The 72,089-nt window shown below is 37.5% G+C and overlaps 2 protein-coding genes and 2 long non-coding RNA genes across 9 annotated transcripts; all 4 read right to left on the reverse strand.

Moving 5' to 3' along the window:
* Positions 1 to 930: 930 nt before the first annotated feature.
* On the reverse strand, positions 931 to 19,983 carry LOC145636219 (pentatricopeptide repeat-containing protein At1g71490-like). 6 transcript variants are annotated; one of them, XM_081687711.1, is made up of 13 exons: positions 19,835 to 19,983; positions 19,627 to 19,729; positions 8,601 to 11,024; positions 8,436 to 8,500; positions 7,157 to 7,356; positions 6,063 to 6,133; positions 3,864 to 4,070; positions 3,328 to 3,449; positions 2,804 to 3,212; positions 2,142 to 2,209; positions 1,487 to 1,770; positions 1,301 to 1,390; positions 931 to 1,009 (listed from the first exon to the last, which is right to left on the reverse strand). In XM_081687711.1, the coding sequence occupies exon 3, from the start codon at positions 10,745 to 10,747 to the stop codon at positions 8,720 to 8,722; it is 2,028 nt and encodes a 675-aa protein (XP_081543837.1). In that variant the 5' UTR covers positions 10,748 to 11,024; positions 19,627 to 19,729; positions 19,835 to 19,983; the 3' UTR covers positions 931 to 1,009; positions 1,301 to 1,390; positions 1,487 to 1,770; positions 2,142 to 2,209; positions 2,804 to 3,212; positions 3,328 to 3,449; positions 3,864 to 4,070; positions 6,063 to 6,133; positions 7,157 to 7,356; positions 8,436 to 8,500; positions 8,601 to 8,719. The 6 variants fall into 6 exon arrangements, with proteins under 6 accessions (XP_081543837.1, XP_081543840.1, XP_081543838.1 ...); XM_081687714.1 differs by having other exon boundaries at positions 8,436 to 11,024; positions 19,627 to 19,706; XM_081687712.1 differs by having other exon boundaries at positions 8,436 to 11,024; positions 19,631 to 19,729.
* Positions 19,984 to 32,014: 12,031 nt separating this feature from the next.
* On the reverse strand, positions 32,015 to 34,676 carry LOC145635099 (uncharacterized). The gene is made up of 3 exons (XR_014113780.1): positions 34,109 to 34,676; positions 33,009 to 33,142; positions 32,015 to 32,319 (listed from the first exon to the last, which is right to left on the reverse strand). It is a non-coding gene; the product is annotated as an uncharacterized LOC145635099 (long non-coding RNA).
* A 26,277-nt stretch (positions 34,677 to 60,953) lies between these two features.
* Positions 60,954 to 62,162, reverse strand: LOC145637130 (uncharacterized). Its single transcript, XM_081688630.1, has one exon. The coding sequence runs from the start codon at positions 62,160 to 62,162 to the stop codon at positions 60,954 to 60,956; it is 1,209 nt and encodes a 402-aa protein (XP_081544756.1).
* A 1,669-nt stretch (positions 62,163 to 63,831) lies between these two features.
* LOC145635100 (uncharacterized) lies at positions 63,832 to 66,305 on the reverse strand. Its single transcript, XR_014113781.1, has 2 exons — positions 66,186 to 66,305; positions 63,832 to 64,094 (listed from the first exon to the last, which is right to left on the reverse strand). It is a non-coding gene; the product is annotated as an uncharacterized LOC145635100 (long non-coding RNA).
* Positions 66,306 to 72,089: the final 5,784 nt, after the last annotated feature.

Raw genomic sequence — 72,089 nt, forward strand, 5'->3', positions numbered from 1 at the left:
TATTAGCAGATATATTTCTAATGTCTTTGTATGGCGGATAGATAAGTCCCTTCGCTAAGTGCTCTTTTGTAACTTGTGCAGCCAATGCCTCAGCTGTATACAGATTGATAAAGAGTTACTTTTACTTATTCTTCGTCGAGAAAGATAACAAAAATCATAGGATAAAATGGTTTCAATATGCTATTTACAAACATTTCTGAAAGGCCTAGTGAAAATATCTTCCAAAATAGGAAGAAGATGAGCTGATCAAAACTGGCCCTATCCGACTCAGTCAGTGTTCACAGAATTTTCCTTCCTGGAAATGTCTGCTGGCCCAATTGATTGGACTTTTCATGGGGAGTATGTTACCTACTTCAGCCCAACCTACCCGATTTTATCAATTTTCAGCAGTACTTTCCTGGCCAAAATGCATCCCGGCCTGATTTTTAAATTTTTTGGACCACGGAACAGTCCATGATCAGCTCTACAAGAATAGTTGTAAGAATTGCAGAGGCTATATGACCTTGGCTCAATCACAAATTAAGAAATAAAAATTTGTAGTTTAAACTTTTACAGTGTCAGTGGGGCACTTACAGGCAGCCAAAAGCATGTCATCATGAACACGAATTGCACCGCACATTATTAGACCCAAACCAAAACCAGGGAATATGTAAGCATTATTTGCCTGCAACATGACAATTAAAGGTTAACTATCAATCTAGATAGAGAGGGTCCCTAAAAAAAAGGCAGTGGATGCAGGTTAGACCTGGCCAGGAACAAAAGTATGTCCTTTATATTCGACTGGATCAAATGGGCTTCCACTGGCAATATTGCTTTGCCCTAAATCATTTCAAAGAATAAAGCCATATTTATGTCAGTTTCATCTTGTAGAAAAGAAAGAATTACAGGTGAGAACTGAGAATTGAAAAGGCATACAAAAACGGTAATTTACCTTGCTCCATGTGTAGGCCTCCTCAGCAGTACATTCTGACTGTGATGTAGGATTTGATAGAGCAAGGATGAGTGGTTTCTGCACAGACAGCCACATGAACACACCATGTTAATCTTACAACCAGATATAGCAAAACTGCGCCGTCCCAGATTACTTGGTATTACATGACCCATATTTGATCTGACTGAAATTTACCCAACATCTCAACCTGACCCAACTCAAAAATTAATGTCACAATGGACCCATAAATGATCTGACCCAAAGCCAAACTAAGTAAATCATCGCAAAAATGTGGCCCCAAACCCAAAACATCTAAACTTGTGTCACCTCTACAAAAAAGCAGGAACATAAATGAAAGTAGAATGGTACCGAATTGATAGATGACATGGCTTCAACCACCTCCTTAGTGAATGTCTTTCCCTTTCCAGAAGTACCTATCAACACAGTGGGCTTGATTACCTGAGAAAACAAGGACACATATTTAAGTATATAACTTTAGTCACAAGAAAATCTCTTACTGATGTAATGCTTAATTAGTAGCCCATTCTTGTTCACCTGTACTGCTTCTAAAAGAGTTGTAAATACGTCGTTTTGTCATGGGAATCACCCCATGAGCTATAGAAAATTACTATGTGGACCGTATAATCAGAGCGTAAAAGACTTGCAAGATAGTAACTACATAAAGATACTTGACCGCAACCATTTATCTCCGTCGAAAATTCTGATAGGGTCCGTCAAGAAGAACCCGCCACTCCAAGTACCACCTCCGCCACCATCATCATCACACGGCGGGATTCTAGTTCCTCCATTATAACCAAGCAGTGGTGACTTCTCTTTACCTGCAAACAAATTTAAGAATGATGTCAATGGCACCCAAGAGTCCAAGACTATCAAATTTATAAATGATCACCCAAATATATATATTCAACATTCAAAGGCAACATGCAACCTATCTTTACATTTCCAGCAGGTCATGATATACCTCAAGCAGATAGAGCCACAAATCAAACAATCATATGCATTTCCTTTCCTTAATAAAGTGCCCACATAGATATACAAAAGAGCCTTTATAACCATTGTTTTCTTTCTAAGCAAAAATTCAGATGGTGTTTCAAGAATCCTATCCAAAATCTCGGCCATTTCGTAAATTGCAGAAATGACAAATTTACCACTTAAAAATCTAAATTAAAACAAAGCATAAGCAATTTACCTAACATGCCGATCATCACTGTAAGCATCTTTTACAACAACAGATTCAGCATTCAGCACATCCCTAATCTGTTTAAACAATGAATATTAACAATGTCAGACAGCAGATAATTACAGCAAGCGCAGCTAACTATGTAAAATAAACGAACCCCGAGCTGTGAGAGTCCAGTAGAAATCGAAAACAAGATAATAAAAAGCAAAGCATAACAAACTGCGCAAAACTAATACTGTCATCCTCCCTTAACTTGTATAAAATATAAAGATTATCCAAACTATGGCAAATTGGCAATCACTGATAGTCAAAACTCTAAATTTCACAGATAATCACTGATAATTCGAATTTTAGAGAGAAGTCATCAAGAAATGGTGTTAATTAGGATAACAAATTATCCCAAATAGCTCTGAAAATAGTGAAAAATCAATAAAAGCCTCCCAAATGAATAGTTTGAGCATAAACTCGAATCAATTTTCCAAAATCAAAAGGGTAACAAAATTAAAAGATAACCCACCTCAAATTAATCATCAATTTCAATTATAACCATATATTATATAAATAAAAAATCTAATAGTAACCCAAACAATTCAATCAACCCCTAAAACCCCCAATTCATAAATTTGAGTACCCAAATCTCGAATATATAACAATTTGAGAAGAGAGATTACATTGAGGAGGTTGTTGAGGGTGATGAAAATCGGGAGGGAGATTAGTAGAAGAAGAAGAAGAAGAATGTCGCATCATAGTAGGAGGAGGAGGTGGAGGTGGGCCCCGGTGAAAGTCCATTCCAGGATGCTGTTGGTGCTGCAGAGGAAGCGGCGGGTGCTGCTTGTACTACGGCGGAGGATGCATGTGTGATGGTAGTAGGTGTTGCATGTGGTGCGGTGGTGGGTCTTGCTGTGGCAGTGGTTGGTGCTGGTGTTGATGTTGCTGCAGGTGTTGTTGTTGGGGCTGTTGTGGTTGCCGCTGCAGGTGTTGTTGTTGGGGCTGTTGTTGTTGCCGCTGCAGGTGTTGTTGTTGGGGCTGTTGTTGTTGCCGCTGCGGTGGTGGTGGAGAGAGAGAGAGGGGTGGGATTAACTGATTAAGAGATGGAGATGAGATAAAATTGATAGAAAATGAAGAAATTCCAGATTATTAAGAGGTAATTATCAAGTTGATGAGAGAAAAATGAGGAAAAATTTGACAATTGTACCTGTAATTGTTCAATCGGAAAAGGGCCAAGCTGTATTTTTTCAAATTCTTCTGATTGTTCAGCCACCATACTTGGGTTTCGCTACTGGCTGCTCCATTATTCACGATTGTAAAGCATCCCACCTAAGAATCCATTTTGAAAAAATTTTAAGGCTCAAATTCATAAGTCATGAATAATATCAAACATTTTAAATTAAAGTTCCCAAACCATGCACTTAAATCCCTCCAAAATCTCAAATACAACTACTGTAATAAAATGATTCACTATTAATTACAAACAATTCATTTGAATGAATCAGTATAAGAATATCATATAACATCTCAAAGCTTTAAAAAGATCAAAAACTGAAATCACTTATTTTACCAGTTTAATCAGCACAAACAATCCTTCTACGGCTTTATCAAATAACTATAAACTCCCTTCAATTTTGTTTTAACAAATTCAATCATCCAGAAACAGCTAGAAATTCATTGCATGTATCAAACATTGCAACAATTGAAACCTCAATACTAAAAGAATTTTAATAAGTGCCTTACATGTGAAGAAGTAACCCTATTTGGTTCGAGATCAGCATGTTGGACATAGAAGTTGATTAAGCTTTCTTGTTGCTGAACCGTCATAAAATGGGACATCTTCTGCTTCCCCATCATAAGAGCTACGTAGTGGATGGCCATTTCCTTGTAAGGCAAATCAGGGGCCGTTAAGACAGAAAATCTTCCAACTTGATAAGCTGAGTCCAGGACCTGTAGGAAAAGGAGACAACCCAATTCTCTTTATAAAATATATAGTGAACACTGAACATTTCATAATCACGCAAGAATATAGCTTAAGATAGAATAATAGGTGAAGAATCCGATGAGAACAAAAGACATCAGAAAAGACGGTTCTCATTGCAAAGAATGCAATTGAAATTGATCTTAAGCTTCTAAATTTTCATTAATTGCAATTCATTAAGTTCCAAAAAACCAATGCGTATGAAAGCCAAAACAAAACAAAATTATATGACATAAAACCCACAACAGAATCCCAAAATCATCATTACAATTTCACAACCTTAATATTAGTCCATATTCTGAGATAAAATGCCACACAAAACCAAATTACACAACACTATCCAATACAATCTTCCAAATCTCTCATATTTTAAACTTGTAAAACCTCACTCAAAGGGACCTACTGAAGTTTAGTTTCTGTAAGAATTCACACACTCTATCTGTCTATCACCATACTATTAAAAAGAAAGTCAATCTAAAGAACTCCAAGTTATAACCTCAAGTTTCAAGCTCAAAATAAAAATAACACAATCAAACGATCAAACTCATTGTCCCACCAAGATAAATGCAACACAAAAGAACCCCAAGTTTCAACCTCAAGTTTCTCTAAACAGCACAAAGGTTAAATCCATTTCACTATAAAATGTAATGTGTCCTGCTTTTGACAGTATTTTAAGTGACTAAGATGCACACAACCTTACCCTGTTCATTATCCAGCCATATCTTGTATTTTCGATTAATAGTTGGACAAGGAACAAAAACCACTGGCACAATAGCAAAAATAAGGCAGTCATCTTTTACAAATGAGATGAACTATGCAAAACAGCATTGTGGACTGAAAGGAAGCAGATGGAGATGGAGAGGGCAATTCTCCAAATACTTGATCAATTATGAATATGACTAACCACTAACACTCAATAAAAACAAGACCTTAGGAGATTTATCGTCATGTTCAAGAACTTTGAACCTGATATTTGTGACTTTATTGACTCAAGATTAACCAAAATTGATGCTTTAACAAAAACACAAAAACAAAATTCCCAAAACACTAATACAACAACTGTTATCATAAATCAGTCAACTAATCCTAATCAATACACTTTATTAATGATTTAATTAATCTTATACTTCCTTCTGCCAAATTGCACCACAAATAGCCAAACCCAAGTGAAATCTCATTGCAAAAACTTCATTGCAACCTACAAGCATCTATTTTAACAGCAACTATCTCAAATTAATCGGAAAAACCGAGTTTTAATTTTTACATCACTCAATGTTCAAAGGTTAATTCTACCAAAACACTGCCCCCAAAACCAACACATCCAACAAGCATTACATTAGTTCATACCCGAAATCACAACATCAATTCAAAACTTAGATCCCGGTGTGACCAATGAAAATATTTTACAACTTAACAACCAAAATGAACAAACAATCAAATAACATGTAAGTATCACTATTCCATCAATAAAAAGAAAAACAAGGGTAGTTTGAGAACAATCATGACCACCCTGCCTACCTCCCACCACTTCCTCACAGGCCAGTATTTTCCCATTCTACAAAAAAGTTTCTGCAAAAAACTCAGAACAGAAATCCAATTCAACAACTGTAACCTGAAAGCTTAGTCAAAAGCATAAAGCTAAAAGCATATATACACATTGGACACCAAAGATACCACATCACCATACGTGAGTGCACACAAACACACACGAGTTCAAATCACTAAACATAGACCAGTATGAATCCCATGGAAAAATAATCACAAATCGGCATTCCAATTATATGACTCAGTTATAGTTACTAATATCAGAACATTATAAAACATTTAACATCATGCCAAAGCAATATATGAATCAACCTAATAACTTGGGTTCAATTATAATACATTCTTCATTATACTAAAGCTTTAATAAAATAAACAACGCATTCACAATATATATCTATATATTCATCATAATTTACCTGTAATTAGAAACAGTTGATTCACATGTTAATCAGGTAGCTTAATTTCAGATCCTCATTGTAGAGTTCACCTGAAAAAGAAACTAAGTGCGCATTAATTATGAGGAGGTTAAAAAGGACGAAATAAGAAATTGAGGATTAAGCTGGAATCAAAAACAAAAACTTAAAACGGATTTTTGTTTTGTTTTTGGCTTTTTTTTTCCATAACTGGATTAATATAAAAATCAACAATGAAGCTCAAAGTATACAGAAAGTAATAAAGAAACATCTACACAGCTTACTACCACTAAATAGCAACGATTATTGCCATAAAAAAAAAAAAAAAAAAAAAAAAAAAAAAAAAAAAAAAAATTAAAAAAAAATTAAAAAAAAAAATTGTAACTTTTAGAAAATATCATTTCAAATGCTAATTACTCCTACTGTCACTTGAATGAACTCAAATTACAATACCAAAGAATAAGATAGCAACGGTGCAAAAAAGACAAATTAACACAACCCCCACCTCATAAATATCCCAAATACAGAATTTCAGAACCAAATTCTAAAACCCAGAAATCCCATCATCAACTAATCTCATGAAAATCATATTAAATAACACAACCAAAAGACAAATTTAGTGATTTGAACAGAACCCAACAAGCAAAATTCCTGAAGAACCAAAAAATTATCAAAAGCGGAAAATTAGATGCAAAAATTGATTTAAATGCGGCAAATTTAGACAAATAATTGAAGCATGAAACAATAGTATAATTTCAAGCAAAGACCTGAAGAACCAAAAAATTATCAAAAACAAAGAAAAAAAAAAACCAAATTGAAGATCTCGAAACCCTAAATAAGCGAAAACCCCAAATTGACTATACATAATTCAACATTATAACCCAAATAACTGAGTATAAACCAATCAATCAAAAGAAAATGCGAAAATCAAAAGCCACATTTCACCAAAAACTCCCAAATCATCAAACCCTAAAACATAAAACCCAATAATTTCAAGATCAAATTCCCGATCCAATCAACACAACCAGCTCCAAATCCAATAAAAATAAAATCAACAAAACTTAGAATCAATTTGAAACATATCAAACCAAAATTACCTAAAAAAGGAGGGAGATCAATGACCATGTTTCTGGGCATGCTCAAGATAACGAATTCCTTAAGGTAGGAGAAAGATAGCATAGGCTTCACCTTGTCGGGAACTTCCGTCACTGTAACAGCTCGAAGGTCGTTGTTGAATCTACGCCATTGTTGTTCGATGAGAGAGAAGGAGAGAGAAACGCCAGCAAGCAGAATAACCCTGGAGAAAGTGATCACCAGCAAGCAGAATAAGGGCAAAATAGTACTTGAACATTTTGAGGGGCAAAATTGTCATCACACTATTACTAAGGAGTTTTCAACTCTCAAACTTGTCACTTTTAATAGTTATAGATAATATAATTGAGTTTTTGAGCACAACCAATGGAATTTGAAGTCAAGTTTAAGATAATTTGGAAATACAGTTGGGGCATAATAGTCTTCAATGATGTTCGATGAGGAAACAAAGAAACTAAAATTAAAAATTGAGGATAAAAAAGACCAAATAATTAGCTAGGGATGGCCCTCAAATCTTAGTAGAAAGGTATGACGACTAATTTGTTCACACGATGCTAAGAATAGATAATTAGGGGGGGGGGGGGGAGGGGGGAGGTGGTAGGCAGTGGCGCATAAATGAAAGGTTAATAATTGGACAATAATTTTTCCAGGTAAGGATGGTTACCAGGAAATGAGAAGGGAGGAAATGAGAAGGGAGCTGGGGAAGTGGGGAGCCAATAATATTGTGCCATGTGGCCAACTAACTTGCTAAACCAGTTCAAGTCACCAGATCATTTTGAGAAGACACTACTATAAATTAACATAGCTTAAGCATCAATACATGGCAGATAATAGGGGGATGATGATTTTTTGATTAATAAACTGAATTAGAGCACTATTGTACGATAATTCCACTTCCTAAAGGTGGATTCTCTCCTAATTTAGCTCTCAAAAGCTAACCCAAACATCCAACAATATTCAACATACTGATCTCTTCCCTAATCTTCTCTTATTTATAGCATTTCTTCTCTAACTTACTTCCTAAACTTCCCATTACTAGTTACATATTTACAAGGATTTTGTCTCAATTCAAAATAAATAAATAAATATAAGGATTTTGTTTAAAATGCCCCTTTCCCCTAATATCACTTTATTGCAGACCCTGACTATTGTGGAATAACACAAACAAGGATTATTTTTTATAGTCTGACTATAGTTGAGATAGCTATTAATTATTCCTAGAACAAATCTTTTAAGGGTAGAATGACAAAACATCATCCGGGAAAAGCTAGGCAATTCACCAACCTGTCAAAGAATGAAGTATTGCAATCCATCTCTAATGCAACTTCTATTGAATTTCTTTTGTGCGACTGCAAAATATCATTGTGAACCAGGTTATAAAACATACTGAAGCCTGTATAACTGTCTCTGATGGGATTATGGAATAATTGAGTTAAAATTGTCTCATACGGAAAGTAATGATCAAAAGCAGCTATCGCAAAGATGATTTGTTTCCCCAGCCGAGCACCAGATAGCTCCATCAATATCACAACTGATTGGTAAATTTTGGCACTAGTAATACTTCCCCCTTACTCCTTAAAACCCTCATAATCTATAACAAACACATCAAAATATCCAGCATCTTTCATATTCTCAGTTAATCCTTCCAGTATGGGATATATCTCATGTGATAGTTCCATGGATGAATCCCCTACCAAGAATGGTTCAAAACCACTTCCTAAATCAACCCAAGCACAACCTGGGGACTTCAGCAACCCTAAGTCCCTCATATATGTTCGAACTCTTGCCAGTTTGTCCCAACAACTAGCAGCAGCGTACATATTAGCAATTAACACATAGTACCCTGGATTTCTGGGCCTCAATGCCAACAGTTTCTCAGCTGCCCACTCTCCTAAATCTATATTCCGATGGATTTGACATGCCCCGATTAGAGTAGCCCACATATCAGCACTTGGTTCAAAAGGCATTGTTCTAATGATCTCTTCTGCTTTCTTAAGTAACCCAGCCCTACCAAAAAGATCCACCATGCATGCATAGTGTTCCAAACAGGGTCTTATGCCATACACACACCACATTTTTTCAAACAGCAACTGACCCTGAATCACAAGACCGGAGTGGCTACATGCTGACAAAACTGCAACCAAACTAATAAGATCAGGTTTGATTCCAGAACTATTCATCTCTTCAAATAGTTTCAATGCAACTTCTCCATCTCCAAGAATACCATAGCCAGTTATTAAAGAAGTATATGTAACAATATCCTTCCTAGTCAAAAAATTAAACACTGTTTGAGCCTCTGAAATCCGAGATGTTCTTGCATACATCTCCACCAGGGCATTCCATAAAAGCAAATACTCACTGAAATCTTGACGCTTGATGATGAAGCAATGGAGTTCTTTTCCATGTTGCAGATTAGCTTCTCGAGCACACAAGGGAAGAATGCTGGCTACAGTAACATAATTTGGTCTAAAGCCACAAAGCAACATTTCCCTAAAGAGAAAGGAGGCTTCTTCATATTTTCCATAATGTGCATAACCTGAGATTATCGAATTCCAAGAAATTATATCCTTTTCTTCCATTTGTTGGAATATAACATGTGCGTGTTTGTGATCTTGACACCAGGCATACATGGTAATTAGTGCATTCTGAACATTTAGAAAATTAGCACAGCCACCACGGATAATAAAAGCATGCATCTCTTTCCCTGTTTTTATAGATCCTATGTGAGAGCAAGCGCTCAAGCCACTGGCCATTGAAACAGCATCCAACTTAACAGCAAAAGTTCTCATTTGAGAAACCAAATCAAGTGCTCTAACATAGTTTCCAGTTCGCAAACATCCACCAATAATGGTGTTCCATGTTATAATGTTTAATTCAACATCCTCAAGCCGCATCTTCTCAAACAGCACAAATGCTTCTTCCCACATACCCTTGGAAGAATATCCAGATATCATAGAATTCCATGAATATCCATCCTTATTGGGCAAGTTATCGAACAAGACACGAGCAACGCCAACATCGCCACATTTACCATACATGGAGATCAATGCATTTCGAACACAAATTGACTCCCCATAATTGCTGACCAAAATGGAGCTATGGACTTCCTTACCAAAACCAAGATCTAATTGCTCACCACATGCCTTTAGCACAGATGGATAAGTAAATTCATCCGGTCTGATACCAAAATTCAACATTTGTCTGTAAGTACACAGAGCTTTATTTGAGAGTCCATTTCTTACATATGCAGATATAAGGATATTCCAAACCAAAGGATCCAAAACACTAGATTTTTTAGCTACCAAATGTGCCTCAGGCAATAGATTAAAAGTGGAGTATAAAGTGACAAGCTTAGGCAGTAATAGACTATGTTGATCAAGACCCAAACATATGATCTGGGAATGGAGCTGCCTACCCTGTTGAAGTGACTTGTGTTTTGAACAAGCTATAAGTAGGGAATATATTGGCTCTAAGATTTGATCATGTGCAGCAGAAGCGGTGAAATGAAGTTGGATCAAAGAGAAGGCTCTAAATGCTTTACCGAGATCACCATGACTAATGCATTCCTTTAGAGATGTGAGAAAAGGATGAAACATCAATCTTTCCACAGTTTCAAATGTTTTTGATGCTCTTCCTAGAGTTTCCAATAACAGCAACTAATTTGTTGCACCCAGTAGGTTTGATATTTTGTTTTCACTTAGCGTTCCAAGGTAAAAAGGGCTCAATCCAGAATATAAACAACTCTCTAGGAGACAACCATGAAGGAGAATGTGGCATGCACAAGGAAAAACACTATTTCCAGCAGTAGGTGAAACGTACTCCTCATACTAAAACTCTTTGTAGTTGACCCGTAAAAAGTAAATTAACTTTTACCTGCAAACATATTAGCGAAGTTAGACTGACAATATATGAGAAAAACGTCAGGATGGAAGAGCAAACATTGATATAACAGTATTAAACTCCTGTCATAAACAAATAAGTATCTCTCTTAGTGCCAGTCACAAAAGAAACTTAACATTTCCGCTTTCCTTAAGATAAAAACATGTAGTTCTTACTTCTTGACTTCCTCATTATATTAGAAGATTCTTACCAAAAATCACATTCTTTGCAAAAATAAGGCTGCTAGAAAAAATAAAGTTGCAAACAGCTAGCAATCATTTTCAAATAGTAGTTCTTCTCTGTAAGAAGCAAAACCATTGCTTCTGGAAAGTAAATTCAGCAAATAATGATGATATGAATTATAACATGGAACTTACCAAGTTTATCTACAAGAGTAGATAAAACACTACCCTGGCATCATACATTCAACAGTTCTCCAAAGTATTGGGAAAAAAATAAATGTTAGCCACACACAAGAGGAAAATCAACAATTAAGGAACTCTCATCAAGAAAGCTTCATCCACATAACAAGATTTCTTACACCCTTGAGTATTATTCTCCAATATTGTGGCAATAAAAGAATACGGAAAAGAAGAGCTATCCAAACTTTATACACCACCATACACTAAATAGCTCAAAGCAACAAAGCTCAACACAAGTCGCAAAATTAACAAAGCGAATGACTATAACCTGAGCAGCATCAAGCAAGCAAGCAAATAGACCAAAAAAAAAGGCCCCCTAAAATTGCTACACAAATGAGTCATAAGCAACTGTTATTACTACATGCATCAACAATGACTCAGTGAGTACTATTGCTCAAATGAGACCAAAAACAGACAACCAAAAAAATAAAGCAAAGCCAGGGAATTATCAATGTGATTGAATCTAAAACAAGATGCAAAGAACACTTCAAAATCATAAAAAAAATTTAATACTTGGTAAGAAACTGGAATTGAAATGCAACTAACTCATTCAGATTACCACAAGTATAGATTGCATGTACCAAGAATTAAGATACAACTAACAAATTGATGATAGAAATGAAAATCAATGGCAACCTTAAAAACGAACTAACATTTCATTTCAAATAAGGGTTTATACTGAAAATTAATTAGATAGCAAACCGCAGCGGCTATATCAAAACAGCACGGCTTCTTGCAAGCAGGATCTCCTTTAAGGGGCCAATGGGTACAGGAGTCAAATGAATCCCTACCTCTTGTCCTCTTCTCTCTATCTTTGATGCAGGGAACAAAACCAATGGCCTTGTGTGTTGAATTATTTAGAGAATTGTAGACTATTTTCATGTTATTTAATTAATTTACTTAGGTTAAGGTGTTGTATTATTAATTAAATAAATAAGTAGTTAAAGCAAATGACTATAATTAACTGTTGTCTTTGGTTTTAATCGTATGATTTGGCTATATAATGCTTTGTATCATTTGGCACAAATGGCCAAATAATACTAAGTGACGGTTAAGACCAAGTAATACCAAGTGACAGTTGTGGACTTGTGATACTAAATTATATTGCATCATTTGGCTTAAATGGAAATTAAGATTCTTGAGAATGGTTGTCATTATCCACTCATACAAGACATCACAAAGTATCTGACATTTACCAAACGGTGCTAGGAGATTATTTGCTTTGCTATATATATGTTCTAGTAACATATGATGAAAGAAGACAGTAACTTTCTTTTTATTCTTTTGTATTGCATTCGTTTTTCTTGTATTATCATCATCATAAATTATTAAAAGTTTTGTTTACATTAGACCACAAATAAACTACACACTATTGTGGTTGTCTTCGTTGTATCTCCAAGTAAATTTTGTGATACCCGGTGTGTTTAATTAGGGTCGAAATATTACTTTGGGAAAGTGATATCGTTCACGCCTCAGAAGGTTTTCGATTGTTGTTAATTTCCTTCATCTTTGTGACCCTTGTTTTAGTAAAATCCTCAACAATCCAAAGTAATATTTTTACAAAGATGGCCACCATTAAGGAATTGACATCAAATTTCCAAAAATTGGATAAGTTCGAGGGCGTGGGTTTTCGAAGATGGCAAAAGAAAATGCACTTCCTATTGACATCTCTTGGTGTGGCCTATGTCCTCACTACCCCGAAGCCTTTAGAGGAAGAAAATGAGGCAATAGAAAACACTAGAAAGAGGAACAAATGGGAAAACGATGATTACATATGCCGAGGACACATTCTCAATGGTATGTCTGATGACTTGTTTGATGTCTATCAATTTTATGAGTCTGCTAAAATTCTTTGGGATGATTTAGAATCAAAATATATGGCCGAAGATGCTTCGAGTAAGAAATTTCTTGTTAGTAATTTTAATAATTATAAGATGGTTGATAGTAGGCCAATTATGGAACAATTTCATGAATTACAAAGAATTTTAGGAAGTTTTAAACAACATGACATTAGTATGGATGAGACTTTTGTTGTGTCTTCTATCATTGATAAATTACCACCTTCATGGAAAGACTTTAGAAACACTTTAAAGCATAAGAAGGATGAAATAAATGTTGATGAATTGGCTTCCCATATTCGGATTGAAGAGGGAATCCGATTTCATGATGGACAAAAGGATGCAAATCCGACTCCGACTTCTACCATTAATGTGGTGGAGGACTCAAAGTCAAATGACAAAAAGAGGGGTAAAGACTCAAACAAAGGCAAAGGTAAGAAGCCTAAGGTTGATGGTGATGCACCAAAGCCTCGTGCTTGTTGGGTGTGTGGCAAGCCCGGTCATTTCAAAAAAGATTGCACAATTTGGAAGAAAAAGATGAGCAAAAGGAAAGCTCAAGGTGGGAAAGGCGAGTCAAGCCAATCCCATGACAAGCAAGGTAATTCTTGTACACAAGTTTCATTTAATTCTTTAGTGAGTTATTTGTATGTGATTTCTGAAATTCTTTGTGTACAGGGTGATACATCATGGTACATCGATTCAGGAGCATCGAGACATGTTTGCAAGGATCGTTCTTTGTTCAAATCTTTCGTTGAAGTTACCAATGAGGAGATTCTTTACATGGGGAATGATTCAACCGCAAAGGTCTTAGGCAAGGGACAAGTAGAATTAATATTTAGTTCGGGCAAATCTCTAATTCTTAGGGATGTGTTGTATGCTCCCGAACTTAGGAGAAATCTTGTATCCGGTGCTACCTTGAATCGTTTAGGTTTTAAGATGGTATTTGAGTCGGACAAATTTATTTTATCTAAAGGTGGTATGTTTGTAGGACTTGGTTATTTGTATGATGGAATGTTTAAATTAAGTATTTGTAATAATGTTAGGGACAATGTGTATGTTGTAAATGATAATTCTTCTCTATGGCATGTTAGACTTGGACATGTTAATTATAAGAAACTTTACTTTATGTCTAAGTATGATTTAATTCCATTGTTTGATCCAAGGATAGAGAAGTGTAGAACATGCATGCTAACAAAAATTACAAGGAAACCATTTCCTAACAATGTAGAAAAGAATACTTCATTGCTTGAATTAGTGCATAGTGATTTATGTGATTTTCATAACACTCCTTCCTTGGGAAATAAGAAATATTTAGCAACTGTTATTGATGATTTTTCAAGATTTTACTATGTTTACTTATTGTTTTCTAAGGATGAAGCCCTTGACAAATTTAAAATCTACAAGAATGAAGTAGAATTGCAAACAAATGAAAAGATTAAAAGGTTAAGAACTGATAAAGGTGGCGAATACTATAATCCAAGTTATTTTCAATCTATAGGATTAGTACATGAAACAACCGTGGCATATACACCACAACAAAATGGTGTAGCGGAAAGGAAGAATAGGACTTTAGAAGAAATGGTTAATTCCATGTTATCCTATTCGGGTTTGAGTGATGGATTTTGGGGAGAAGCAGTATTAACCGCTTGTTACATTTTAAACCGAGTTCCAATGAAAAGGAATGAGGTAACCCCATATGAGCTATGGTATAAAAGGAAACCAAATTTGAGTCATCTCAAAGTTTGGGGTTGTAGGGCAATAGTAAAAGTGCCAGAACATAAACGTAAAAAATTAGGTGAAAGAGGAGTGGAATGCATTTTTATAGGATATGCGGAACATAGCAAATCCTATAGGTTCTATGTGATTGAACAAAATGACTATTGGTCGGTTCATACCACCATTGAGTCTAGAGATGCATTGTTTGATGAAAATAGATATTCATCAATTCCTAGACCAAAGGATGTAACTCCAAATACCGTTGCTCAAAGTTTTGACCAAATTGAATTTGATCAAGTAATAGATGACCAAGATCATTTTGATGAGGCATCTACATCATCATCTCAACCTAGGAGAAGTAAGAGGGCTAGGAAAGAAAAATCTTTTGGCCCGGACTTTCATGTGTACTTAGTTGAGGGATCAAGGAATTTTGTTACGACACAATTTCCATACATTTTTAATGTGGAAGATGATCCTTTGACCTATGATGAGGCTATGAGGTCTCGTGATGCTCCATTTTGGAAAGAAGCTATTCATGATGAGATGGAATCCATCATGGGAAATAATACTTGGGTGTTAGCTAATTTACCACCAAAATGTAAACCAATAGGGTGCAAATGGATCTTCAAAAAGAAATTGAGGATTGATGGAACGGTTGAAAAGTTCAAAGCTCGATTAGTGGCACAAGGTTTTACGCAAAAGCCTGGTATCGATTATTTTGATACATATGCACCGGTTGCTAGAATTTCAACTATTAGGTTGTTGATAGCACTTGCGGCTATCAATAATCTTGTGATCCATCAAATGGATGTCAAGACAGCGTTCTTGAATGGAGATCTAGAAGAAGAGGTTTACATGCGACAACCGGAAGGGTTTGTTGTAGAAGGTCAAGAAGGAAAAGTTTGCAAGTTGATTAAATCTTTGTATGGGCTTGAGCAAGCACCTAAGCAATGGCATCAAAAATTTGATGAGGTTGTGTTGTCTAATGGATTCAAGCTAAACAATTCAGACAAGTGTATATATAGCAAATTTGATGACAACGGTCAAGGTGTCATAATTTGTCTATATGTAGATGACATGTTGATCTTTGGAACGGATTTGTCACAAGTTGAAATGACAAAATCCTTCCTTAGTTCACAATTTTCCATGAAAGACATGGGAGAAGCAGATGTCATCTTGGGCATAAGAATAAAGAGAGAAAAAGGAAAGTTAATCTTATCACAATCTCATTACATTGAGAAAGTGCTTAAGAAATTCAATGTTAATGATGTTTCGACTTCTCTTTATTCAACACCTATGGATCCTAGCGTAAAGTTGATACCTAATGAAGGTAATGCAGTTTCACAACTAGAATATGCAAGAGTAATAGGTTGTTTGATGTATGCCATGACAAGTACTAGACCGGATATTGCTTATGCGGTTGGTCAACTAAGTCGATATACTAGTAATCCTAGTATGCTACATTGGCAAGCAATTCGACGTTTGTTGAAGTACTTGAAGAAAACCATGGATTATGGTTTGTCTTATAGTGGATATCCCTCGGTCGGATATTCGGATGCAAGTTGGATCTCTAATAAAGATCACTCCTCCACAAGTGGATGGGTTTTCCTATATGGTGGAGGTGCTATTTCATGGGCTTCTAAGAAACAAACTTGCATTGCGGACTCCACAATGGCATCGGAGTTCATTGCATTACATTCGGCTGGTAAAGAAGCTGAATGGTTGAAGGATCTCATGTATGAGATACCTTTGTTGCCAAAACCAATATCACCAATAGTGATACATTGTGATAACAATGCAACTTTGGCTAAGGCATATAGCCAAGTGTATAATGGTAAATCACGGCACATTGGTGTAAGGCATAGTTACATCCAAGGACTTATCAAAGATAGTGTGATCACTATTGACTATGTTCGAACGAGGTTTAATCTAGCCGATTGTTTCACAAAAGCATTGGCACGAGATGTTAATAAAAGGATGGCAATCAATTTGGGATTGGAGCCTTATAATAATCACGAATAAGGAAATCTTAACTTAACGCCCAATAAGACGTTGGGTCTTAAGTTCAATAAGATTAATTTCCTTATTTGATGATTGGGAACTTGATATTCATCCTAGGTAAGTTCAAGTTTTACTGTGATGAAAAGAGGTTGTTTATCTTAATAGATTTTTTGACATTGTGCTTTGTCACAGGAGCATGTTAATGAAAGATCTACCTATATAAGTACGAGGTTTGGCCGCTTCAAGAAGTTATTTGGGCATAGCTTTGATGTACTTATGAATAGATATGGACATATGGCTACAAAGTGTCAAGTATAAAATGTATTTAAGTTATTTGATCTAGTGTGTGTAATATCTTCAAGTTTCTAATATGTATTGATATTGGTTCAAACGTTTAACGATACCAATTGGATACCGATTCTTGAATTGTATATTATACTAAGTGGAAGTTCAAGTCTTTGTACACTTTCATTTATGCACAAGATTGTTAATTATGATGATGATGTTTTTGCAATGAGTCTAGATTAATTCTCTAAATGGGGGAGGATTGTTGAATTATTTAGAGAATTGTAGACTATTTTCATGTTATTTAATTAATTTACTTAGGTTAAGGTGTTGTATTATTAATTAAATAAATAAGTAGTTAAAGCAAATGACTATAATTAACTGTTGTCTTTGGTTTTAATCGTATGATTTGGCTATATAATGCTTTGTATCATTTGGCACAAATGGCCAAATAATACTAAGTGACGGTTAAGACCAAGTAATACCAAGTGACAGTTGTGGACTTGTGATACTAAATTATATTGCATCATTTGGCTTAAATGGAAATTAAGATTCTTGAGAATGGTTGTCATTATCCACTCATACAAGACATCACAAAGTATCTGACATTTACCAAACGGTGCTAGGAGATTATTTGCTTTGCTATATATATGTTCTAGTAACATATGATGAAAGAAGACAGTAACTTTCTTTTTATTCTTTTGTATTGCATTCGTTTTTCTTGTATTATCATCATCATAAATTATTAAAAGTTTTGTTTACATTAGACCACAAATAAACTACACACTATTGTGGTTGTCTTCGTTGTATCTCCAAGTAAATTTTGTGATACCCGGTGTGTTTAATTAGGGTCGAAATATTACTTTGGGAAAGTGATATCGTTCACGCCTCATAAGGTTTTCGATTGTTGTTAATTTCCTTCATCTTTGTGACCCTTGTTTTAGTAAAATCCTCAACATTGTGTAATTAGTTAGGTCTGATTTTTTTTTTTCTCTGTATTTTTAATCCTTTTATCTTAGTAAAAAGTTAGATCTGGTTTCTTTATTTCTTTAGCTAAGTTTTTTTAACCTTAGTTTAGGCCTAAGTTTTATCTAGCGACATAGGTAGTATACTAGCATTAACTTTTGGGATTGGCCTTTATGAACTAGAATCAAGAATCTGAGAGTGTTCATATCAGTCAATAGAGCATGGTGGTCTACTGGTCTGCTCCCTTTTAAGGGCTATTGGGAGTTTTCTTTGGCTAGGCCGGGGGTAAGCTATTGTGTTGCCACGGTAGGACTAGGGCTAGGATTTCAAATTTCATGGCTTCATGGTGTTCATGTTTCTATTGCTTTCTTATATCTATAAGTTGTTAAATACATCTAAAAGGGTGATTCAGGATGGAACTTCTTGAGGTCATGGTTTTATTTCCTAGTAATAGAATTATAAAAAAAAATAAAAAATAAATTATTTTGAAATGTCATTTATTTCATCACACTCTATACATATGTTAAGAAATATTCTTGTTGTGTTCACGATTTCACATATTATGGAACCAATTTACAGCTGTGTATAGTTGTATACAGTGTATAAGAAATGTGCTAATGCGATAAAGGTAAGACATTTTTAAAATATCATAGAGGAGATACAAAAAGGTTCACAGCAGCTTATTTTTCACCAAAATATTACGCTTGTATTTTCCACAGCCATTGTGCGTGCATCATCCCTACACTTTGCGCCAAGGTTATACGATTCCTAATGCATTTGACCTTATTAAATACTGTCTGAATATAACACCCTAAAACAAATACTTATGCATATAAGTATCTAAACCACCATTCAACAATTGATTTTCCATGCCAATACACTCTAAACAACTAAATATTTATACAAGCCATTCAAGAAAATGCAGTTTCAGCATTAAAATATACAAGCACACTAAACTAATCCAAATTGGCCGTTCCAATAATTGTGGGTAACTACATCCAAAGTTCGATCTTCACATTCGTAAGAAAGTTGAAATCAACAACAATTAAGCAAGGCAACTAAGCAGTAAGCAAGAGTAGCTTTATGAAAGTTCAACTCCAAAACTAAGTTAGCTAAGAGGGATTTAAAGATAACTTAAACCCCAGAAAAATCGAAGTCTAAGCAAAGTTACTCGGCTCTCGATTCCAATTCCACAGATTGCAAACATAATTATCCAATAATTTGACAACCCCACTTCAAAATTGCTCAATCATATGTTCCTCAACATTTATGAAACCCCATTTCTATTTTTCAATTCCCAAATCATCAAAAAAAACTAGCACAAATAAAACAGAAATTAAAGATATAAATTAGGGAGAAAATACTTACTGACTTGGAGTTTTGTAGATGATGCTTCATCAAACGGACACGGTTGCTCCCCGGAGTTGGCGATTCTGGCGTAGTTCCAACTGAAGCTAACTGGTCGTAAGAACTAAGAAGTCGGTGTTGAGTAATTTAGAGTATGAGACAATTTTGGAGTTTAATTAAGTATAGCAAAATAATTAGAAGCAAATTAAACTCGGTTTAAAGTGAAGACCTCGGTTTAGAGGGATAAGCAAGGAGAAGTAGGGAAGCAAAGCTGCCCTGTTTTCTGCCGCCGCCGCGGGTCTGGGCTGCTTGAAAGTGACGGTTTTTTCTTCTTGGTTGATGGCAGTTTATCCGTGACTGCTGGTTTACTATGCTTCTATAGTTCTATATACTCGTATCATCGTAAGTGTGTTTAAGAAATATACAAACACTAGAATCGGTCTACAATAAATTATTGTAGACCCAACCTTCCTTCTAGTATACTTTACGAATGTGATTATATCATACGAAATGTGATTATGTATATCATCCTGAAACTGTTGTGTAAATGTATCACTCAAAAAGTGAATTTATCATTTTAAAAAGTATTAAATAGTAAATTACATCATTCAAAAGATAATTTTTAAATTTTATCATCCTAAAGATAATTATATAATCTCATTAAATGATTTAATATGAGATTATATGATTCAAAATATGACTCACAAAAAGATAATTATATTTTCTAAAAATTTTGGGTCTACAATAATTTATTGTAGACCGGGTCCATACAAGGCCAATTGAAAGAAATATGATGAAAAAAAAATAAAATAAGGGGGTCAGTTTGTTTTCCTCGTGACTTTCATGTAGAGCTGACAATTTCACCCAAACTCACGGATAACCACCCGACCCGTAACTGATCCACCCGCCCCAAAAAATATGGATAAAAATCCGATCAAAAGTGGATTATAATTGGATGACGGGTAGATCGGGTGAAGGATTGGGTCGGATTCGCGTGGACCTTCATCCAACACATCACCCGATCCACCCATATCCATCCACATATACCATTTAATAAATGTAAACAAATATTAAAATAAATAAAAATATATATATATATAGTATTTACTACATCTAGAAGCTACTAATAGAATAGAAAATCAAATACAGTTTGTTTAATTCATGGGTGTTGATATTAGTGGACTATTTTACCATATCTGAATTTTTTTTTTTACAAAAATTAGAATGCAAATAGAACTTGAATTTCACCCATTTATCACCCGATCCACCCGATTCATCCGTGGATGATGGATGGATCGGATATGGATGGAGTTTGGATCGGGTGACGGACGGTTCAGGTGATGGATGAGCATAGGCGGATGGAGCATAACCCGACCCGTATCCGATCCATTGGCAGCCCTTCTTTCATGATTTCCCATTTCTTAGTTTTGCTTGTTTCTTTTAATTATAATCATCTTAAAAGTCTGATTACATTATATCACAAACATACTACACACTGTTGTGATTGTCTTCGTAGTATCTCCTCGTAATTTCGTGATACCGGTGTGTATATAGGGGTTGAAATATTACTTTGGAAAACTAATATTGTTCAGGTTTCGAAGTGTTAATTTGTCCAATTCTCATGTCATTTTTGTGACCCGTTAAACCAATTTCCATAACAGTGGGTGTGGTCGTGTGGACTGTGGAGAAGCCAGCAAGAGAAAGGAAGGTTTGGGGGAGGGAATTTTTTTTAAAAAAAAAAAAAAAAATTGTTTACGGTTCATCCGCCTATAACCAAATTGGTATATCATGGGATTTATGTCATTTTACTCATTAAATTATGGACAATCTTATACATTGCTTAGCTTTCTTCCTCCCTTCTCCCTCCTCCGTCAGTATCATGACTACCATGACAGCTTACCTTTCTTCCTCCACACAAGCAAACTACACATCACACCACCACCATAGTTGGTGGTCAAAATTGTTGCCACAAAGGAGATGCTTCCTAAAGGGGTTGATATGGCCTTGACATTATTTGCTACTAGGGTGTCTTTTTGTTTCGCCGCGAAGCAGCGTTGTGACCTCGAAGATGGTGGTGGTGGCTGCAATGAAGACGGGAAGACGAAGACGATTGTTGATGAACGAAGATGTGATGATGGAGATGGAGATGGTGATGATGATGATGATGGTGGCAAGGACTTCGGGTTGATTGCAAGGAAGAGTGATGGTTGTGAAGGTGGTGGAAGCCATTTTAGATCTGAGTTTTTTTTTTCTTTTTTTTTTATTACTCACCCGTGTTTTAATAAGTGTTACACTTTCTTTTTTGGCAAAAACCTACATTTAAATATTATATCTCTCTCTTTTTATGGTCCCCACTCAAACCCACTACTACTTTTTAATTATATCTTTTCTCTCACATTCATTATTTTTCAATAAAATGTTAAATCCACTATCTTTCTTTTATAATTTTTTAATACTCCAACTACCCCACTTACCTCATATTTTATTTAAGTCAATTAAATTGCCTAAAACTATGTGCCGGTCAAACCACAACACTTATTAAAATGTGGAGGGAGTAAAAGGCAAAAAGAAACACTGATAATTTGTCAATTAGGTTGATTGACTGGGGCAAGCCCCACTGCGGGATAGATAATAGATTAATGTATCAATTTTTTATTTCGGTAACAGAGAAAATTGAAGTTATTCAATATGATTAATATTAGAAGTTATTTAAAAGACACTCATGTCATTTCGCTACTGATAGGTAGGAGTAAAATCGTGAAGCCTGGTAATAGTCATGAAAATGATAGTTTGGTAGAGCTACCGGTGAACCGCGTTCTCTTCTGATTTGGTTATTTTTATACCCAGCCAAGTGGCCCAATCAGAAGCCGCCACGTGTCATTGGAAGGGGTGCCATCTGGACCTTTGACATGGTGACACGTGGTAGGCGGACATTCCTCCGTTCAGGGGAGATTGATGATCCAGCACGGACCATTAAGAGGGCGACACGTGTCACCCTAAGAGATGCCCAAAAACCTTTTGGGCTCAGTGACACGTGTCACTCAGACATTGTTTCTGGAATGGCGGCCTTCAAGGGCCCAAACCTTGAGGCGCCGTTTTACAGCGTGACCTAATCCCTAGGTCATCAGATCCTAGGGAGGGCACACTTATCAAAAAGACCCTATAAATAGGGACAGTCCCTCCATTTATTACGGACAGGAATACACTGAATACGAGACAACACGTCACTTTCACATTTATTACAGAGTTGTCGTTTTCCGGAAACAGACAGCACCTTACCTGAGCTTGGAATCTGAGCAGATAACTTTATTTCCGCACGTTTTACTCCGAATACTTACTAACTTAATCTTCAGAGGCGGACCACCGACCATCCGGCGGTCCGTTTGCTTTGCAGGTACAGGCGCCCTTTGCTGAATCCAGTCTTAGTGGTGTAACTCTCCCAAGGGACAAAAACCCCCGAAACATTTGGCGCCGTCTGTGGGGAGAGTACCTCTGAGATGGCTTCACAAGTCCCTGTACCGAATCTTGAGACCAATCGGCCTCCAGAAGACATAGTGGTCCAGACGGACCATGACTCAGGGGACGACGCTGACGTCGAAACCTATGTGGATCCTAACGGGTCCCTCATCTCAAGACGCATCCGCAGTAGGGAAAAGCGGGAGCGTCACACTGATCAGGCGGGGCCAAGCAAAACTGCTGGTCAGCCAAAAAAGACCTCGGTGCGGACGGGTGATCCTTCCCAGGCGGTAGGATCAACTCCCGTCACTCGAGATGAACTCATGAAACTCCTGAGTAGTCTTAGGGGTGAAATCAAATAACTCGCCTCCAAGAAGTCGCCTACTCCTAGAAAGGAGCAATCGGCCAAGAAGCCAGCCTAGACTGGCAAACAGAAGTCGGTCAGGGACCGTCAGCCGACTCCTCATCCTGACCCTACGGAGAAGGCCCGGCCCCAATTCGACCTCACCAGGCTCCATTTCCCAGAAACGGGCACAAGAAAAGCCATCCGGCACATACAGCCGGATGGTAGCAAGAAAACATTCTCTGATGCTCGACAATACATTGAGCAGAAGAAAACCCAGCTATCAAAGTCGGCTTCAACGTCGACCTACCATGATAGCTTTCGGAATACCTCTGTGAGGTATTCCCAGTCTGTACATGAGACTCCAACAAGCAGCCCACGGGTTCAGTCTGGCCCTCATGTGATCCAGTCGGCCCAGTACATGGCTCCGCCATTGTACCAGTCACCGGCTTTACCTTACATGCAGCCTGCCCTCTTCGGAGGCCAGGCGGCATACGACTATCAGCCGATGGACTGGCAGCTCAGGCTCCAACACCTTGGAGATCAACCCTCTACCTTCTCCAGGGAAATAACCGAAGCCGAACAGCCGGCCAAGGTTAAAAATATTCTGGTTGGAACCTATGATGGGACCTCCAACCCAGAAGACCACGTGCTAGCATACACCCACCTCATGTATTTACAAGAGTTGGATGATGCCGCATGGTGTCGTTGTTTTCCAGCCACCCTGAAGGGCATAGCCCAACAGTGGTTCGGCAATCTGCCGGCTGGTTGTATTAATAGCTTCAAGACGCTTGCGTTCTTGTTTGCTTCCAACTTCTCTATGAACATCCCTGCCAAAAAGACAAGCCTTGATTTGGGCAATGTACAACAGGGAGATAGAGAAGGCCTGCGTTCCTATGTCAGGTGGTTCAATCTGGTACAAATCCAGATTCATGGGCTGTCTGATGAGGTCACCTTCACAAACTTCTTTAAGGGTCTGAAGGACGGGTTTACTTTTAAGTATGAACTCGTCCGCAAACAAATTTTCACTCTGCAAGGAGCCTTACGAGAGGCGGAAGCCTACATACAGGCGACAAAACTCTGCTCCTCCAATAAGCAGTCAGACACTAAGAAGTCCAACCGACAGAAGGAGAGTCGGCCTGCTCAACCGAATCCTAAGCCAAAAGAGAGCAAAAAGAAAAAACAAATCTGGGCCATTGATAACTCTGATCAACCGGTCCAGAAGAAGAAAAAAGAGTGGAAACCGTACGTTCCAAGGTACGAGTTCCACAAGGACAGCTGCTCCATCCTCTTGGAAATCAAGGATCGACTGACTCTTGAGAAGCCGACTCCTATGAAAGGTTCCGCTGAAAATCGGAACAAAAACAAGCATTGTCATTTCCATGAGGATGTCGGCCATGACACGAACGACTGCTTCAGTCTCAAGCGGGAGCTTGACCGTCTGGCCGACAAAGGATAACTGAAGTCCTATGTGAATTCTAAAGTGACTTTAAAGGCAAATCCGGGCAGCCCAAGAAAAAGACTCCCCGACCTGCTGTGAGTGCCGAAATTGATGAAGATCCGGTATACACAGTAGCAGGCGGATTTGCCGGGGGTGGCTCAACCATTCGGGGCACCAAGGACCATCTAAGAAAGATGGTCAACTCTATTGAAGAAGGAGAGGCGGCTGGCACATTCGCCTTCCCTAATGTTGTCATCACCGAGCAGGACAGAGGCAAAGTCCGCCGGCCGCATGATGACCCTGTGGTCATTGAATGCAAGGTGGCTAACCAACTGGTTGGTCGAATTTTGATTGACACAGGAAGCTCATCTGACCTCATCAGCCTCAAATGCTTATCCAATCTCAAATACAAACCGGATAGCATGATGGAGGTCTCTCACACCCTTGTTGGGTTTGGGGGAGGACTTGTGCACCCATTCGGACGAATTGACTTACCCGTCCGCCTGGGGAACATGGGAGACGGTGGCACATGACCATCCGTTTCCTAGTGGTTGAAGAGCTCACAGCTTACAACCTCATCTTTGGCCGACCCACTCTAAATGAGTGTAAGGCCGTCATCATCCCTGCTCTCATGCTGCTCAAGTATGAGAAGGATGATGGAACAGTCGGTTCCCTCAATGGGGACCAAAAGACGGCTCGAGAGTGTTATCTCTCGGACATCAAGCCCGCGGCCGTAGCATCCGGCCGGGGCAAGAAAATGATCGACCTCGACAATGTCGAGGAAGACAGTCGGCCCCACCAGCCGGAAAGAAAAGAAAGACTGATTAGCTGGTGGTGGTCAAAAAAGAAAAACAATAGCAATTACTGACCGGGGAACGGTCGGATGATCTCCGTGCCCAGCCTGCTGGCGAACACATTGATATCCCTCTAGACGACAGTCGCCCAGAGCGGACGGTTAAGGTGGGGACGGTTGCATTTGCTAAGCTGGGTGAGAGCCTGCACCAGCTGTTGAGAGAATTCAAAGACATCTTTGCCTTTGAAGTGGAAGAGATGCCAGGCATCAGCCCGGATCTCGCTGTCCACAAACTCGCCGTGGATCCTAAAAAGAAGCCCATCCGGCAAAAGAAAAGAAACCATGGCGAGGAAAGAAGTCAGGCGGCAGCCGCCGAAGTTAAAAAGCTGTTGGACGCCAAGTTCATTCGGCCGTGCAATTTCCCTGAGTGGGTAGTTAACATTGTGTTAGTAAAAAAGCCGAATGGAACTTGGCGCATGTGTGTTGATTACACAGACCTCAACAAGGCATGTCCAAAAGATAGCTATCCACTGGCTAAGATCGACAGTCTGGTCGATTCAACAGCTGGACATGCCTTGATGAGTTTTATGGACGCCTATTCAGGTTTCCATCAGATCCCCCTGTGGAAAAAAGATCAAGAAAAGACGGTATTCGTCACTGATCAGGGGTTGTTCTGTTATACGGTGATGCCGTTTGGTTTGAAGAATGTGCCTGCTACTTTCCAACAAATAATTAATACGGTTTTCATTAATCAAATCGTAAGGAATGTAGAGGCGTACATTGATGACATGATAGTCAAATCCAAACAACAGGCGGATCATCTTGCTGATCTCCGAGAAACTTTCGCCACACTCAGGCGGCACAAGGTCATGCTAAACCCAAAAAAGTGTGTCTTTGGTGTTGAGTCTGGGAAGTTTCTCGGATTTTTGATTGACCAAAGGGGAATAGAGGCCAACCCTGAGAAAATACAGGCGGTAATCGACATGCAGTCGCCCCGTACTGTGAAGGAAGTGCAAAAGTTAACAGGTTTCCTGGCGACTTTGGGGAGATTCCTCAGTCAGTCAGGCGACAAGTGTCTCTACTTCTTCCAGGCAATAAAAAAGAAGACCAACTTTGAATGGGGGGACGATGCAGAGGCGGCCTTTCAAAAGCTGAAAACTCATCTGCACTCTTTGCCGAGGCTTGTTGGCCCTTTGCCCAAAGAGAAGCTCTTCATGTATTTAGCCGTATCTGATCATGCCCTCAGTGCCGTTCTCTTAGCTGAAAGAGACGGCATCCAGCTCTCGGTGTATTTCATTAGCCATGTTCTCAGGAACGCAGAGCTTCGGTACCCCATGGTTGAAAATTTTGGCCTTTCCCTTTACATGGCTGTCAAGAAGCTAAAACCCTACTTCTTGGCGCATGCGGTAGAGGTCTATACTGACCAACCGATCAAGCGGCCAGCCGGCCACTTACAACCTTGGAGTCTTCTGGACGAATGCTCAAATGGGCGATTGAAATGCAAGGATTACAAATCACTTACGAACCAACAATAAAGGGGCAAGCATTCGCCGACTTTATTGTTGAAATGACAAGGTCGGTTGCACCGGATAATACTGACCAGATTTGGAAAGTGTATGTGGACGGGAGCTCCACTACGAACGGCTGCGGTGCAGGGATTATCTGTCAATCTCTTGAAGGAGATAAGTACGAATATGCATTGCGGTTCAAGTTCCAGGTCTCCAATGAGGCCGAATATGAGGCCCTGCTAGCCGGCATTCGGTATTGCAAGGCGGCAGGGGCAAAGAAAATTGACGCCTGCTCCGATTCTCAATTGGTCGTGCTCCATGTCAATGGAACGTACGAGGCCACTCATCCGGCCATGATAAAATATTTGCAGGTGGTCAAAAATGAAGTCGGGACACTTGAGGAATTTCATCTAACTCAAGTGGCCAGATCTTCAAACAATCAGGCGGATGCTCTGTCAAAGCTGGCATCATTCGCTTCCTGTGAAACGTCTCGGTCAGTTTTCTAGGAAGTCATGGAAAAGAGAAGTATATCTAATGAAGACTCCATTGGAATTCTTGACCGAAGCTCAACCTGGATGGACAACATCCGGGCCTATCTTGCAGCCGGCTCGCTCCCTGATTCACCCCAGGAGGCGGCTGTTCTGAAGAAGAAAGCGGCAAACTTCGAGCTGAGATAAGGAGAACTCTTCAAGATTGGTTTCTTGAAACCCCTGTTGAAGTGTGTTACCCCAGAGAAGGGTAAAGAGGTCCTCGAAGATTTGCATGCAGTTTTCTGCGCCTCCCATATAGGCGGCATGTCCCTAGCTGCCAAGGCCAGGCGGCTCTATTTCTAGCCGACTCTAGAGTCGGATGCAATGGAAATGGTAAAAAAATGTGACAAGTGCCAAAAGTTTGGCAAGCTCATCCATCGTCCGGCCACAGACCTGACGGCCATCCACAGCCCAATACCCTTTGCCAAATGGGGCATGGACATACTTGGGCCTTACACAGCAGCACCAGGCGGCAAGCGCTACATATTGGTAGTTGTGGATTACTTTACCAAGTGGGTAGAGGCGGAGGCGGTCAAAAACATCAAGACAAAAGATGTCATTTCCTTCATCTGGAGGAATATTATCACTCGTTTCGGGGTGCCTTTGTCTATGGTTTTTGACAACGGTCCTCAATTTGAGACGCCTCAACTCAAGACTTGGCTGGGAGACCAAGAGGTCTCAAGCTTCTTTGCATCAGTCGGCCGACCTCAAGCAAACGGCCAGGTCGAAGCCTTCAACAAGCTAATCTCAGACGGGATTAAAAAGAAAATTAAACGGGCTGGTGGCCTTTTGGCGGATGAATTACCACACGTCCTCTGGTCCATCAGAACGACTGCTAAAGGGGCGACTGGAGAAACCCCATTTCTCATGGTGTATGGTGCAGAAGCTGTCCTGCCCATTGAACACTATGAGCCGACTCTTCGAGTCATGTTATATGACGAAGAAGTAACTAGGAGGCCATGCGGCTGACATTGGACTCACTTCCAGAGCGCAGGGGCAATGCTGCCTTGCGCCATGAGATTTACCGTCTGAGAATGACTCGGGCTTACAACAAAAGAGTGCACAAGTGTCCTCTCAAAGTGGGGGACTTTGTGCTACGGAAAATGGAGGCAGTCGGTAGGGCGAATGAGCAGGAAAAGCTAACCCCAAATTGGGAAGGCCCCTACCGAATATATGAGGAAGTAAGAGACGGCACCTACCGCCTGGAAGAACCAGACGGCAGGCAGCTGCCTAGAACTTGGAATGTAGACAACTTGAAAAAGTACTATTTCTAAGTACGAATGTAAATACCTCAAATTTTGTCATTTCAAATTTTGCTAATGAGAATATGTCTTCATTTCCCAACTAGTCTTTTTTATTAGTGTCGCCTGTACAAAATACAAACGACCAATGTATTTGGAAAGCGTCTATCCCAACAGCAGACGCCCCAATCTCTCTGAAGGAGCTGACTGCTTTTAAGCAGTCATTCCTACGAAATTCTTTAAGTTTATGCCAACACTTAACGAATATTTGCTTAATTCTTTAAAAGTCCTAAGGCCAGATAAAATCATGATGAGGCCAATGGCCGGATATTATTTTGAGGCAAATGACTGGATATTAATAAACAAATAGAGGCTGAATGGTCATAGTCTGCTCCAACATGAGTACGACCGTCTGCTCCAACATGAGTCAGATAACCGGCGACGTCCATTCGGGCGAATTTGTCGAGGAGAAGCATCTCCCATTTAGGTGGCACATTGCTCTACAAATACATTAAGCGGCCCTACCGAATGCTAAGGCAGCATTCGCAGTCGTTTGATTTAATCGAAAGTGAAATCTAAAAGGCCAGAATTTTCTAACCGTTCTAGCGCAGTCGGAAAAGGGTCACTGTTTCATAAGTAGAGGATATTGAGGCATTAAGCCGGATGCGCCTGTTTTTTCTCTAGGGCAAGACAGGCGGAAATTTTTTTCTAATCTATAAGTTAAGTTAACTTATGAGCCCTTTGGCCAGATACGCCTGTTTCTGCTCAAACGCAGGACATGCGGACTATCACTTACGAAGAAAACGAGCTAAAATACTTAGCAGATTAAAAAGAGACCTGTGGGTTGGATGCGCCTGTTCTTTGCTCTTGGGGCAAGACAGGCGGATTATTCTTCTTAAGAAAAATTAAGCTAAGTTAAAACTTAGCATCTTATCTCGACGATCCCTATGGCTGGATGTGCCTGTTTTTAGCTCTTAGGGCAAAACAGGCGGAGGTTTTCTTTTTAGCAAATTTGCTAAGTCAAGAATTTTGTATTTCGTTTGAGCCAATGGCCGAATGAAAACAAGTATTCATTAGCTCCGGATGGCCGTCTGTCGCGTGGTTTGGGGCAATCACCATAGTGATTGATTGACTTAGAAACCATGCATACTCTTCCAAGTATCAATAATTTCTAAGTCAATCAATCCAATCAACCGAAACCACTCGACATCCGTCCAGGGGCAAGAACATTCGCATGGTATACAGGTTATAATACTTAGCCAAAAAACATACTTAGCCAAAAAACATACTTAGCTAAAAAACATGCAATGAAAAAATTGGAAGGACAACAATATGAATAACTTCAGCCAAACGGCCGAATGTTTTTTAATTAAAAAGCCCAATCGCCATCAGACGACTAGGTAAGATTGTTTGCCGGCAAAGCCAGAGAAATTGTTAATTTACCCAACCCCTCGGTCGGTAAAGATACACAAATACTCGGCGCACAGGCCGGAAAGATAAACATATGGGCATTCGGCCGCAGAAAGACGGGTAAAGCTTAAAGATCAGGGGAGCTTCTCAGCATCGGCATCCGCGTTTTCCTCCGGCGCATGCTCTCTATTTTCCTCACCCTCCTCCTGATCATCCTCCTCCTCGTCCCCAGACGAGCCGCCAGACGAGCTAGACTCCCCCGAGGCACTCTTGGCAGCCGCATCCTTCTCGGCCGCCTCTTGAGCCTCTCTGAGGAGACGGGCATTGAAATCGTCATTAGCCTTATCAAACTGGACCTTCCAGGTTTGATAATCGGCAGACGGCTGAGCAGCCGCCCAGGCCGCACGCATGATGACTTCGTTGTCGTCCATCATTTGTTTGACCAGGGCTTGTTTCTCCTCCTCCATCAAGGACCTATACTTGGTCCGGAGTTGGTTCTCCTGGTTGCTCAGCCGACCTATGAGTCTCTTGACCGTCGCCTCCAGGCTAGCCGCTTTGGACTCCGCCTCCTTGAGGTTATCTAGCTGCTCGTTGAGGCCCTTGACCTGGTCCTGGAGCTCCCTCACCCGCTGCTTGGCCGCGTCCAAGTTCTGCTGAACTTGCAGGTTGGCAGACGCCTGGAAATACAACATATCAAGTGTCAGAATCTCAGTTTGAGCAATCTCAAACTGAGCTTTGTCCAAAGTAGACGCGGCCCGAGCATTCGCTGCCTTTACCTCCTTGGTCTTCTCGTTAAGGGGCCCTTTGAGACCACTAACGCACAACATAGCCTGCAAGCGCCCAGATCAAAGAAACTTGTCAGTAACCATTCAACAAAAATATATACATAAACTAAGATTGTAAGGAATTGTACTTCGCAAAGAAGCGCCAGAATGTCGTCCAGGTCTAGGGTGCCGACTCCTCTGACGGCCGCCTTGTCCTCAGGTTCGAGCGTCCTGAGCATCCGTCTGGCCATCTGGAGGACAGTTGGCCTCGCTGGGGCATCTATCAAACCAATGCAGCTAAGTCAAAAATTGAATATTGTGCCCTTTATGGAGTGCATGGTCGAATGGTTGGATGGCTTACCTCCATCTCCCCCGGCAGCTTCGCTGCCGCCTCACTACAACAAATTGATCTTTGTGCCACGTGTAAAATCGTGGCACAAGTTCAAAATTCCCATGGCTATGTAATTTAGCCACGGAAATTTTGAAATTTAATCTCGTGGCACAAGAGCCCATGGATAAGAATTTGCCACGGGAAAATGGATGCCGTGGCAAATTTAAAATTTTATGCCACGGGTACTCACGTTGCAAACAAATTCAATTGCCACGAATATTAGCGTGGCTAACAAATAATTGGCCACAAATTTTACCGTGGCTAATAATTATTGTTGCCACAATATTACCGACCGTGGTTGTTTAGCTTGTTTGCCACAAATTCTACCTAGGGTAATAAACTATATTGACATAAATGGCTAACAGCTTGAAGGTAGTGGTTTTGCATTTTTTTTTCACCTAAATGATCAACAGACATAGTGTCTATATACACATAAAACTTAGATACTTGCATTAATAGCTTGTAATGTAACTTTACACTTATCATCACCCCCCCCCCCCCCCCCAAAAAAAAAAATTAAATAAATAAATAAAAAAAGTAAACTAATTAGAGTCCACTACAATAAAAGCAGCAACAATCAGCAGCAGCGCCCAACTACAGCAACAATGAAAAATTGTGGAGCATCTAAACACCTTGCTTCCTCCAACCACCTTGGAGCCACTTCAGCTTTTACTATGAATGCATTCCTCTTCATATATTTTGGCATATATTGATAGAGCAATAGGAGCATTTAAGATTCCAGTTCTTCCACCTCTCATGAGGAGCACATTGTCAGTCCCAATTCCTAAGAAAATATTTTTTTACTCCCACTAGTTACTACTGAAATAAGTGCTTTCCCTGCATGTAAAACCAAAAGGCACAATTAGAGCACACTATACACCATTACACCCTACATAAAATATCACCCAAAGCACATAATATAGATTTCCCTTTTGAGCTCTGTAAGACGGTAGTTAATGTAGCTAATGTGGCTGCAAGCATCATTGGAAGAGAGTTCCTATTTAGAACAAGGTGTTGTGGAGTCACAGTGGCTACTACAGTCCCTTTTTTAACACACAACAAAGGGATATATTAGAGGCCTAACTTGCCATAAACTTGTTTACAAAAGCTGCAATCAGAAACTTGCTAGTGCTATGACAGTATAAAAATTTAATTAACACATGAAGCTATGCGCACATCATCATATAAATACTAGACTAAGGGACAAAAAGAGTTTTTAACTAACAAAAGCTTAAAATTATTAAACATATTATACATACTAACAATACACCCATACGATAACTGCATCAAAGAACCATAATGCTTTATCAGATTATAATTAAAGAACAAGCAGCATAACCAGAACGAACCAGAGGCACGCAGATTAGTTTCATAGGCAATATTAGCACAAGCAGGCACAAAGAAGTGATCTTATGACCAACCAAAAAAGAAATGATCTTTATGAGCAAGAGTAATAAATAGGTTTATTTCAGTACTGAAAGAAAATTGGAAATATAGCTAGAGTAATCAGAAAAGGATTAACTTACCAAGATAGGCCTATTTTGCTCAGCCATGTCTTGGAGAACAGGCAAACACTTTCCATAAAGAATTATGACACCATCATGTGAGTTAGTTATCGCACCAGGGTACAATTTGACATCATAAACCACCACAATGTCTCCTATCAAAATAATTACACTATCAATCAAAAACAAACTTAGATTTGACAATTAAACTCCTTATTACCCAACTAAAGACTTTGAGAAGGCTAATATATTAATGACACTAACAAAATGACTAATTATAATCAATGCAAAAGAAACTAACTATGTACTTTGTAAGGATATCACAGTCCATTGCACAACCTTTCCAGAAAGAACATCCTTTCTTATACAACAAAGTACCCCATGATAAACTTACCTTTTTTTTTTTTTGAAGAACCATGATAAGCTTACCTAAAACACGTTACTGTACTAATAATTTTTTACTCTTAAACCAAAAAAGCAGAAAACCATCACTTTGACTGCAAGATTTGCAGCTTGGCACGAAACATTCAAAGAGTGTATACAAAATTACAAACCATCAAAGATTCTAAATTAACAAGTCAACCTCAAAGTAATTCAAGCCTATGAGAATTTGATAGTGGACAAATTTAACAAAATTCAACTTTTGAATTGCATATTCACAATGCATCACTATTACAAGAGAACTATTATTCAACAAGAATGTGAAAATCAATCGAATAAAAGCGAGCTACAACAGATGATAAACCAAATAACTTAAACCATTACTGTAATTAAGCAATAGAAATTTATTCCTTCTTTTTGCAAGTAGAAAATATCAATATAAAAAAAAATTAACAACCCTATACTAATAATAATAATTAGTAAGCTAAACTTTAAGCTCATAATTCATACCCACCCAAATTCCCAATTTCATCAATTATATCAAAATTACAGTAACATTAAAAAAAAAAAAAAGAGCAAAGTTGCAAACAAATATAGACCAATTTGATAAAAAAAAAACCCAGAAATAATACTAAATCAAATAGAATTTATAAACTTCCCACATCCCTAATCCCCAATTTCATCCAAATCCAAGTAAACCCATTTTTAAAATAATCAAATAAGATATAAAACAAAATTACCTTGAGGAGAGGTAAAACTTGATGTATAGGGGTGAAAGGTCGCCATTTATCAGTGGAGTAAGCGGTCATAGGATCGGTGTAAAAATCAAATCACGGCATTGGAGTAGCAGCAGTTACGACAGCGTCAGAATCTTCGTTATTGAGCAATGGCGCTAGTAAAATTGAATTTAGGGTTTGCTAATAATCGCACTGCTGTTAGTTTCTCTCTTCTCTTCTTTGATTCCTCCATGATAATGGAAGATGATGGAGATTTTAGGGGGAATTCAAAGGAGTTTGGGTGATAATTGGAGGTTTTGAATTTTGAGTTGATTGAGAAGCCTAATTGATTGGGAAATTTGGGGTTTTACGATTTCAATTATAATTTGAGGTGGCGAATTTTTTTTTAAAGAGTAAATACGGTATTGCACAAGAAAAATTACAAAAACAATTACGAAATAAAAATCGGATGATTAGAAAACGAAAGTAAAATCATAACTTAGAAGCTGCTTCAATGGAGGATTAATTTCACCTCAATGGAGAACGTTGAGTGCGCTTCAATGGAAACTGGAAGAGAACTCGACGGTTTTTTTTAAAAAAAAATGAAAGAGCGTTGAGTGCATTTCAATATTATTTCTTTTTAATTTCTTTATTTTTTTAAAGAAAATAACTTTAATTAAAAAAAATTGACAAATTATTTACCAAAAACATTACTGTAAATCATTTGATAATACTTAATAGATTTTAAAAAAAAAAAAGTTTAAATGTTTTTGAAAATTTACTCGTAGACTTGTTGTAGTAGTTAAGGCGGAGCAAAATTATCCAAAAACCCAAGCATAACCGAACCGAAAATTAGGGTACTCGATCCGATAATTTGTTATCGAGTACAGTTATTGGATATCATTTTAAAATTAACTGATACCCGATCCAATCTGATAAGCAATTTTTTAAATTGTATGTTATTGTATGTAATATTTCTTTCTTCCCTGGCATGAGGTAATCTAGCTAAAAAAATTTTGTATTGTAGCAAAAATCGTGGCATAAGTGTATGCTTGTAACGGAAATATTATTACTTGTGACACTAGTGTAAATTTGGCACGAGAATATACTATTCAATTCGTGACACAAATGTACAGTATGCCACGAGAAAAAAGCTACTCGTGGCAAAAATTTAATGTTTGCCACGGAAAAAGCGCTATTCGTGGCACAAGTGTGATATTAGCCATGGGAAAAGAAATACCCGTGGCATAAATAATTCTCCTTATGTAGGGTTTGTATCACAATTCATTTTTCCCGTGGCTAGATGAAATTATGCCACAAATATGGAATTCCCGTGGTAAAATTCGTGGCACAAGTGATGATTTGTTGTAGTGCCTGCTGTGCCGCCAGCAGTGGTGAGTGGCGTTTTGCCACTCTTCGACGCACGTTGAAGAGCGTCCGGCTTTGATGGTGTTTTTGTGGGGGAAGAGACGCCTGTCCCCTTCTTGGCGGGCTTGGTGGCGACGTGTTTCCTCCGGCTCTGAGAAACGTCGCCAACCGTCTGCTTTCGCAGCTTGGGGTCCGGCTGAGAAGGAGGGGTGGGCTTTGATGAAGCACTCTGAAAAGAGGTCCAAGTGTGAGTTTCATAAACAAAGTATGAGAACACAATTCACTAAGAGAAACCTTAATTTGCAAGACTCATTACCTTAGGAGTGCCACCTGTCGGCTACTCATCCGCCTGTTTTATGTTTGAACGGTAGAAGACGGCGGAGAGGGCTGGTTTCTTGTGGGCCGGAAGCTTTGCCATTGCTTTATCTGCAACAAGAAACAAAGTGTTAGCAAAAAAGTCAAATAATCACAAGTAAGCAAAGGTAATAAAATCATGCGGCCAGCTACCTCTCGGCATCTCAGTACTTAGCCCACAGGCGGCCAAGTACGTCCCGTACGAGAGCCACTCGAATCGGGGAATATAGCTCTAGGGGGTGACCTCCTTAACCCCCGTCTCTTTGTTCGTCCATACGGCCACAGAGAAAAGGCCCTAATCAAAGATCTCCTCTTGGGCCCGCCTGGGAATAGGCGGAAGAGCCTTTTTCCCAGCTAAGAGGAGAGGATATTTAGTCCAGCGGTTGTACCGCCTGTTCCTTTGGGCGTCTGGGGAAGAGACTATATAAAACTTGGTTCGCCAGTCCTTCCATTTGTTCTCCTTCCCCAGCGTCATCATGTACTTGGTATGGCTGGTCGGCGTAAACCAGCCGATACCACTTGGATTGGCCTGGGCGTTCTGCTCAGATAGTGCATATGAGCGAACGCCTCAAAGCTGGGATCCACCTCCAGCATCTCGCAGGCGGCAACGTAGCCCAAGATATTCACCCAAGAGTTGGGGGCTAGTTGCCAGATACCCATCTAGTATCCGTCCAAGATCCTCTCCAAGGCCGGATGGAGAGGAAAGCGAAGTCCTGCCTGGATGGCCGCCTCGTAGCAGCCGAAACACTGGTCACCATAAACAACCATCTCAGGCCAGGTGACCGTGTCTTCACCATCCGGCACAGACAGAAGAAACCCATGTCCCATGACATGAGTAGAAAGAAATTTGGGAAGATCATTCGCCATGATCTTCCGCCTGCCTTCCGGAACGTGCAGATAATAAGGCGCACGTTCATGCCGCCTGGAAGCAGACGGCTCTGCCCAACCCTCTCCCTTCTCAACGGAGAGGGACTCTCTGGCAGCCTTTAAGTTGGACTGCGCCTCCTCTGAGTTAAGGGGGACGCAGTTGGAAGACGATGACGCCGAGTCATCAGAACTCTCATCGGAGCTGGGGACTGCCGGCTGTTTCCAGCAGTGTCCTCCCCCAACTCATCATCCGGCACCGATCCACTCGGTGATAGGCCGTCGTCGAGCCTACCAAAGATAAAGTCCTATCTTGGTCTCACTAGCTAATAGCAAGGGTAAGAAAGGGTCGAACCCAAGAGAGGCGTTGAATCAACCACCGAAATACTACCGCATAAATAAGCTAAATGAAGTCGAAATTGGTTTGGTTTTATGTAACAAGTGCTAGTTCAAGCCTACCAAAGCTAGGGCTTGGGATATACCACTCAATTTCGTCACAAATCACAATTAGCAAGTAGCAAACAATGGTAAGTTGAGGGGATAATATAGGGGAAGTCATCTAAAGCACCCAACTACTCTCTCAAGCTAGAGGGATTACTCGAATTATGAATACAACCTACTCTCGTGGTTACAAAGCATAAAACAAGTATTAAAGCATAATCACGATGACAAAAACATTCCCTTGATTGGAAATTCCTATTCTGATGGAATTTCAAGTCAATTAAGCATAAGGGAGCTAACTCAAGTTCATCTCTCGATCCTTCGTTGAGAAAGCTTAGATAATAGTTCTAGCAATGGCCATATACAAGAACTAAGCAATTAAACCACTTAAGCTCAACTAATTAACACCCAACAATTACCAAATTAACACATGCAACAAGTAATTAGTGACTACATTGAGGGTTTTACCCAAACCCTAGAAAATTAGACTACTCACAATCCATAGAGATTAAAGCAATTAAGGATTTCAAGTAACTCATGAACAAGAATTAACTAAAGATTAAGCTAAATAACAATCTAAGCATACAAGAATTAAGCAAGATAATTAACAATCAAAGCAATTAAAATGGAAGAGAAGAGTGAGAAAATGTTACTAGAAGCTTCAATTTGAATATCAATGGTGGAACTTGTCTTCTACAATGATTGAGAATGAAATTTCCATGCTAATAATTATAATCTAACTAATAGTTTGAGAATATTTGTGTTTCTACAATTGCAAACTAAGAGGAAGCACTAAAACCTTGGATGCCGTACAAATGAGCTCCAAGGGTTATTTATAAAGACCCCCAAATAAAAAGGATGGAGAAAACAAGAGTCGGGCACGGCTACAGGTCAGCACGGACGTGCTGAGGTTGGCACAGACGTGCAGCTATACCTGCACGGACGTGCTGAGGTTGGCACGGGCGTGCACCTGGGAGGCAGAAGGTACTGTTTTAGTCAGGGCATCCTGCACGGACGTGCCAAATATGGCACGGACGTGCAGGCCTTGTTCAGTAGAATAAGTTTTGAAACTGATTTGGGCTGAGCAACCTGCACGGACGTGCAGGATCAGGCACGGACGTGCTGAATATCCTGCACGGACGTGCTGAGCTCTGCACGGACGTGCAGACCTTGAAAGCAGTAGGCAGTAGCATCTGGTCGTGCTGGAACACTTCTGCACGGACGTGCCATACTTTGCACGTCCGTGCAGACTATCTAAGGCCTTTATCTTCACTTTTCTTCGGTTTTGCTCCATTGTTTCGGCTTCTAACCTCGGTTTATCATCCAAATGCCTCAAATGGTCGTCTTTGAACCTAAAAACCCAACAAAAACACTAACAACCCGTGAAGCAAGGGATACACAAAAGTTGAATAAAAATAGAGTAAAAGTGAACCAAAATGCCAATATACCAAGTAAACAAGGTTCGAAATCACTCTAAAATCGTATCAAATAACAATTTATCACTCGGCCCGGGGTTCTCAAATTCCTCGTCGCACTCCTCCAAAAACGAGTCATTTGGAGTGCTGACGGTGCTAGGCGGGTCTCTGCTAACCTCAGAGACAGGCACCCTAATGGAGCCATCGGAATTGACAGTCTCACTGTCCGAATGGTAAAAGGAACCATCCGCTCTATATCTCCTCGTCGTTTGCTTTGTTCTGGCCATCGTGTCCTGCAGAGGCACAGACACTGTCGGATTTGAAGATGTACTTAAAGGAAAGTTCTCGAACGAGAATTCGGCACTCCTAGTTCTAGATTCAGCCGTCCCCGGTGACTGGCTGATCGCTAACCTAGGTCGTGCCGTGTGCGTTTGAGAAACCATTTCGATAAACGAAAAATGCAAAAAAATAAGTGAAAAAGGGATCGGGCGGTTACCTTAGAAGAAGGTAACAAGAGACGTCGGTCTTGGGCGCTTGATGAAGCAGGCGAACTAGGGGCCGGCTGTCGGATGCTCTGGAAAGTTAAAGTCCTTGAAAGTTAGAAGATTCAAGATTCCTTGAAGATTCACGCAAATGTGAATCCAAAAGGAAGTCAAACCCTTCTATTTATAGAAAGGGTAAACCCTAATTTTTCCCCCCAAAATATAATTTGAAAATCCGGCCAGTCGGATGATGACACCTGTCACAGGTGTCATGTGCAATGCACGCGACCCCTGTGAGGGGCAAATGATTTGGGTATTTTTATACCCAGCCAAGTGGCCCAATCAGAAGCCGCCACATGTCATTGGAAGGGGTGCCATCTGGACCTTTGAGATGGTGACACGTGGTAGGCTGACATTCCTCCGTTCAGGGGAGATTGATGATCCAGCACGGACCATTAAGAGGGCGTCACGTGTCACCCTAAGAGATGCCCAAAAACCTTTTGGGCTCAGTGACACGTGTCACTTAGACATTGTTTCTGGAATGGCGGCCTTCAAGGGCCCAAACCTTGAGGCGCCGTTTTACGGCGTGACCTAATCCCTAGGTCACCAGATCCTAGGGAGGGCACACTTATCAAAAAGACCCTATAAATAGGGACAGTCCCTCCATTTATTACGGACAGGAATACACTGAATACGAGACAACACGTCACTTTCACATTTATTACAGAGCTGTCGTTTTTTGGAAACAGACAACACCTTACCTGAGCTTGGAATCCGAGCAGATAACTTTATTTCCGCACGTTTTACTCTAAATACTTACTAACTTAATCTTCGGAGGCGGACCACCGACCATCCAGTGGTCCGTTTGCTTTGCAGGTACAAGCGCCCTTTGCTGAATCCAGTCTTAGTGTTGTAACTCTCCCAAGGGACAAAAACCCCCGAAACATCTTCGATCTCAACAATAAAAGTGGATGAATCCTCAATTCTGCATCACTGGAGCTCGAGGTCGGATATCAATAATGGAGGATAGGAAAATCACAAGAAAATGATAAATACCTTTCATTTGGGGTCAACCATTTCCTTAATTTGTAGATTTTTCTTAGGGTTTTCATTATTGTTTCATTGTTGAAATGGTGGTGTTGGGGTTAAGGTTTGTAAGTTTGTTGTGGTGTTGATGGTGTTGGGTTTGATGTTATAATACTCTATATTATACTATATGCTTCGTAATTTAAATAAAATTTAAAACTTATTTATAAGATGTTAGCATTAATTCGCTGGTTTATCTTTCATTAATTTTTTTTATACCTAATAAGGAATGAAAACACCAAAAACAACACTATAAATGTATAGAGTAGGAGGAGATAAAATGTTTCTAGAAAAATGATATTCCAGCCACTAACTTTTAAATAGTGTTGGGTTTGATATTATAATCACATATTATAGAAAATATCTAAAATTATCACCAAAATATATATTCTTTTTTTTTGTTGCAAAATTTTAAGAAAAACAATCTAAAACATATAATATATTCTTTCCAATTTGACAATCATGTTATTTCGATATACACTCAACTAGAATATTTTTACACATCTTTAAAATACTTTACGTTGTGTATTTAAATAAATAAAGAAGAAGAAGAAGAAGAAGAAGAAGAAGAAGAAGAAGAAGAAGAAGAAGAAGAAGAAGAAGAAGAAGAACAATAGGCCTGTTCACTTCATCTTATTTTGGCTGAAATTAAATTATTTTTTATTAAACTGAAGTTAATTATACTAAACTAAAATTATTTTTAATTATTCTTTATTTTGTTTCTTTTTTAAGGTTTTTTTTTTTATTGAAATAAAATTATTTTTACTGAACAAAAATTAATTTTATTGAACTACACTTATTTTCACTAAATCGAAATTAATTAAACTTGTGACCTTTGTGTCACGTTGGCTTTTGATATCATGTTAAAGGACTAATTCAACCAAAATCTTAATTTGATGGTTGAGGCCCAATAATATGTATTATACTCTAGTGTGGATTTAGCATGTGTCACGGTGGCTCTGATAACATGTTGAAAGACCAATTCAACCAAAAATCTATCTATACTTGGTATTAAAAAACACAAACAATAAATTTTTCATATGACACATGTCATCACAAGTCACTACTCATTCATCACCCCATATGACACATGCTAGCTCTCTTGATCTTTTTGTTTAAATCTGTATGTATTCTATAATTTGCAAATTCAAGTAATAAGATTATAAAGTGTTTTATTTCCATAAAAAAAAATCAAGTTGAACCAATTAATATGCATCACATATACATGTAAATTATAATAAAAAAAAAAAGTCTTTTCAACTCCTAAACTTGTATATACCTAACTAAATTCCTTCATCTTCTTCCACAGTTCTACCCTCACTCCTTTTTTTTTTCTTTTAAGTTTTAGCAATGAAACAATTACTTCGTATGTCATATCAAAAGTTTCAACTATTGAAAAGCATACTACTTATGAAATAGTGACAGTATTGTATAGAACGGACTCACGTGAGTCCAGTCATACAAACAGAAAAAAAAAAATCTTAATTGTAAAAAATTAGATAATAATGGTCAAATATTTAGTTATAAATATAAGATATTAAATTAAAAGTGTCAGAAAATAAATAATAATGGTCAAATATTAAGTTATAATTATCAGATATTAGATTATAAGTGTAAGATATTAATTAGGTTTTAATTCACTAGTACATAATTAACCTCAAGTAACACCCAAAAACTGTTACATAAAGTGGTAAAAGTGTTATTGTAGATAGTAGGTAACACTTTAGTGGGTGATACATCCGCCCATGTTACCTAAGGCCTTATGTAACACTTTGGACAATGTATGGTAACACTTTAAAAAGTGTTACTTTAAACTCTCTTATGTAACACTTTTTTATATTATTGGTATCATTATAAAGTGTTACTTTTTATTTCTTAGGTACCACTTACTTATTTTTAGTAACATTTTTTAATCATATAGTAACACTTTTTTCGACATTGTGTATCACTTTTGCGAACAAATGTATCACCTTGTTGATTATTAGGTAACATTTTTCAATCATCTTTCGACATTTAGTAACACTTCATTCAATCTGATGTATAATAATAATAATAATAATAATAATAATAATAATAATAATAATAATAATAATAATAATAAGAACAACAACAACAACAACAACAACAACAACAACAACAACAACAACAACAACAACAACAACAATAACAATAGAAGAATAACAAGAATAATAACACTAGTACATAATTAACCTTAAGTAACACCCTAAAAGTGTTACACAAAGTGGTAAAAGTGTTATTATAGACAATAGGTAACACTTTATTGGGTGATACATCCGCCCGTGTTACCTAAGGTCTAATGTAACACTTTAGGTAACGTTAGGTAACACTTTCAAAAGTGTTATTATAAACCCTTTTATGTATCACTTTTAACATGATTAGTATCATTTTTAAAGTGTTACTATTTATTTCTTATGTAACACTTACTTATCTTTAGTAACATTTTTCAATCATATAGTATCACTTTATCCGACATTATGTATCACTTTTTCGAACTTATGTAACACTTTGTTGATTATTAGGTAACATTTTTCAATCATGTTACGACATATAGTAGCACTTTATTCGACATTATGTATCACTTTTTGCAAAGTAATGTAACACTTTATAGATTAATAGGTAACATTTGTTATTATTATTATTATTATTATTATTATTATTATTATTATTATTATTTTTATTATTATTATTATTATTATTATATCTCAAAAACAAAAAGTCATACAACCTACAATAAATTAGTGGGAAGCCGAGATACAATCTGGCCCCCCACTCCTCTAGCTATAGCAAAGCCTACCCTAGTAAAAATATGAGCTGCAGCACGTGCTCCAATGTCTTGCGTCGTCGAGAACCTCTGAATTCGCTTAAGCAACGCAATAGCCTCCTTCTCTAATTCACCAAACGAAGAAAAGGAGAAGGGAATGAACCCATATCCAATCGCCTGACAACGAGCCTCATACTTATCCCGCTTCCGCTGAGCTGCATCAGCCACAACCCGTCCAGGAATAAAGTCAGATAACCTTGACTATTATTATTATTATTATTATTATTATTATTATTATTATTATTATTATTATTATTATTATTATTACTATTATTATTATTATTATTATTATTATTATTATTATTATTATTATTATTATTTACTATATTTTTTTTAAATATAAGAAGAAAAAAAAATTATATGTACAACAACTATATGAATAAGTAATCAACACATGATAGAAAACAATTTGGATTGAAATACTTTCATAATTCTCACAAAAAAAAATCCATAAACACCAATTTTAATGTTCGGCCAAACAATATAATAATCCAAACTCAAATAATATTAAGTTCTATCTCTAGCTTGGAAAAAGTAAGGACAAAAAAAAATAGTAACAGATGCTGCCATCAGCAGTCTTTAGCGGCAACTAGCAACAGCAGACAATAGTGGAAGCTTCCAGCAGTAGCATACATTAGTTGGCAGCAACTAGCAGTAGTAGACATCAGTTAGCAGCAACTAGCAGTAGCACAGCAGTGGCAGCAAACCGAATGAGCAAGAGTCAGCAACATAGACAACATTAGCAGCAAAAAACAGCAGTAACAGCAAAAAAACAGCAGCAAAACAGCTGAAAACAGCAGCAAAACAGCGGTAGCAGCAACAAAAAAGCGGTAAAATTAAGTTCTTGTAGATCATCAGTTGCTATCCCTATTCTTCATCTTCATCCATTTGATCCTATGTGTGAAAGCATCATGTATCAAACAACTAGAACAAAGATGAAATAATTCAATAATAAGAGTTAGTGCTTTTTAAAATATTATACATTAACCATTACCTCATTTCGCTGTTGCTCATTAGAGTGTACAATGGGAATATGATCTGTAAGTTCTGGATTGGATGACACATTTTCAAGTGATCGTGTCAAAGTATTCAACACTTCAGGATCAATTTGCTTGAGCGTCTTCATTAATTCTGCTACAATTTCTTTTACAATTTGGTCTTTATAGGGCTTTAAGAACTCATCGGGAATTATTGGATTGTTGCTCTTTCCCCTTAGTGAACATATTCCTGGTTGCTTTTTTCTATGGCCAAAGTTATTTGGTTTATTCATTACTTCATAGTATGCAACATCTCCATCAATTTCATTTTGAATTTGTACCTCCTCCATCTTGTCCTATAATGGAAATATAACAATAAAAAAACTAATTTTAGACAAATAATCATATTCAAAAAAATATGCAGACAACAGGACTTACGATGTTACTTTGGGTGGGCTCATAAGATGTCTTGTATTTATTGTCTGCTTTCCTTTTACGACTTTCTTTGTACATGAGTGCTAAGGATGGTGGCTTGTTTTCAACATCTAGTTGTTGCTAAAATAAAAAAACACATCCAAATAAGAATTGAATAAATATTGTTTACATGATCATAGTGAGAAAGATAAAGAAGGAAGAATGGTATAAAAACATACCAATTTATGTTGTTTCCTCGCGAAAGTCATAGGACCCATAGTGTGCCTATCTTTTTTATCTATACTTATTTCCCTTTTCTTTTCGCTGTCTTCCTGCATGCATGCATACCACACGGTTTATAGTTTAACACATTTCAATTTGAGAGGGAAATAAGCAATTGTAATATAAATGGAAACAAACAACATAACTTTACCTGGACTGGTTCCAAATTCCAAAATTCTAGCAACTCTTTGAAATGTGCTTCTGGAATTGTATTAAGTGGATTTGCCAACCTATCACCATCATTGTCGTACGGAGTAAAGTGTGTTGCCTTTACACTACATTTATATCTACGCCAAAGCCTTCCCACAGATGACAAAACACAATCTTTCCCATTTTCCGAGATAATGAATTTCTTCTGTATTAAGTAAAATATTAAACAACAAAATTAGGGAGCAATAAATTATGCCAGCTTTTGAATTCGTTAAAAAAAAAAGTGCATACCTTCACGTAACTCCAAATTTGTTCCTTGTCTGGAACATAATGCCAACTAATCTTGTTCAACGGCGCTAGAGAAGAATTACGAGCTAAAGTCCCTAAGAATCTTGTAAATGTATTCACAGTCTAATCATCGGGACCAATAGGCTTTCCCATTTCATTAAGAACAATAGGCTTACGTTCCTCTAATGTCCATTCATGGACATCTTTACACATAGTTGGTCCTCTGGTTCGCTTACTTTTTGGAAGTGCTACATGAATATTAACTCGACATAGTCATTAAAATCATATATGGCTCTTAACATATCTATCTTAAAATATTTAGAACGGAATGATAGTGATCATTACCTATTTGTTCACTTTCGTGCTCTTGATTCATTAGTGGTGCATCTTGCATTATTCCTAGCTCCTTAGGGGTAAGAGTACTCAAATCCTCACTAAAATCATCTTCTTCATCTTCATATTGTTCCAAAATGCGTTCATTTGAACCCATATGATTCTCATAATCTTCTTGTAAGTCATGTCCAAATATTTGTGGTTGTGAAAAACTTTGTGCTTGTGGACTCCCCAAATGCACTTGTGAAGTAGCCATGTTAACAGGATGTGAACTAGTCATGTTAATAGGTCGTAGTTGCCGTCGTAGTAATAAATCACTTTGTTTTGCTCTCCTCTCCTTTTCTAGCAACTGTGTTTGCATTTGCCTATAAGCACTGAGTGAACCAGGGGCAACCACTGTCTTACTCTGCCCTGTCTTAGTTTGGGCACCATTCCCAATCTCAACCTCTTTCTCTTGCTGATTATGGACTGCTGATTTTTTCTGTGTAGTAGATTTGCCCAATTGGATTTTTCTTTGCGTTGAATCTCTCCCTTGTAACCCTTGATCTAAGTGTTGTCTCTCGGTGTCTTGAAGATGCATCTTAATTCGATTAGCCATTAGTACTGAAGAGACACATGACGTGTCCTTGATGTTTGTGGTTATCTTCCCTCTCAATGCCACAACATGAAATAAAGTATTCACGAAAATCATTATACAAGTATTACATGATTTTTGAACAATTATGATTCACAAAATTAAGTTGAAAAAAAAAACAACCACCTTCTTTGAACGAGACCTCAAGTTTGTAGCGTTTTTCCTTATCTCATTTTCATCCTCTTCACTTGAGTGGTTCAGTTCAGCCTCTTCATCAGGTGTATACTCGTCAGTATCTTTTGTAACCTTCTTCCTTTTTTTCGTTTGTTTCGATCCCTTCATCGACTGCTTCAATTCATAAGCCATGGATGTGTAGACACCCATTTGTGTCTCCCCAAAACCAAACCCAGTGATGAGTACCTTTCACGTCGAATCATAACCGAATGAAACGAAAGTGTGGAAAGGTCTAGTGTTGTGGATAGTTTTAATTCTTTTCTCTTCTCTCTGTTTTTGAAAATTTTATTTTTAGAAAACAGCCAATCCGGTTTGGTTGGTCCATGATATGGGTCCAATAGTAGTATAGTTGGATGGGGCTTGCAAATACCTTTCCAACGATATATTGTAAGCCCAATTCCGATGAATATCGAGGAAATTATGGCCAATTTACTAAACTGGGCCCGGTTTGAGCTTTATGAACGGCCCAATGATCTAGGGGAGGGCCTAATATGATTTATCATTCCTAATGCAATTAGGAATGGTTTTGGTCTTCTAGAATCTTCTAGAAGGTTCTTTTCATTCCTAATTCAATTAGCATTGATAAGTTGACTTTGTTGACTTTTCAGAGTTTTAATCAAAATCAAATAGCATTTTCGAAGAAATTATATTATTTTATCTTCCAGTACGGTAAATCTATCGGATTTTCGAAAACGCGTTGAAATCCAGTTTGGCGTCCAACCCCAGGCCTTGGCGCCTGGAACCAGGCTTGGCGCCAGGCGCTAGCCACTGGTGCCTGGCGCTAGCTAGCCAGGGTTGGCGCCAACCTTGTTTTGCGTGCGTCAGACTCTGTTTTGTTAAATTATCTTTTTTGGCTGATTTTCTCTATAAATATCGTATCAAAAACTCCGTTTTCAATCATCTACAATCATCATTCACCAATTCTCCTCATTCGCAAGCTTTCATCAACAAACATTAATTCTTTAGCATTCTTTCTTTCTTACTTTTTAATACAAAATTCCGCATTCACAAGATCTAGAAACACCTAGCCATATTCGAAGTTGCCTTCGCCCTAGACGTGAAAGGTTTTAATTTCTGAGGGTTTGGTCTCAAATCTCTCTTTCAATTATTTAATTTAATTGTTTTGATTATTATTTTCCTTGAAGTTACTGACGTGTGTATTTTGTTATTAGAAAGAGGTACGAGGCATCAAAGTAAGTACTTTAATTGATTTGATTGATTTTATGATGTAGATATCATGCTTATATTGTTGTTATGATTCCTAGTATCATGTCTAGGGTATTTTAATGTTAAATATGATTTATGTGATGCCTTTTATTCTCTTCCTAATAATTATTCATGTTAGTATCATGTTAGGGCTAAAGATTTGATCTTTATTGCTTAGTGACATGCTAGGGTTTGTTATTAATCTTGTTAGTATCATGCCTAGGATCTTAATTTTATTATGCTTTAACATGAATATTGTTATTATTATTAATTATGATTATTATTATGATATGATTATTATTATTCTTCATGATTATTATTGATTATGTTGCTTGATACATTATTTATTCTTTATTGCTTGATCACCTTTTATGCATGTTTAAAGGGAATTTGTACTTGTAATCACGCTTAATAAGATATTTAATAATCTTGTTAGGGTTAATTTGATTATAATTCAAGTGATCACCAATAATAGATTTATATGTGCATTAAGTTCAACCAACATAGATAAACAGGTTTAGGGTTAATCCTATTGATTGCATGTTAATCAGAAAGCGCACATGAATACGATCAGAATAAAGTAGAGGCCTATTATTAGGGCAGGTTCAATCTCTTTTAGGTTGGATTTGTACCTTCATCCCCGAACCCTTATTTGGTTCATGACCTTATGGAGTTGACGATCTCTTGGATCGTTAAGGGGTGTAACCTTCACCTCGTGAATGGTTTACAAGTTCCTTAAAAACTTGTTGGCGACTCTTTTGCTCTATCTTCTTCCCTTTTGGACGCCACCGTACTTTAGTGTATGATCACAGTGGGGTTCGAGCTAGTGGGATTTTAAAGGCTTGAAATTATTCCCTACAGTTTTTGGCGACTCCACTGGGGAGGATTTCTATTTTAATTCCTGAATTTGTTTCGGCAATGATTTAGAATGAGTGGATGAGACTCGAAAAGTTCTAAGTATTTCATGTGCGTAATTTTGATTAACATTATTGTCATATGCATAAAAAGGTTCTCATTGGAAAGACCATTCGTAATGAGTCAAAAACATAGGATTTTACACGTAGGAAATTTGAGAAATGTCTTTCACAACTAGGACTGAAATAACACCACGCGAAACTGGATGATTTTATTGAGCACAGAAAGCTGCTGAGGCATGTGGGAAGTAGCATCAGGGGCCAGAGCTTGGCGCCACACTTTTAGCCGTAGCGCCAGACGCCAGTATTGGCGCCAGGCGCTACAGTTAAAAGTTGGCGCCAGTCTCTGTTTGCTGGCGCCAATTTCCCCCAATACCGAGCCAGAAATATGCGTTCTAATTTCGACCGGTTTTTCGTATTGTTTGATCGATCTTGCTTCCTGATTGAATTTTTTCTCACTTTTCTAAAACTCGCGGTGTCCCATCCACTCGCGCCAACCCTTCACGGTTAGGCTTCCGCGCGGTGCATCCGGACAATTAACCATGGACCCTCTATTGACTAACCCATATCCCGAACTTTAGAGAACTAGAGCCATGGTTAGGTTGCAAACTCATTGCATCATATTGTGCCTACTTGACTAATTGTGCATTATTTGTTGTGCATACTCTATGTGATTTTTCCTAACCGTTTGTTTGACTTGTGTTAAGACTAAATAAACTGATTAATGACTAAAGGAATTTGTTTAATTAATTAATTAATTAATTTGAGCTAATAAATAAACATAAAATCGAGTCATAGTCCCTTTAAGTCAACCCGGATTTTTATTCCCGTATACTGCACAAACGTCAACTTGTTTTGGTCATAGCCAGAGTTCTAGGAAGAACTACGAGTCGTAAAACCTATGGATCTGTAGCCCCGAGTTTTTTCTTTAATTTGGAGTTGGTTTTATCCCAATCAGAGTCGCAGATCAAAAGTTATGACTAAAATAGCACAGTCTGTCCAGTTTAATGCATATACGTGAAGTCTTAACTTAGTTTTTGCTTGAGTCTAGTTACATAGTCTAGCCACATGGTCATGACACGAGTCTTAACATGTCACCTACACTCACTAATCTTAGCACACACTTTGAGTACACATCACCATGACCATGTCTTAGGTTCATGCATGAGTCGGTCTTTTTCCGTCATTTGAGTTGGGGGTACATTCTATTCCTAATTCTTCATATCCCTCCACCTCCATCTACATCATTTTCCTTCACGCTCTATTCCAATCTTTCTTCACTTCCTCCATCCATTGCATGTTGAATAAAGTTTGAGTCAAATGATTAACAATGAATATCCCCAAACTCCTTTTCCACAGTACTTGGTCGAGGAGAGAAGGGCGATTAATCAAGGACAACACCTTTGTTCAAGTCTTACTTTTTGATAAACCGATTCGTCAAAAGAGGAAGGCTAAGAAGATAATGGCAACTCAAGAGGAAGTTAATGAACTTAGGAGTCAATTGACTAACGTGACTGAGACACTGAAGATACTCACACTCAAGGTCGATGATCCCGTGAAGCAACAACAGATGGATCTCATGCAAGAGAGTCTAAGCAAGCTATCTAGTGACTATAAATTTCAGGGCATGAGTTCGCAAGGGGTCTCGCTGGACAAGGAACTTCTTTCGCATAAGTTCAACGCCACTGACATCCCTAAATTCAAGGCAACAGATAACCCTTACTTTCATCTAAGAGTTTTTGAAACCATAATGAGTATTAAGGGTATCGATAAGAAGGTTTTCCCCTCTCTGTTCCCACTATCTCTTGAAACCGTTTGCCAACAATGGTTCTTCTCCCTTGACAAGGAGAAAACCTCTACCTGGGAATCGATAGTGAACACTTTCCTTGATAGGTACAAGTGCAATATCCAAGTTGAAACCGACCATAGACAACGTGAGATGCTAAGACAAAAAGAGAATGAAGGCTTTACTTCTTTCTCTAATAAATGGAGGGAAACTTCTGCCAAGATGATTGAGGTCCCCACCGAAAAGGAGTCTGTGAGGATGTTTATCAAGAATCTCCAAGAAAAGTATTCAAAGCACTTAAAATATCAACACAACTTGAATACTTCCAAGGCCGTTTATGACATCGGAATTGAAATCGAAGACGACCTCGCAAAGCAAAAAGCTACTAACAATAGTAACCACGGTGGCTGGAAAGGAAAGAAGAACGACAATCCTTCTTCTTCCGAAAACGCCCACTCTAGTAATAATGTTAGTACCTTTGACCATAATGGTGTCTTAGCCATAGATAATCAAGGATCTAAAAGGAAACCCAGGCGAGAGTTCACATCCATTGGAATGACCTACGATACTGCTTTCGATCGTCTCTATGATCGAGGATTAATCAAACCTATTGGCCCTACCGAGGATCCAACACCAGAAAATCGATCTTCGAGATGGAATCCAAATTCCTATTGCAAGTACCATCGAGGAAACGGTCATACCACTGATGAATGCTACAGGTTTCAAAATCTCATTCAAGACCTCATAGAAGCAAACAAGGTCCCATTGCCTCTAGCTAGCGAGAAGACTGGGTGATGATGAAGCGAATGACACAAGACAAGAGGCGAGCTGCAACGACAAGATTTCATGGCCTCTTTTTCTATTTCTTTTTCATCTTTTCTTTCCCTAATAAGTCTAGCATAGGCACCTTTTCCTTTCCTTAGATTAACTTTGTAGATTCTTTATTTTCTTCTAATAAAATGAGCATCTATTTCCTTGCACATGATCATCACATTGCATTGCATAAAAAAAAATAAAAAAATAAAAAAAAATAAAAAAATAAAAAAAAAAAAGAAAAAAAAGAAAAAAAATCCATGTCGAGCTAAGCACAAGGTATACCAATGATTTGAGGCACCCCTTGTAGCCACATCATATCTCCTTTCACCTTTCAAATATACAATCCTTTCTTCATAAGCCACTTTGAGCCTCGTCTAACGATAGACCCTTCATTTTTTTCAACCTACATCTACCTAACCTTGGGATGGGATGGTGTGCAACTTATGCAATTCTAAAAAAAGCTTGAGTGATTTCAAAAGATTAAAAATAAGCAAAAATAAATAAATAAAAGTGTACAAAAGGGCAAGTGTTCCAATGTCTTTGATATGAAAATATCTTTGATATGAACATGTCTCACATTGCGTCTCTTATCGAGTGATCGGTACCGTGCCTGAGAAACATGAATACCAAGTGAGTGATAGACCGCATGATCGGGATTGCCCACACTTATAAAAATAAAATAGATGCTAAAACAAAAGAAAGGGCTAAAAAAGAATAGAAATTCAAGCATAAAAATATAAAGATTCAAAAGCGAGGTTGCACACCTTGGGGGCTAATCGAGGGTCTTGAGCCTTTTATCCTCTTCTTCTATAACCTTTAGCCTAACCACGTTACAACCCTTAAAAAGACCTTTTTGAGGTATACACACTTGTGCGAGGTTTGGCTAGAGCTATGTTCGGCCTGATTCCTAACGGATACGTAGGCAACCTCACATCGAGGTGCGGCCGTAATAAACATGCATTCATATTCACATTCACACTCTTACACCATGATCATATCAAGGGATCTCCAATGCTCATCCCTATTCACTTAGAGCTAGACTTGGGGGCTTGATCCCTACATCATTAGCTTACCTAGCCTAAGAGTCACCACCATTTGACTCTTTTCAATAATATATTTTTTCACACACTTAGCTCTTGCGGCCTAACTTTAGTGTCACTATCACACACATCACGCATACATGACCAAATATATTTCCCTTAGGAACCCTTTGTCACGAAATCTTAACATAACGATGAAGCATGCCTTGTCACATCACTCATCACTCATAATTGTCATTACATATAAGTATGAAGTGCTTAGCCTTCGTGCCTAAGTTACCCAAATACTTTCATCATTGAGTCAACCATTGAGATAGCCTAGGATGGATTAATCCTTGCACCTTGAGAGATAGTATCGAATGACATTTGACTAAGCTCATTCAACATGCATCTTCAAACTTTCGATTCTTTTTCGCGTCTTTCCTTTTCGGGAGAAAGTCGGTACCCTCCACAAAAATGACGGAAAATTTTTGCAAATTTTTGCTATAATCAACACTATGCACACACGGGTCATGAGTCTAACACATGTGTCATTTCACTTTGAGTCGAGTCAACCTCGAGTCAGTCAATCAGCGAGTCAAGTTTATACCTTGAGTCGTGTCAAGTCGATGAGTCAAGCAACATTAAACCTTAGGTCAACCCTAAGATAATTTTAAGCCTTAGGTCAACCCTAAGATAATTAAAGAAATTGGCAAAGTTCTATAGTCAAAAATAAATACAGGTGCAGCAGAACAGGGAAGACCCTACTCCAGCGCCTGGCGCCAGAAATATTTTAGCAACGACTGAGCTCGAAGCCTCTCAGAAAGGTGATTTCGACTTCATACAGCAATTTCGGGTTCCTTGGTACGCCAGTTAGCCCCTATAAGCAATTTGACATGATTAAGTAGTCAGTTTGATTACAATTGCAATAAGTGATCGACCTGATGAAATATCGTCTCACTTAGCTTAAAGCGCCTAATCACGGAGACACCGACATACTGGTTTTAGCGGAATAAAGTTCAGGCGAGCTTTAGAGATCGACAAACGTTGGTCTTCGGAAATTTTTTCTTCAAGACATTATCGCAACAAACATTCAAGCACCAAAGCTCTATTATTCAGAGACGCGTGAACATTTCCATCAGAAGCTCTTTTGCTCCAGAGACGCGTGGGCATATCATCAAAGCTCTTTTTTTCAGAGACGCGTGGACATTTCCTATTTTCAAGCTCTTTTGTTCAGAGACGCGTGGACATTTCCTATTTTTAAGCTCTTTTGTTCAGAGACGCGTGGACATTTCCTATTTTCAAGCTCTTTTGTTCAGAGACGCGTGGACATTTCCTATTTTCCTACAAGCTCTTTGTTCAGAGACGCGTGGACACATCATTCAGAAGATCATAAAAAAAAGAAGCTCTTTTTTCAGAGACGAGTGAACATCGAAACAGCAAGGTGGCGTTCCCTGGATTATGGAGAGTTGTCACAAACAACTGAAGATTGTTTCAAGAGAAGCAATCTTCGATAGTATTCCCTTGGACGCGGAATATTATCAATGCGGATGAGGATTGTTTCGAGAGAAATAATCTTCGATAATGTTCCCTAGGATGTGGAATATTATCATTGCGGAGGATGATAGTTTCAGGCGAAGCAATCTTCTAATTTGGAAGCAGTTACAAGCGTAGCGGTTTTCAAGCGGGATGGCATTCTCTAGCTTGCAGGAGGTCATCAAAACAATCGGTTACTTTCAGAGACGTGTGCTCGATGGTGCAAGATACGCGTTTCTTAACTCTTCTATCTGTTTAACTAATTCTAGTTTTGCAAGTATCGGCGTTACAAGATTGATTTAGGATCGCATAACGTTCTCAATCATTCTCCGTCCCTATCGATACTTTGACTTTTGTTTTCGAAACTTGCGTTTCTCCAAACTCAGTCAAAGTGGGGGCTTCTATAGACACCCATTTGTGTCTCCCCAAAACCAAACCCAGTGATGAGTACCTTTCACGTCGAATCATAATCGAATGAAACGAAAGTGTGGAAAGGTCTAGTGTTGCGGATAGTTTTAATTCTTTTCTCTTCTCTCTGTTTTTGAAAATTTTATTTTTAGAAAACAGTCAATCCGGTTTGGTTGGTCCATGATATGGGTCCAATAGTAGTGTAGTTGGATGGGGCTTGCAAATACCTTTCCAACGATATATTGTAAGCCCAATTCCGATGAATATTGAGGAAATTATGGCCAATTTACTAAACTGGGCCCGGTTTGAGCTTTATGAACGGCCCAATGATCTAGGGGAGGGCCTAATATGATTTATCATTCCTAATGCAATTAGGAATGGTTTTGGTCTTCTAGAATCTTCTAGAAGGTTCTTTTCATTCCTAATTCAATTAGCATTGATAAGTTGACTTTGTTGACTTTTCAGAGTTTTAATCAAAATCAAATAGCATTTTCGAAGAAATTATATTATTTTATCTTCCAGTACGGTAAATCTATCGGATTTTCGAAAACGCGTTGAAATCCTGTTTGGCGTCCAACCCCAGGCCTTGGCGCCTGGAACCAGGCTTGGCGCCAGGCGCTAGCCACTGGTGCCTGGCGCCAGCTAGCCAGGGTTGGCGCCAACCTTGTTTTGCGTGCGCCAGACTCTATTTTGTTAAATTATCTTTTTTGGCTGATTTTCTCTATAAATATCGTATCAAAAACTCCGTTTTCAATCATCTACAATCATCATTCACCAATTCTCCTCATTCGCAAGCTTTCATCAACAAACATTAATTCTTTAGCATTCTTTCTTTCTTACTTTTTAATACAAAATTCCGCATTCACAAGATCTAGAAACACCTAGCCATATTCGAAGTTGCCTTCGCCCTAGACGTGAAAGGTTTTAATTTCTGAGGGTTTGGTCTCAAATCTCTCTTTCAATTATTTAATTTAATTGTTTTGATTATTATTTTCCTTGAAGTTACTGACGTGTGTATTTTGTTATTAGAAAGAGGTACGAGGCATCAAAGTAAGTACTTTAATTGATTTGATTGATTTTATGATGTAGATATCATGCTTATATTGTTGTTATGATTCCTAGTATCATGTCTAGGGTATTTTAATGTTAAATATGATTTATGTGATGCCTTTTATTCTCTTCCTAATAATTATTCATGTTAGTATCATGTTAGGGCTAAAGATTTGATCTTTATTGCTTAGTGACATGCTAGGGTTTGTTATTAATCTTGTTAGTATCATGCCTAGGATCTTAATTTTATTATGCTTTAACATGAATATTGTTATTATTATTAATTATGATTATTATTATGATATGATTATTATTATTCTTCATGATTATTATTGATTATGTTGCTTGATACATTATTTATTCTTTATTGCTTGATCACCTTTTATGCATGTTTAAAGGGAATTTGTACTTGTAATCACGCTTAATAAGATATTTAATAATCTTGTTAGGGTTAATTTGATTATAATTCAAGTGATCACCAATAATAGATTTATATGTGCATTAAGTTCAACCAACATAGATAAACAGGTTTAGGGTTAATCCTATTGATTGCATGTTAATCAGAAAGCGCACATGAATACGATCAGAATAAAGTAGAGGCCTATTATTAGGGCAGGTTCAATCTCTTTTAGGTTGGATTTGTACCTTCATCCCCGAACCCTTATTTGGTTCATGACCTTATGGAGTTGACGATCTCTTGGATCGTTAAGGGGTGTAACCTTCACCTCGTGAATGGTTTACAAGTTCCTTAAAAACTTGTTGGCGACTCTTTTGCTCTATCTTCTTCCCTTTTGGACGCCACCGTACTTTAGTGTATGATCACAGTGGGGTTCGAGCTAGTGGGATTTTAAAGGCTTGAAATTATTCCCTACAGGATGTAACCCCTAAATCCTTCATCCTGATTCTATTTTGTTCTATAGTTTTTTTTATCTAAGTTTCTCATAGTCTGCCATCTAAATCTTTCTTCCTACAAATAACACACAAGGCAGTCAGTTTAAAAGTTTGTACAATGTCTACTATAGATATCTGTTCGCAGATTCGAGAAAAAAATTCTGAGCATGTGTTTTATACTTAAATTTCTAAACAAGAATTTATATAACATGTCTAGTGTCCACTAATGTTAATAAGCATTACCTTGGTCTCTAAAATAATTTCCATTCTCTCGCCAGAAATGGTGAGGAGATTTGCTAAGTTAAAAGAATATAAGTAGGGAAACATTGAAGCAGAAAATGTAGCTTTTGATAGATACATGCAGAATATCAGTTGCATCAGGTTCATTAAAATGTAAGGGACTAAAGCATTCAATTCTCATGCTCATAATCAATTCACATATTTAAATTTAGCTTTGAATATCAGTTCTGAAATTCAGAACTGAATTCAGTTTTGAATTTCAGTTCTGAATTCTGTTCTGGATTTCAATTCTGAATTCAGCTCTGGATTTCAGTTCTGAATTCATCAAGTGAAGACAAAACCAACCACTAGATCAGTTTGGGGACTTGTGTATATAAATGAAAACGGGGGGAAGCTTAGGGCAGACAGTTTGTAGTAGAGTATCTCTGAGTGTTATGGGATAAACCCACTAATTGAGAGTTGTAAGCTTAGGACTTGTGTTTTGGGGCCTTGTTGTTAGTTGAGAAGTGGTCTGAGTCCATTACAATCCCGTACTTAGTTTTCATAACCTGCATGCACTAGATTAAAATATAACATTTGTTGCACATGATCTTGCGGCGGGGGGGGGGGGGGGGGGACCTTTTAAGGGTCTTTACATCCCATGATACATTTTGATAATAACACCTTGATTTAAACAGGATGCGAAGGTCTGTGAGTTGAGAATCTCCAGGCATCAAGATTGAGGAAAAATCACACGACCCATATCCCATATGCACTCTTGCACAAAAGCTTAGTTTTACCAGTTTAACTACGCACTTTTACTTTATTTTATGCAAAAATGCTCTGTTGCTGCCCCCCCCCCTTCTCTTCTTTTCTAAAGAAGATATAAAATACGAGGTAATAAAGGAGCAGCTAAGCAGAAGCATGAGATAAACAGAGTAAGAGGAGAAAACAAAGAAGAAAAAAAGGATGAAATAGGAGTATGCCTCACAGATGTGCCTCATGCAACTCAGCTGCCCAGGAAAGGCATACTATTTAGAGGAAAGCTAAGTTGAATGCATAGGGAGAGAAAAAGGTGTACCTCTAGAATGCATAAAGATAAGGCTAGATCTGAAGCCTGCAAATCAAGTAGCAGAACTGCAATTCTCGCTGCAAGCTAAGGATAGCTGCAGACGCAACAAAGCAAATTTAGTCAATATATGTATATGATTTAAAATATCCAAGATTCCAAGCATATATATAAGACCACAATTCTCGCCTGAATCAGTCTTCTCACCCAGTTGCTTGGTCAGAACCACTACTTTGAATGAACTGAGGAGAATGACTAGGGACCATAAATTGAGGTTGTCCAGGAACTGGGGAAATTACACCTGAAAAGAGAATCCACCTGAACAGTTAATGATTCTCAAAGATAAAAACAACTTTTACTCTGTGCACAAGATAAAATGAAGACCTTTTCAAATTAAAAATTGATTTAGCATTGGCCGTATATTTATAATCATGATACCAACAGCTAAGTTTATAATGTTCTTTGTCTCCATTTTCCAACTAACACGTTACAAGACAAACACAAGTTTATCATAGAAATACACCTTACACACCTAAGGTGATGAGATATTTCAACCAGCAATAGTAATAAACATATCAACTCTTATGAATTATGAGGGAAAATCAGCCCATGAAACAGAAGGAAAAATCTTATATACATATTTAACCAACAGAATACTCAAATGTAGACAGAATAGTAACACTAATTATTTTTGCAGTTTTAACCCTTATAGTTATTTTCTTAGCAAAGGCTCAATCCTTAGCAGGCTTTGGTCAACCAAGAATACAAAGTTCAAGCCACAGAACTACATTAAAAAAACTGAAGACTAATTAAGATTCTTTTTTTTATAATAAATGCGAAATAAGGAAAAGTTTGCAAACATATTTTCAGCACAATTTGCTAGACCCAAACCTGCCAATGACAATGCCTCAGGAATCAGAATCCCAAAATCATTAAAACAAGACATTCCAAAAACCAAAAGCATACAGCACTAATACTAACAGTTTGTAGTAGAGCATGCATATCACCTGAGCACCTAAGCACAGAATAAGCACAGGATAAGCACCTAATTGCATAAAATCATGTTATTTGTCAGAGAGAGCGATGCAATGCAAATTTCAGTAACATAATAGTATGATCACCTTATACTCAACTCTGATCAGCTAATAGTCTGAGGTAGATATTAATCTTGCTAATACTTATACTGCTAATAGTGCAAAGATAAAAGTTCATTGAAATTATGTCAATAGTAGAAATTACCTCAGTGAAGCCGACACAACTCACCTGCTGCCCGAGCACCAAGATAGCACACAGCTCAAAACTGCCAAATGTAAATACTGTCACTATAATATCAAACCTCAAATAAATTTAACAATTAAAATAAAGGTTAGAGTAAATTCTAAAGCACAACACCAAATTTAACCACTAACTTATAAATTTCATAAGAAAACAAGTTCAAACAGAAAAATAGCACACTTCAATAATAGTTTGTCAAATCCAAATAATAAGTTCAAACGAAGGTTAATTATCCAAAAAAATCACAATCTAAACATGTCACTTTGATGGTTCCATCCAATCCCAATCAGTGTCATCTATATCAGAACATTCTTCGTGATTTTGATCTATCATTTCACGGTCAGCAGGCACCTCAACTCTATCATAAGCAGCTTCTCTGCACCAACTTTGGTGTTCATCATGGTCTGTAGCCAGAATTACATCCTCTGCAGGCTCACGAACTTCATTCATATATGTGTGTTCAGATTGCCCCTCGGCATAAAAAAAGTCTCTTGGCAAATTTCTGTGCACATAATGCCAATCTTCTTCAAGGCCATCTTGAGTATAGAACACTTGATGCACTTGTGATGCCAAGACAAAAGGATCATCTTTAGAACACAATTTCTTAAAGTTAACGCGAGTGAGTCCATAATCATCTACTTCCACATGGAACCAATCACACTCAAACAACACAACACTAAACGCACTCCAATAATCGACCTCAATAATCGATTTTATAGCCCCATAATATGTGACGTTACCAAGAACAGGATTGTGATCCTTGCTACTTGCGAATCTTGGAGTCAAAGCAGTTAAAGAGACTCCGCTATTTTGAGTTTTACACCTTTCATCATGATCTCTAGTGTAGAACTTATATCCATTACAAAAATATCCAGTGTACCTCCTTGCAATAGTAGAAGGACCTTTTGATAGCCACTTAATATGATCCGGGACATTATCCACCACAACCTTTTCTCTAAACCAAACCATGAATTCATTGCTATGCTCTTGCGCCTCTTTCCACCTTCTTTTTCGTTTGTCTCTAGACTTCTTCTTCACAAACTCTTCATGTTCCCTTCATAGTATTAACCATATAAGTAAGGTAATAAAATAAAATATAAATTTAAACACAATGGATAAGATATTAAAACATTACTCACTTGATGTAATTCTCAACTTGGTCATCTTGACAATTAAACAACACATAACGATGTGCTAGAGCCATTGTGTCTGAATCAAGAGTGTATGCCTTCCCTTTCTTATTCCCTTTATTTTTCCTCCCAAGAGGATAACCTGCCTTAGGGAATAAAGGTGATTCTTCATCAATTTCATCAGTTTTCTCTTGACTTTTGTTAAACCACTTAGATCGCTTCTTTACACTAGCATTCAAATACCTAGAGCAAAATATCAAGCACTCTTCAGCTAAATAACCTTCTGCTATAGAAGCCTCAGGGCGACATCAGTTTTTAACATATGATTTTAACTTTCCGAGGTACCTTTCTATAGGGTACATCCACCAATCACACACCGGTCCACCACGCTTGATTTCATCAACCAAATGAATCGGTAAGTGGATCATTATGTCAAAAAAAGAAGGTGGAAATATTCTTTCTAGTTCACAAAGAGTCTCAACAATTCCTGCTTGAAGGCGATCCAAATCTTTCGGATTGATGACTCTCTTGCATATTTCCCTAAAAAAGCCACTCAATCTCATAAGAGGTAAAGCAACATGCTTTGGTAAAGTTTTCCTAATAGCTGACGGGAGCAAGTGTTGCATTATTATATGAGCATCATGACTCTTGTACCCTGATATTTTCCCCTCCTTGACTTGTACACACCTTGCAATATTTGATGCACAACCTTGGGGCAACTTTGCCATTTTCAAAACGCCTGTTTCTGCTCAAACGCAGGACAGGCGGACTATTACTTACGAAGAAAACAAGATAAAATACTTAGCAGATTAAAAAAACACTACAAAATATGCTTTTCTCTTCCTTCGTCATTGAGAATGATGCTTTGGGCAACAAAACATATCGCTCGTCATCTGCATCCACGGGATGTAGTTCTCCCCTTATACCCATTTCTTGTAGATCTAATCGAGCCTTATGATGATCTTTTTACTTTCCAGGTATGTCTAACAAAGTTGCGAGCACATTATCACAAACGTTTTTTTCAATGTGCATGACATCTAAATGATGACGACAACCACAATCTTTCCAATAAGGCAAAATGTGGAAGACAGAGGACTTTCTCCAAGGACAATCTACATATTTCTTCTTTGGTTGTAACTTACCAAACTTGTTTTCCCAATTTTCCAACAAGCTTGAAATTTGATCCCCTGTTAAAGGATCTGGAGCTGTCCTCTCTTCCTTTTCCCCATTAAAAGACACCATATCATGCCGCCAAGGATGATTTTCATCTAACCATCGACGATGAGCCCAATAACAGGATTTGTTACTATTACTCAAGTGATGATGATCAGTCTCGTAGTGACAATAAGGGCATGCAAACTTCCCTTTGGTGCTCCAACCCGATAACATAGCATAACCTGGAAAGTCGCTGGTCGTTGATTGTAAAGCTGCATGCATCTTAAATGTTTAACGCTTCTCCGCATCATAGGTGTCCAACCCATACTCCCACAAATCTTTGAGTTCTTGAACCAATGGTTGAAGATAGACATCAATGTCATTTCCAGGAGAGGTGGGCCCGGGAATAAGGAGAGATAGCATTAAGAATTCTGGCTTCATACATAACCATGGTGGTAAGTTATAATTAATTAGAACAACAGGCCATGTACTATGTTGTGTGCTCATAGTTCGAAATGGATTGAATCCGTCACTTGCGAGGCCCAAACGAACATTACGTGTCTCATTAGCAAAATCTGGGTACTTTTGATCAAACTCTTTCCATGCCTCACCATCAGCAGAATGCCTCAATAACTCATCTTTCTTTCTTTCTTCATCGTGCCACCTCATTAGCTCTGCTGTTTCTGAACACATGTACAACCTTTGAAGCCTTGGTTTAAGAGGGAAATGCCAAAGAACTTTTTCAGGGACCTGATGCACTTTCTTAGATGGTTGATTGTTAATATCTTCTTGGGATTTAGTCTGTGTTTCTTTCCACCTTGGAGCATGACAAACATAGCAAGACGTGGCAGCTTCATGCTCCTTCCAATATAGCATACAATCATTACGACATGCATCAATCTTGTCATAATGAAGACCCAGATCTTTTATCAATTTCTTTGCCTCATTAAAAGATTTAGGCAAATTGGATGCATCTGGTAACACTTCTCGAAAAAGCTCTAAAAACTCTGAAATTGCTATATTAGTTAACCCATGAGTACACTTCAAAAGGTAAAAACGAATAAGAAATGATAGCTTTGAAAATTTTTTGCACCCAGGATATAACTCTTGTTTTCCATCTTCAACTAACTTATAAAACTTCTTAGCCTCATCATTGGGCTCATCTCCAACACCTTCATACCTTTCTGCCATATCTCTATGAACATCATATATCAGACGTTCAATATCGTCATGCATGTCTTCAACATCCCTCTTAGTATTTGATGTTGATGACTTGCCCTTTTCATAGCAATGCCATCCTTCAGTACCAGGCTCGATCCCGTTTTCAATCAAATGATTGAACACTGTCTCCCTACGATGCCAAAAGCGGTGATAACACGCCTTACACGGGCAAGTAATTTGATCTCCAATTGCTCGTGTAGAGAACGCTTTATCTAAATAATCCTCTACACCTTTCTCATATTCATGACTAGATCGTAAGAAGTTGGTCCAACTACTCATTTCATCTCCTTTATGAAAAGTTAAACATACACGAATTGAGAGATTGAAAACAATCACATATAATTTTAACATGTCTAAAAGGATGACAATATTCATAGACACATACTCCCATAAAGTAAGACATGTAGAAATAGTATTGTTCCAATAGAATTATGTTATACTCTACTAAACAGATTCTACTCTAGGGACTTTGGAAGAAGCAAAAATAAGTTTCTCACTCATTATCACATTACCACATACTATGATGTGTACACTTTTAGGATGAAAAATAACATAAACAGGTTCAGAAGTTCTGCACACTATCTATATGGTGGTGGCAATTATATTTATATCTCCAAAAGATTATAGGAAATGGACAATTAGTCTCTTATGAGCCTCTACGAAGATCAATCCTCCATTATGAGCCACACACATGGACCTACATGATCTTTGCTCTCTATCACCTCAAACTCCATTACCAACAACAACAAACAACTGCTTTCACTTCTTCAATATCAATAATTCTACTACTAATCATGGTTTATATCATTATATGGAATTAATTGGAAATTTAATCCACTAACTATGCTACCCAACAGAGGCAATTACCATCAAGATGGATTATTACATCAGCAATGAAAAAAAAAAGGAAACACAAATTCACTCGAATAATGCAAACAAGCTTTAGAAGTAGCAACTAGAATGCCCTCTACGACATGCATGAACTCCAAAAAAAAAAAAAAAAAAAAAAAAAAAAAAAAAAAAAAAAAAAAACCAATAGCACAGAATTAAAATTCAGAATCACAAACCAAACTCGAAATACCCAAATCAAAAAATTCAATTAAAAAATAGAACCACATCAAACACAAAGACAATAACCATTCACAATTCAATCGAAAAACAAAAGCTTTAATTCAGATCATACATTCTTGAAAATTAAAGGTTAATAACCAAAAAATTAGAAAACCATCCATCACAAATCATAAAGTACCTGAAATTAGAAGCATGAATACAATGAAACCAATATCACGATGAAATTGCCCAAGATGACTTGATTTCAGATTGCGCGAGACGACTGATTTTTTAAAGAAAATTCAATTCAGACGAAATTGCGCGAGAAGACTAACCTTATGATGAAATAGTGGAGATGACTGATTTCTGCTTAAACCTAAACGATTATCTATTTTCTGGCGGTTTTGGCCAAAAAAAATTTCTTTTCTTCTTGTTTATTTTATTAATCTGGCGGTTTTGGCCAAATTTTTTTTTTTAACTTTGGCGGCTAATTGGCTATTTTAATTAATTGATATAAATTTGGGGATTAACACATGTATTTTTTCTAATTTCAATGTTTTATGTATTTTGTTTTTCCAAAAAATAGGTAACATCTATATTTGTGTTACCATCAAATGCTACCTATTTTAAAAGTGTTACTTTGAAATGTTACTTATGCTACATGTGTTACATTAAGTGTTACATTTTAATAAAGTGTTACCAAAATGTTACTTATAAATCTAATATTTTGCATTTTAAGAAGTGTTACTAATCATGTGTTACATAAACTCAATTATGCACTAGTGTAACAATAATAACAATAATAATAACAATAATAACGATAATAGTAAATTGATTGACTTTGTAGGTTTTTTGATATTTTATAATAATAACAATAATAACGATAATAACAAATTGATTTAACATTGAAAATAAATTTATTGAATGAATATATTTTACATTAGTATAAATACAAATACACAAGTGTACTCTTTTTCACAGTAGAAAGACTAGGAATCCTAAAGACAAGGGGCTATTATGCCCCATCTCATCGCAACTCCTAGTTAATCCGTTAGCATGATCACCTCTCTAAAAAACAGAGGCACATGGAAATGACTCCAAAACGGCAATCCCTTTCTCGGCGTTTCATCTCATGGAGTAAAGTAGCTACACTTCGAGCACCTGAAAAAAGAGCAAGAGTAGGAACTAAGAACAACAATACACTAATCGTGCATCAATGCCTTTTTGTTCGCTAACTAAATTTTATAGATTATTTCACACACTAAAATCAAATTTAGAAATTTGCTGATAACCAGATTTTACAAAGTACAACTGATTGTAGCTGATATATATTATTTTTTTTTATTTCTTCCCAAACAAAGCCAAAATCATTATTCAATAAGAATTTTCTCTCTAGTAAGCAAAAATGCATCCATGTAGCTCCCAAAGGATGTCCAAGAGTTATTTCTCCTGTATTAACATTAACATTTACTAAATCGAGGTTTAGTTATTTACGACAGTAAACATACTATGACGCAAATGCCTGTATTGAAAATGGATACTAATTACTAAATATGAGGCAGCTAGTTCAGATAGCTAACCTCAACTATCTCTAATAGATTAGTATCGTTCAACTTTAGCCTGATAAATTTCAGAGCAGTAGGAATGGAAAAAGCTATGAAAAATGCATTATAATTCTAGTCCAAGCAAACCTGACAAGCAATTACGGAGTACATAAGAAGGGATTAAAGACCATCACTATTCATGAAAAGCAAAATGTTATCACATACACTATAAAGAACTAAAAAATGGGCAACACTAATAGCTTACTAAAGAGACAACAAAGAAAAATAAATATCAGTTATTATCTCACTATAATGAACTCCATTTAACAATCAATGCATTATGAGACTTTAGCCCTAGTACAAGACAAAAACCAAACACGGAACCTAAAAAAAAAGGCAAGTGTTCATTAAAGTTACTCACTTTGTAAAATGCAGTGAAAAAGAGCCAGATTATGAATATAATCTTGAGTAAACACCAAAAATTAAAATTAGTTGAATCTTGAATGGCATATTAACTAGCAGATAGTTCATCAGGTAGAAATTGAAAATCAAAAGCAGATTGAATCTGTATTAACATTCCACAACAAGTTCACATAATAGCTTTTAGAATTTACTCATGGGTGTATCTTTATGTGCTTGCGGGTTGTGGCTTAGGAACCTAATCCCATATCTAGCAAGCGAAATATGGTTATAAAACATTAATTTCAAAGTTGGTCATGGAATGAAAAGGTACTTCACAAAGCAATTACCTTCTGAATATCTTCTCGTAGAACAGCTTTGAGATTTTCACATGATGTCTGTTACTAACAAAAGATATTGTTGAATTCTAAAAATTGTTAACATACAATATTATAGATAATTAGATTACCCTTGACTTTAAAAAATAAGATAAACTTACCCTTGACTAATCACGTATCACAAACATCATAATTGAATAAAATAGTAATTACTACTTATACAATCTATACATCAATTAATCTACAAGCATACTTGATTAAGGTCTGATATAGCAAAAACAAAGAGAAATAAATATAGGAAACAATGTTGCACTTAAAATACAATCTTCAATAGAGGTCTATTTGCTCACTATGTCATGTACATCAATTGTAGATTACTGAGAAAATTCACAAGGACAGAACAATTAGACTATGTACTTACATGTTTTTAAGTACAGTATTGGAAATAACAAGAGCAAAGAGAGCACTTTGTTTATCAAAAGTTGTATCATCATAGACATGCAAGATGTCAAGTAGAAGATTTCAGCAATGGGTTAACTCTGTTCAAACTTCACTATAATAGCTGATACACAACATCCTTACTCCAGCAAGCAAAAATCAAATTTACGAAAATAAATCACTAGTTGCTCTAAAGGGCAAAGATCTCATTTGAATCATCATCTTCCTCCTATTTGAATCCAACCCCAAAATTCGAACCCTAATTCTAACAAATTGAATACAAACCCAAAATTTGAACCTTAATCCTAAACAATAAATAGCAGCAAGCAGCAAGAAATAAAAAAACAAGTAATTGCAAAGCAAAAAATTCAATAAAACAAAAAACAAAAACAAAATCCCCAATTTCATAGAAATGTGGTTTATATGTACCGTAAAATCAAGAAAAAAAACGAAATCACCAAAATTAAAACCCGAAATCATAAATTCAACAAATAAATTACCCTTAATCGAAAAAAAAGAAGAAATGAACATACAATTAGAGGAGCCGATGGTGCCAATTGGTGGTGGTGGTGCAGTTTCAGCTTAAGGTAGAGGTGGTGGTAGCTGCTCGACGTCGGCTTGAACAAGGTGGTGGAAGTCACTCTTCATCTTCGCTACGAGGAAAGAGAAAGAAAAAGAGTGGGTTAATTGAATTGAATGAAAGAATTCCTTGAATGAATAATACTGTAATTGTTTTTTGAGGAAAAATGAATAATATTGTATAAAGTAAAGATAAAGGGTGTTTTTATTTTTAATTTTTTTTGAATGTTTTTATTTCTAATACATAAAGTACTTGACAAATTTTCTTTATAAAGGGTGTTTTTTTACTCTTAATAGTGTTACAATAAAGTGTTATTTAATATTAAAGTGTTACAATTAAGTGTTACCTAATATCAAACTGTTACAAACAAGTGTTACTTAATGTCAAAGTGTTACAATAATGTTACTTATGAGTTAGTTAAGTTTCTAGCCATGAAAGTGATACCATGAGGTATTACCTTAGATCATTTTTGTAGTAGTGATTGTTAGAAATTTGATTATAATAGTAAGATATTAGATCATAATTATCATAAATTAGATTGTAGTTGTCAGAAATTAGATTATAATTATCAGATTTTAGATTAAATGTGTCAGAAATTGGTTTATAACAGTAGTAGAAAATTACAATAAGACACCGAGCAATGCCTACCAGTTTTTAAAAACCAGTGGGGAAAAATGGGCGGGATTTTGAGGAAACAAAATTGCACCGGTTCGGAAAAATAATAATCCCACTAGTTTGAACCAGTGCCATATTAAAAAATAAATACCCCATTTTACGCCCCTCCTTTATAAACCCTAACCCTAGCTCTCTCCTCTTTCCCCTCTCCTGCTCTCTCGTCTCACTTCTCTCGTCTCAGTTCTCTCTTCTCTCTCCCCTCTCTCTTTTGCTCTCTCGTCTCATTTCTCTCTCCTCTCTCTGTGATCTCCTTCTTTCTCCTTCTCTCTTGTTGCCCTCATCTTCTTTCCCCTCAAAGCCCACCACCGCCGCCACCAAGACCGACATCAACAACAACAACTCCAAGCTAATTTTCGCTTTTTTCTCTCTCCTCGTGATGAAACCAAAGGTTTTCAGGTCAAATTCGACCATGAAAAATCTAGTCTAGAGTTTTCATGGTCAAATTTGGCCTCGTAAACCCAATTTCAAGGTTTTATGTGGTCGAATGAAGGTATGTGTCTTTTTATATATATTTAGAGGTTGTGGTTTGCGGAGGCGGTGGTTTTAGATGGGTGGTGGGGTGGTTTAATCGTTTAAGATGGGTGGTGGGGTGGTTCGTTGTTTTTAGGTGGGTGATGAGGTGGTTTTAGGTGCGTTGTGGGGTGGTGGGCCGTGGGTTATGGCTGGTTTATTTTTGCAGAATTAATTTTTTTTTTTTTTTGCAGATTTAATTTTTTTGTTAATTAACAATTTTGTTTTAATTTTGCAGACTCAAGAACGATTTTTTTTTTTTTAAATTGTAAATTAACAAATTATTGATGAATATATATGTGATTTATGTATATTATGATTATATTTAAGTGTCTCCTGATTTTTAAGTGAAAAAATGAATAAAAAATTATTTTTTTATTTCATAAATGTCACCGATTAACTGGTGCCAAAATTAAAGAACTGTCATCGGTTAAGCGGTGCCAAATTAAAGAATTGCCACCGATTTTGAACCGATGACGACATTTTTTATTTTATTTTTAGCATCCCTCAAATGCCTACCAATTCAAAACCGGTGTCTTAGGGGGGTTTTGAACTGGTGTCAAAATACATTTTTCTACTAGTGTAATAGTCAGATATTGGTTTATAAGTATCAAATAATGTTGTTGTTGTTGCTATTGTTGTTCTTTTCATCTTCCATTGTTTGTTTTTCTTTGGTTGTAGAAATTGAAGCAGGTAAAAATCTAAAACGACCCAAAAAAAAATCAAGAGTACCCAGATAAATTTGAGGAAAACCGATTTTAAAAAACTTAAGAAATCAACAACACCCCCATGAAGAATTGCACAAATAGTTTCATCGGGGAATAAGAACGAACAAAAGGTGGACGGGGAAAAGGAGGGAACAGGGCTTTAATTTGTGTACCCATCAATGTTCTGAACAATCATAAACACGGAGAATGAGGGGGAAGGTTCACCATCGTTGGGGAATGGGTGGGGGGTGCGTGTGTCGCGGACTGTAGGCGTCGTTTGAAGTGTGCCTGCGTTAAAGCATGTTGTGAATATGTTTGGCACTCATAGGAAGTGGGAATTGATGTATACGATTAGAGACAAATAAAGTAGGGAGCCGCCAACAAGTTTTTAAGGAACTTGTAAACCGTTCACGGATCATATAAGGCAACCACGATTAAAGGGACAATGATAGGCAACAACGAATGACCTGTGAAGGTTACACCCTGTAGGGAAAAATTTCAAGCCTTTAAATCCCACTAGCTTGAACCCCACTGTGATCATACACTAAAGTACGGTGGCGTCCAAAAGGGAAGAAGATAGAGCAAAAGAGTCGCCAACAAGTTTTTAAGGAACTTGTAAACCATCACGAGGTGAAGGTTACACCCCTTAACGATCCAAGAGATCGTCAACTCCATAAGGTCATGAACCAAATAAGGGTTCGGGGATGATGGTACAAATCCAACCTAAAAGAGATTGAACCTGCCCTAATAATAGGCCTCTACTTTATTCTGCTCGTATTCATGTGCGCTTTCTGATTAACATACAATCAATAGATTAACCCTAAACCTGTTTAATCTATGTTGGTTGAATTTAATGCGCAAATAAACTATTATTGGCGATCACTTGAATTATAATCACAATTAACCCTAACAAGATTATTAATTATCTTATTAAGCGTGATTGCAAGTACAAATTCCCTTTAAACATGCAATAAAAGGTGATCAAGCAATAACAATATGATACATATCAAGCAACATAATAATAAATAATCAACATCATTAATAAAAATAATATCAATCATAATCATAATCATGTTAAAGCATAGCAAATCCTAGGCATGATACTAACAAGATTAATAACAAACCCTAGCATGTCACTAAACAATAAAAATCAAAGCTTTAGTCCTAACATGATACTAACAATCATAAGTATTAGGAAGAATATAGGAAGCGTCGTACTTTTAATCATACTTGATATTAAATTTACCCTAGACATGATACTAGGAATCAAAATAACAATCTAAGCATGATATATATCTACATCATAATATCAATTAATCAATTAAAGCACTTAAAGTACTTACTTGGATGCCTCGTACCTCTTTCTAATAACACAATACACGCGTTAGTAACTTCAAGGAAAATAATAATCAAACAATTAAATTAAATAATGTAAAGAGAGATTTGGGACCAAACCCTCAGAAATTAAAACCTTTTACGTCTAGGGCGAAGGCAACTTCGAATATGGCTAGGTGTATCAAGATCTTGCGAATGCGGAATTTTGTATTCGAGAAAACCAAGTTTTAGATAAGAAAGAATGAATGATTTTAAGAAGAGAATTGAAGATTCTTGGTGAATGAATATTGATAATCCGTCCATGAAAACGGAGTTTTTGATACGATATTTATAGAGAAAATCATCCAAAAAAGATAATTTATCAAAACAGAGTCTGAAGACCACAAAACCACTTTGGCGCCAGCCCTGGCTCATTGGCGCCAGGACCAGTGGCTAGCGTCAGGCGCCAATGCTGGCGTCTGGCGCCAATACTGGTTCCAGGCGCCAAGGCCTGGGGTTGGACGCCAAATCGACTTTCAACGCGTTTTCGAAAATCTGATAAACTTACCGTACTGGAAGATAAAATAATATAATTTCAGTCGAAAATGCTATTTGATCTAATTAAAACTCTGAACAGTCCTAATTGAATTAAGAATGATAAGAACCTTCTAGAATGTTCTAGAAGACTAAAAACCATTCCTAATTGCATTAGGAATGATAAATTATATTAGGCCCTCCCCTAGATCATTAGGCCGTACTTAAAACTCAAACCGGGCCCAGTTTAGTAAATTGGCCATGAATTCCTCAATATTCATCGGAATCGGGCTTATAATATATCGTTGGAAAGGTCTTTGCAAGCCCCATCCAACTACACCACTATTGGACCCATATCATGGACCAACCAAACTGGATTGGCTGTTTTCTTAAAATAAAGTTTTCAAAAACAGAGAGAAGAGAAAAAGAAATAAAACTTTCCGCAACACTAGACCTTTCCACACTTTCGTTTCATTCGATTATGATTCGATGTGAAAGGCACTCATCACCGGGTTTGGTTTTTGGGAGACAAAAATGGGTGTCTACAGAAGCCCCCACTTTGACTGAGTTTAGAGAAACGCAAGTTTCGAAAACGAAAGTCAAAGTAGCGATAGGGACGGAGAATGATTCAGAACGTTCTGCGATCCTAAATCAATCTTGTAACGCCGATACCTGCAAAACTAGCGTTAGTTAAATAAATAAAAGAGTTAAGAAACGCGTATCTTGCACCGTCGAGCACACATCTCTGAAAGTAACCGATTTGCTGTTGTTCTGCCGTTGTTTTGATGACCTCCTACAAGCTAGAGAATGCCATCCCGCTTGAAAACCGCTACGCCCGTAACTGCTTCCAAATTTGGAAGATTGCTTCGCCTGAAACGATCCCCCTCCGCAATGATAATATTCTGCGTCTAAGGGAATATCATCGAAGATTGCTTCACTTGAAACAATCGTCAGTTGTTTGTGACAACTCTCCACAATCTAGGGAACGCCACCTTGTTGTTTCGATGTTCACTCGTCTCTGAACAAAGAGATTCTTTTTGATATGACTCTAATTTCCGCTGTGATAGTCTTCGAAAAGATCACTGCTTCTTAATGTTTGCTATGCCAGTACATCGGCGCTTTGCTGCTTGTGAACTAGTATGTCGGTGCTTTTGCTGTGATGACAATCCTCTTTTCTTTGGGAATAGTTGCCAACACAACTCTTGTATGATGTATGACAATCCGATTTAGGGAAAGTTGTCAATGCCACGTAACAACCCATCCTTGGAAATTTTGTCACGATGAAGCGACAATCCGTACCTTGGAAAATTTGCCAAAATCCAATTTTTGGAAAAGTTGCCAATGCTTCGTAATAATCTTTCATAAGAACTTTGCTACGATCGACAATCCACGTCTTGGAATATAACTCTTAAAAGCAATCCACCTTGGAAATTTGCCAACGCTATGCGACAATCCTTTTGGGAAAATATTGCTACTATTGACAATCCGCGTCTTGGAACATTTGCAAAAAAGAGTCGATCGACAATCCACTTCGGGAAAACTTGCCACTTACTGAAATGAATGACAATCCACGTTGAGGAACCTTTGTCGAAATTTATGTTGAGTAGAGACCTACAACAATCCTTTGGGAAATTTTGCTATAGGGAACTGGGTGTATGACAATCCAATCTCGGAAAACTTGCCAACGAGCTATGAATGTATGACAATCCGAACTTGGAAAAACTTGCCAACAAAGAAGGAGCACGACAATCCACGCTTGGAAACCTTGCCAGAGATGAAAATCCAATCTTGGAAAAATTGTCGTTTGAAGAAGATGCACGACAATCCATTTTTGGAAATATTGTCAGTTGGGGATGACAATCCAATTTTTGGAAAACTTTGTCGTTTAATAAGAATGCGCAACAATCCATATTTGGAAATATTGTCGTTTAAGTGCTTGCTTTTGAACCAATTGTAATGAGCCAGTGTTTTAGGCGCTTAAGCTAAGTGAGACGATCTTTTGTCAGGTCGATCACTTACTACGATTGTAATCGAGCCGACTACTAATCATGTCAAATTGCTTATAGGGGCTAACTGGCGTACCAAGGAACCCGAAATTGTTGTATGAAGTCGAAATC

The sequence above is a fragment of the Chenopodium album genome, chromosome 6 (assembly GCF_948465745.1).
Source record: "Chenopodium album chromosome 6, dcCheAlbu1.1, whole genome shotgun sequence".
In the NCBI taxonomy this organism is placed as follows: Eukaryota; Viridiplantae; Streptophyta; class Magnoliopsida; order Caryophyllales; family Amaranthaceae; genus Chenopodium; species Chenopodium album.

Bases quoted from the DNA above. Each gene is read 5' to 3' on its own strand.
- LOC145636219 (XM_081687714.1), bottom strand. From the start codon at position 10,747: ATGTTTCATCCTTTTCTCACATCTCTAAAGGAATGCATTAGTCATGGT.
- LOC145637130 (XM_081688630.1), bottom strand. From the start codon at position 62,162: ATGAGTAGTTGGACCAACTTCTTACGATCTAGTCATGAATATGAGAAA.